This window comes from Impatiens glandulifera, chromosome 9, assembly GCF_907164915.1.
Source record: "Impatiens glandulifera chromosome 9, dImpGla2.1, whole genome shotgun sequence".
NCBI classification, from domain to species: domain Eukaryota; kingdom Viridiplantae; phylum Streptophyta; class Magnoliopsida; order Ericales; family Balsaminaceae; genus Impatiens; species Impatiens glandulifera.
Genome location: NC_061870.1, coordinates 15,904,828 through 15,976,916, shown reverse-complemented (window position 1 = coordinate 15,976,916; position 72,089 = coordinate 15,904,828). Strand labels below are relative to the sequence as shown.

Sequence of the window (72,089 nt, the reverse complement as noted above, 5' to 3'; positions counted from 1 at the left end):
AAAAAGAAATATTTACACCTTTTTGGTACCCACATTCAGTTGGTTCCGTGGTTGATTAGGCCCTTTGGGATCCAGACTTTGATGAGTCGGATCACTTTCCCGGTAATGGTTTTAATTGTGTTTGGCTTATCCTCTTGCTGTTCACCCAAAAATGCCTTATGTCGTGGTGATGAATAGTTTTGATTTTGAGGTGCACTTGTTTTATTTCGTTTAACTCCTGACCGGTTGGCTTTCCTTCTCTCAGGATGAAGCCATTTTTCTGATTCGGTTGGACTTACATATTTTAGTTCCGGTTCTATGACAGTTTCTGCCTCATTGTTGGTTGAAGAGCTCTTGATAAATCTTACGAAGGAAAGATTGTCTTTTGTGAGTTTCATCTCGTTAGAGTGATTTGATTTGTTTGATTTGTTTTGTTTGTATCCAATACCAAATTTACATTTAGGGTGCCTTTTATACTTGCACATCTGATTTACGGCTTCACGGGATCTTTCCCAAGCAGCCGTAATATATTGTGTTCGTTCATCTTCTTCAGTTACCGGTTGAACTGTCTCCTCATTTTCTAAGGATAGTTTAGCCGGTTCATATACCGTGGTTTCACATGGCTCACCAGCGGTACCACTTGACTCTCCGGTTTTATGTTCCAACCGAGTCGGTATATAAGCAGATATGTTTCTGAACACAGCGACCATTTCGTTGAGTGCAGAAATCAGATCTTCCTTAGTAAATTCATCAGAAGAGAAATCAAATACCTCTTCTTCGTTTTCCATGAAGCATGTTACTCTCTCTTCATCATTTTCGTTGTCGGAGTATGCCCAGTCGCTTCCACCGTCGGATGCAATGAGTGCCTTTTGTATTTCTTTTTCTTCATCGTCTTGCTGGTTATCGTTCCTTCGGTAATCGTTCCTTTGGTTGTCATTCCTTCGGTAATCATTCCCTTGATAGTTGGTATCCTGATACTAGTTACCTTGATAGTTGTTGCCTTGGTAGTTGTTTTCCGGTTTTCGATCGTCTCTCCTTGGTTTCCTACACTCTGACCTAAAATGTCCCAAAACCATCACAGTTATAACATCTTTTATTAGATTTATCAACATAATTATAATTAAAATTGTTGTTAGATGGTGGTTGGTTCTTCTTCATAAATCTCCCGAATTTTTGTGCTAGCATCGCCATCACGCTTCACTGATCTGATCAGCGTTTTTGACTGGAGCCGGAGCGGTTGATACATGGACCGCCGGTTCCACCGATGTAACCAGAGCTCTGGTTGCGGTTGACGTAGATGCCTCGTCTTCGATCCGAGACTTTATCTCGAACTCGTATGCTTTTAGATATTCAAACACATCATGCAGCTTCATCTGCCCGAGATTGCTTGACTCCCTCATCACTATGGTCTTGATATCCCATGTGCTCGGTAGTGATCTCAATGCTTTGATGATTATCTCCCGGTTATCGTATCTTTTTCCGAGTGTTTGCAGCTCGTTGACCACACTGGTGAATCAGTTGCTGAACTTCTTCATGTTTTCTCCCGGTTTCATCCTGATATTCTCATATTTTTGAGTAGCCACCAAGATTTTGTTTTCTTTTGTTCTTTCGTTTCCTTCATGGATCTGAATGATCGTTTTCCAGGCTTCCTTTGCATCTTCACAATCTGATATTTTGTTTAGTGTGTTATCATCTATAGCCTTATAGATGTGTCTCATGCAATGGTTGTCCAGGTTACTTCTTCTCCGATCTTCAGTTGTCCATGAGTCTATCTCCTTATTGATTTTTATCGGTCCTTCCTTCAGAACCCTGCTCATCTCATCATCCAGCATAATCAGATGAAGATACATTTGTTTCTTCCAGCTGCTAAACGCTTCACTGTTTAGCATCGGTGGCTTGTCACTGTGGGTCATGCTTCCCATCTTCTTCGGTTGCTTGAGTGTTAAGAACCTCGCTCTGATTCCACTTGTTAGGATCGGGATCGCCCTTGGAGTACCGGGGTTCTGGTTTTTGAAGGGTTGATCGCTTACACAACACAACACACGCTCTGATTAGTGATAGTCCGATTAAAGACTAAAACCATTCTTAACATTACGCAAGCTGTTACAGACTCTTGAACCGGGTTTAAGGGCGGAAATGTCTATTTCAGCTTGAAGCAACACGCAAGGTTTGGAAGATGCTTATAAGGAATCGGTTAAATAAGATAGATGGACCGGTTTGGTTAAGGATTAGGTTTAGGTTGGTAATAGTTCGGTTTTTAGAGTGAGTAAGCCGAGAATAAAAGAAATGACACGAGACAAGATTTTTTATGGATGTTAAGAGAAAACCCTCCTACGTCACCCCTTCTTCACAAATTATGAGAAGGATCTCCACTAACTTTGAATGTTACAACACTCACACAATGTCGGACGAGCCTAACTCGCTACTCGCCGGTTACACCACTTCACTTTGATGTAATACAAATAACTCAATATAACAACAATGCTTTCAGTAAATGAAACAGCTATTTAGGATCGCGCGTGAAATTTCTTTCTCTCTCTTAAGATTTCAGGACAGTAATAAATGAAGTCGCTTCGTCTTCCTTTTATAGTAGATGATATCCTAACGGTCATCTTCTTCTCTCACCGTAGGATTGGTCAGTTTGAAACCACGCCGGTTCAGAGATGTTGCGTGCACGTTTCATCTTTCTGACACTTGGCAAGCATGCATATACCGATCAGGTATTGATGACGCAACCGGCTTGCAGTTTTGGACACCTGTCAAACATGCACCTTCCGGCTGTCTGATTCGGATCTTCGGATAAGCAGATCATCATTGTTTTTATCGCATGCTTCTAATCCGGATCTTATCTTCTTGCATTCTCCCAAGAAGCATCTATTTCGTCATATTACGTCATCTTGTATTTCGAAATTTTCGGTTGATCTTCTCGTAGTATGGTCCGACTGGGATTAAGAGCATTTTTGCTATAGCCGGTCTGGTTGAGATGTTGAAGCCGATTCCTCTTGATCATGACTTGATCATCTAGAGCCGGATTATTTTGATGTATTCTTCAAGCGGTTTATACGACTTGGTCTGTTCCTACACATGAGAGTTAAGATTAATTTAATTCTCTGGCCATTTAAAATTAACTTACTCAATTTTTCTAACAATGACACTCCATCACGAGATCTTAGATGGTAACTTAGTCTCATAACTTCTCTCATATTATGTTATAAGGAGCATTCTCCGCAGTTAAAGTGTAGCAATGACCAACCTGAAAATTATCAATATTTTACCAACGCAAAATATTATACGAAGAAGGATTCATCTATTTGCGTCTTACTAGGTTTAGCACTATATCATGTGAGTTTATCTCCTCAACTGTAAGTCTTCTCTTATACCTCATTCTCCTTTCAAATCTATTAGAACTCAAGTCGAACATTTCCTTGACTGTAGCATCTCTACATATAGCGATTGATGCAAGAACCGAGAACGATTAATAAAGATTTCTCAAAACCATATGTCATCCAAGAAACTAATTGAAGAGTTGTCACCAACCGAAAATATGCCTTATCTACGAAAAGGTTTCCACGTTATCGAGATGCCACCCCAAATAACGCATCTCAATGTTCAGTAGTAAGTATGGTGAATTAATCAAACCAATTATGTTCATACTTATAGCTGATCATAGTAGCCCACAAAGATGTAAGCTTTAAAGAATATCTATCACACCATTTCCTTAAAAGGTCTTTGTTAAACTAAGTCAAATCCCTTATACTTAAGCCCCTTTGGTCTTTAAAACTTATTCACTTTATCATAGCTCACTATAACCCCGCCCCCCCCCCCCAAAAAAAAAAAAATGAAACTTACATATTATTCCTTCCATCTTTATAGTCACACATTTAGATATAAGAAATAAGGACATCATGTAAGTGAGCATAAATACTAGAGCACTTTTGATGAAACCAAATGTCCTTTTTGAAATCATCTTGCTCTTCTAGATCGGTAACTTTCTTTCCATCTTAGCGATTGTTAGATCCCAAAACGATTTGGAATGAGTTTTAACACCCAAAGACATTTCAAGATATGTTGACGGAAATGGCCCATACCGAAACCCAAGATGCTTGTAAGTGCCATCTTCCTTCTATTGTATTTGTGTGGTTCATCTGCTCAATATGTTGATGTCTATATCTTTTTGAATATTTTATTTTGCTCTTGTATTTGTTATTGTCTAAATGTTTTTTATTATCTTATGTATTTGTGGCGAATCTATTTTTTTTTCCGTTGTATTTGTTGTTGTCTGAATCTTATGTATGTTTTTTCTATAGTATCCGTTAATGTTTGAATATATTTTTGTTTTACTTTGTTGTATTAGTTGATGTTTGGATTTGCTGATTTTTCTAACCTTCTAGTGTCGTTTATAAAAAAAATTAATTCTTATTTAATTTCGGTTTTTTAAACTCATAATTTTATTGCTGAGAGAAATGTTATAGAGTTTGTGGTTTTGGACCTTTCTTAACTAACTTACATAATCCTAATTATCTTTCTATTTAAATTAAGCTTTACCTAATATTGTCTACACATTCTTCATAATACAATATTGTAGCCATATAGGGACTTAGATTTTATCTTTCTTCATTTGAACTTCTCTATTTATCAACATGGAAATTTAAGAGAATTTTTTTCTCTATGAAAAACATTAAATGGATGTGGACCTCATAGACGATATCATGAAATTCTCATACCAATCAGCTCCTGTACTGAATTTATTATGAGTTTTGTTTTGAAATCGGAATGTTTGTTCTATCATGTTGCACTAGGTTTTTTTTCATTATGTGTGGATGACACACCTACTCATGTTTGAAATTATTCTATAGGATTGAGGATGTTCTCGGACTTTAGTGTTTTATGATGATTATTTTGTTCATTATTATTGGGATATATAAACTTAATTTTTTGATGTGTAGCAATAGTAGGTCATGGTAAGTGCATCATCAAGAATCGAGTGTGATATCAATAAGAACGGTGCTCAAGTTAGCGTAGGTAGTACAAAAAAAGGAAAGAATGTATCATTTATCACGTCAAGGTAAGGGCTAATGTTTTGGTGGATTGCTATGTATATGACTTATATTTTCTACCATAAGGACATTTAGGTTTTCTTATATTATTTTGGTTATCCATATATATATATATAATTAATGATGCTTAATTTTCAAAGTCTCCGGATTGTCGGGTCGAAAGCTATGGTTAATTTGGATATATATGTGAGAGTAAATGACTATTTGGGTCGGATTGTGAGTTTACCCGCCCATAAATTTAAAACGGTTAAAAATAAAATTAAAAATGCTTTAGGTATGTTTTGAACTTGCAACATAACAAAAAACTAGTACAACCCTTTAACCAACTAGGCTAATAAAACTTTATATTTTAAATTTAACACCAAATATGATGAATGCGGGAAGTTTTAACAATATAAGTTGAACCTTTTAAATAACTAATATATATATATATATAATGATTCTTAATTTTCAAAATGTCCGGATTGTCGGGTCGAGAGCTGTGGCTAATTTGGATATATATGTGAGAGTAAATGACTATTTGGGTTGGATTGTGGGTTGACCCGCCCATAACTTAAAATGGTTTAAAATAAAATTAAAAATGCTATAAGTATGTTTTGAATTTGCAACCTAACAAAACAAGTACAACCTTTAACCAACTAGGCTAATAAGACTTTATATTTTAAATTTAACACAAATTTGATGAACGCAAGACGTTTTAACCATATAATAACAATTTTTTGACTAACTAATCTATATATATATATAATGATGCTTAATTTTAAAGTGTCTCGAATGTCAAGTCGAGAGTTGTGGTTAATTTGGATATATGTGAGAGTAAATTAAAAATGTTATCACATTTTAACCGTAATTTTTTTTCTCGTTTTTAAAATCATTAGTCGTGCAAATGCACGTGTTACATGTTAGTTTAAATAATATGGTTATTTAAAAAAGTAATGATTGGTGATTATTTTATGGAGATGAGAATATTTTGATAAAAATATTTAAAGATTATTAATATATAATGATAAAAACACTAATAATTTAAAATATAGAATATTTTAATATTTTGGTTAATGAATCGAGTGATGTGATTAAAAAGAGAGTGAGTGAAATGATATTGTTTGGATTTTTTGGGGGAAAAACGACTTAGTGTTATTTCATTAAGAATTCCCAAAAATAGAAAAAAAAACCACGAGTTTAAGAGATCATTATAGACAGGCCTAGAATGATTTTGAAGTCGTAACATTCTGAATAAAAGCTAAAAATCTAAAAACGTAAATGAATTATCTAATTACAATGCTTTCAATTCTAGTGAGTTTCAAAAACGGTAAATTCCAGTTTCTACAGATATTTCAGTTCTGCTTCGTACTTGGAATTCTTGTCCACGTTCCCGCGAGAGCGCGGCAATCCGATACAATATCTTTCCATAACTCTTCAACGCTCCTGTGGATTCTGTCATATACTCTTGCATTCCGTTCTTGTCAAATATTATACACCACTGCTCTAAAGCCGCACTTGAACACATTTGTTGCAAATTTATTTCCCTTGTCTTTGAGTAGTGCTGCATTTTTTATTTCATTCCATTCGCTCAGGAAACTGATCAGCTCCAGGCTTTTATAGAATTTATCTCAAAGCTCTGAAGCAATACAGTAGCTCCCAAATATGTGATCTATGGTTTCTTCATTTCCTCTACATAGAAGACACCTCGTGTCCAGGATATTGTTTGGTTTTGATTATTCAAATAACTCAACCCAAATAAAGATTCATAGTTTAATGATAGAAATCCTAATGATCATGAGTTCAAGAATTTACATTCGAACCACTTACAAAAAAAAATAGTTATTCGAATGGTTTTGAGTTTTTTTTAATGTTGTAAATTGACATTACTCCACAATCATGACATTTACTCTAGCTTAAAGTGTTTTGAACAATGCATCAAAATTGATGGGCAATTATAAACTCGTAAAATCTATAGTTACTCAAAATCGTATGAGTTTAATTTGATAAACATTAGTTATATATTATTATTATTTATATATATAATTAATTATTTTATATCTAGCCAGTTTTAAAATTTTATATATTTAAATTAAAAATAAATTAAAAATAATTATAAGTAAATAACACTATAAAAAATTATATTTATAAAATTACACTACAACAAAATAGACTTTCAGCCACCCTTATATGCTAACGCTTATTAAGCGTGGGTAAAAATTGAAAGAAAATTTTTTTTGTCAACCTTTATATATATATATACAACCACCTTTATTTTTATTTATACAAACTTTCTTAAAATTTTTAAAATTTAGCTATTCTAAATTTAATATTTTGTATGTTTTATTCTTTAACTTTATAAAAATTTTATTTCACTATTTTAATTTTTAAAATTAAATCTGACTTAAATTTTGTTTACGTTAAAATTTAATTCTTAATTTTAAAAAAAATTATAACATTATTAATTTTTTTATTAACATCTATTTTTTAATTAATTAATATTTAAATTTAATTAAATTAAAAGTAAAAAATAATATAAATCAAAAATAAATAAATTAAATAATATTATATTATTTTTAATAATAGAAATTTAACTTATATATATATTTTGAAATTAGGAATAAGTTTTTAATTATTTAGAAAATTCAGTCAGCAGAGTCTAGACGAATTTTTTCTAACCTAGAAAATCATTTGCCTCATCCTTCGAAGATCCAAAATCTCTCCATTATAATCCAGACCTCAAGTTTCGTCATTCTCACCGGATCTCCTGCTAACCAAAGATCTGATTTCTGATTTCTGATCTCCGATCTGACGGAGAAACCTTGACACTCCGATGGCGGGAGCCGCCTCAGCCCTCTTCCTTCTCGATATCAAAGGTAGAGTTCTCGTTTGGCGCGACTACCGTGGAGACTTCTCTGTTGTTCAAGCCGAACACTTCCTCACCAAGCTAATCGAGAAAGAGGTTCTTATTCTCAAATTCTATCAAGAAAAATGAAATCAACATTTCTACCGCTCTTCATTTGTTCAAGTTTAGCTATACGAACTCAATTTTATAGTTTTGTGATCCGATCAAACTGATTTAGCTATTCGTCTTCTTTTTATTTATTTATATTGAAGCTCATAGTTCAATTGTATGGTCAAACTGTTTGTTTATTACAAGATCCAGTTTTACGTGACAATGGAGTTACCTATTTGTTTATTCAGCATAATAATGTTTATTTGATGACTGCTTCTAGACAGAACTGCAACGCTGCAAGCCTTCTCCTCTTTCTTCATCGTGTAGTTGATGTAAGGACTAGTGATCCTCGTTTTATCTTTTTCTTTTTTTGCTTGTTCTGAATTCAGATTAGTTTTGTGGTTTATTTGGACATGTTTTTAAGCATTTTTTGAAGAGCTGGAGGAAGAATTACTGAGAGATAACTTTGTTGTTGTGGTAAATGGATGATTACTTTTATTCTATTCCACAGTTTGTATTTTTTCATCACTAGACTTCAATTTCTGTTGCACCTTGCAGAATGAATTGCTTAATGAGATGATGGACTTTGGTTACCCTTAGTATACAGAAGCAAAGATTCTCAGTGAATTTATCAAGATTGATGCTTACAGGATGTAAGTTGCTCAGAGGCCACCCATGCCTGTAACAAATGCTGTATCTTGGCGTAGAGAGGGCATACAATATAAGAAAAATGAAGTAAGCCATGTTCTTTTGAAAGCACGCACTTATGATGACATTTTGTGAGATTTTCTTATGGATCAACCGCACATGCATACTAAGATGGTGTCTGAGCTCCTTCCTATCTTGTACACTTACGCACCAAAGCTGTATGCATGATTTGCCTTTATAACTCTTAGATTCTTTGTATATTTTATAACATAAAGAAAGGCAATTCTGAAAGGTTGCAGTTGCAATAAAGTTACAGAAGATAGTAGAAAATGTATATGGTGTTCTGGTATTATGCAATAAGTACCTGAGAGAAATTTGTATTCTAATGTTCTTCAGCCTCTGAAACCCACATTTTGAATTTGACAAATCAAGCTTCAGCCTTACTATCAGAAACTGCCATATGTCTGAAATCTGAATGAATAACACAACTTATTTTTATTAGAAAAAGTGTAATAGGCGCGGGTTCCTTTCAAATGAATTATTTTTGCTATGCTTTCTACTGCTATTATTATATGTGAATTCATCCATTGTTGATGATAATAGGAATCTCAGTTGACTCAAAGAGAAGGGACTGACTGGATTGCTTCCAAGGAGAGTTAAATGCTTCTCTAGGAATCTACATTGTATTGTGCTCTCTTTGCTCTTGCTACTCAGGTTTTCTCACTTCTCTTTTCTTTCCATGGACGTGTCTTTTTTGTATGAATTTGTCGATCTACATGAATCCAGATTAATTTACATAAAACAAATTCAGCCGTTTCGCCATTGGCAACATCCAAACTAGTGCATCCTACTAGCGCCATTACTTGGACAGATGAAGGCCTCTCTTTAGGTCATGGAAGAATGAGCTGAATCCGAATAATCGAAATTAGTGGGACTCCAATTTATTCAATTGCTTAGGCCGCAACGAAGAATTCTGCAACAGCGATCTCGAAGTTTATAAGTTTTCCAGTTTCAATTAGGTCTCTTCTTGATGTGTTGTTTAAGGGTTATTTGAAGCTCAAAGTGGCATAACTGTTCATATATTTATAAACCTGTTCTAGTAATTCAGATCTGATATGGATTAGTTGATGATGATATGTGAAGACAATTCCTTCTATTTCTTAGTGGTTTGCTTAGACAATTCATTCAATTGTAGCCAACTTAGAAGTTTTTGTTTAATAGAACTTAACAAAATTGGTTAGTATTCAAAGGGGGAAGCTCTTTAGAGTTTATCCCTGTTTGTCCACCTTGTGAATTGGAAGACAGTTAAAAAATTGTTCTCCTCTATAATGGATTAGGATAGTAATTCTGCAAGGACTGTTAAGATTTCTACTTTCAATTTGACAATCACAAATGATTATATAAATCATGTTTGCTAATAATTATGAAGGTCTTCTTGGAAATGTGGCCCTGTGTACTTTATGAAAGTAACGTGGAAAGACTTGGTTCATCTCCTACATGTTTCGTAAGCCACTACTTGCCTTACTCAGGCCTATATTTTGTGACGGATCATGTTGGGTGTATGAACCAATTTAATGTTTGTCTACAAGATATTTTGCTTTAGTAACTATAATTTACAAGAAGTCTTATGCGGGCATAGTTTGAATTCAACACTCCCCTTTGAGTACTCACAATTTTCTGTGGATTTTCTGCTAAATGTCACTCACTTTACCAGGTAGGATGTTGGGAGATGGTCTTCATGAAGGAGGATGTGAACCATTAGGTTCCCATAATAATGATAAGGTATTTTGTTTTATTGTTTCTTATTTTCATTCAGTGTCGATGTTCCACATACTGTAGGCCTTGAAATCAACATATTAATTAAGAAAGCTAATTGATTCATTACTTTCAAAGAGGTCTATTCAATGCCTCAATTATGTGAGTCTGGCCATGTCAAATGGTAGTATTAAGGATGAAAACCTTCTTTAACATTCTCTTGTTTCATTCTCAGTTATTTGAATGTGACGAAAAATCTGCTTAATTTGAAGCCTTTTGAGATAAATTACTCTAAACCTTTTATTGAAAATGAGATTACTGTTGCACAACTTCCAGTTTATAACTAAACTCTTGCTGATTTTTATGCTGATACATTATTAATTCTTTAACAGTTATTTATTTCTGTCATTTTTTGTGTGTGTTTCTGCAGGCTAAGGTTGATCCTTCGAAACCTGCATCTCTAACTTGGCATCGAAAGTTGAATGCATCAGACTTTGTCCCTGCACAATTCAATCTAACTGTGGCGGAAATAATTCATATGGTGGGTTCAAACTTCTATTTTTATCAACATTCTTCCATAATATTAATTTAAATCTCCATGGAGAGTCCTTTTTTTTAACACACCTTGTAGCTAGATGCTCTAAAACTATAAAACCAGATCAGGGTAATAACAGGCGAGTCGAACCTTTTCTCCTCATTCTTCTATAGGATATTCATCACATAACTTCTGCACATCACTCTCTTTGATACAAGCTCCCATTGGTTATCGATTATGGCATCATATTCAGGAAGAAGCAGCTAAAGGAAAGGTAACTTTTGTTTTGTTGAAAATTTCCCTCGCTTTATTGATAAGTTATTCTTACATTAATTTGTTTCTTTCTTTAGGCGACAATAATTAATCCTCTAATGAAGCGTTACATCATATCATGTTATGGTGTTCCACTCGGCGGCATTGGGTAAAAGCCTATATAATGAATAGCTGCAATTCTCTTGATTTATAAAATTAATTATTACGAAAACATTCGTATGAAACATTTTAATGTTTAAACAACAGGGTGACCATGTCAAAATTCGCGTCAATCTTTCTTATTCTCAGATGCAACAAATGTTCAAACATTTGGTAATATGTTCATTACTTGAGAACTGTCTTTAATTATTCCTCTTGCGGATTGTTATCCCTTTTGCCTTTCTTGGAGATAACATGTGTATTTAAAACATCTCACTGCAATATTTATTTTTGAGTTTACCTAACAACATTTACCATGACTATGTTACAAATATGTACTATTGGCTAAACACAATCACGTATAGCCTTGATACTTACAGGGGCTTTGGGTTGTTGTTGGTGTCATATCCCGCATCCGGATCGTCAAGGAAGCTATTTGTCAATTTATGACCCGTCTGTCCTACCCTTTCAGGTTTTTTTTATTTATTTTAAGTTTAAAAATAACTTAATTCGAACCTATCTACGTTTCAAATCTTTGTACTTGTCATTTTGATTGTCTAGTTTTAAGTTTTATAGTCTTTACACTATCCTAGATTTATCCTAGATTTACTGATTATTTATTGACATTAGTGGTCAATCAATGATCATGAGATGTTGACGAGAATATACCAAATAATGATGTTAATGATTATAATTGATTATAATATATATATATATATATATATATATTGGTTAATGATGGATATATCTCTGGTTTGCAGGTTTGTAGGTTTGCAGGTAGAGCAAACAATGAGGCACTTAAAAATGGAATAGATCAGCCTATGTCGTCGGGTTCAGAAGACAACGAAGACAACAAAGATGATAAAGACAGCGATGATGAAAAGTGAAGAAGATCTAGTGTAATCTCGCCTATCAACCAGTTCTATTGGATCGACGTATATATATTACTTAATTGTTTTGTCTTTTTAAGTATACAAATTTGTCTTTTAGTCTAATTGTTTTCTTAAACCATTAGAACATTATTAAAAATTTGTAATATATATGATTTTATAAGATAATATTGTTTAGATGATTTTTTTTATTATTATTATTATTTTAAATGTTAATAATTGGTAGGTAAAGATTTTCTAAATATTCTTTTTCAAGATTATTTAATTTAAAAATAAAAATAAAAATAAAATAAAAATTCAAATAAGATTGTCAAAAGAAACTAAAAAAAATAGAAAATAAAATAGACTTTTGGCAACGCTTAAATGAATATTACCGACGCTTAAATAAGCGTTGCTAAAACTTACGCCCACCCTGCTTTTGGCGACATAAGAATAAGGGTCGGTGATCTTTTTAGCGACGCTTTTAAGGGTTGGCAGAAGTATTTTTAAGCGTTGCCGAAAGTCCTTTTTGTTGTAGTGTTAATTATATTAATTTTTTTATTTGAATAAATAATAAAATTTTAATTTATAAATATAAAAGTATTTTTTTAATGTAAAATAGCATAAAACCGTAAAATCGAAATTATTTATAAACTCGTAAAATCGTAATATTTTATTATCGTAAATTTAATCGTAAAACTTTATAACTTATTTAAGAGTTTAATTAAAATTAAATTCGTTAACCTTATCTGAAATCATAAGAAAATCATAAGATTGTAAAAGTTAATTCCAAATTTTAATAGTCTTATTGTAAGTGACTTTGTGTTTATTGTTTTCTCTTCAAACAATATTAAAATATAAGTTTTGTTTTGAATTTTGTAAACGTTTCAATCAACTCCTAATCATATTTAAATAGACCAATTAATTTGTTTAGAAATAAAAAGGAAAAGAAAAAAAAAAATTAGTCATCAAAGAAAAGCTTATTAATTTTATTTATAATAAAAAAAATAAAATATATATATATATATATAAAATGATGCTTAATTTTAATTTTGAAAATGTCCGGGTTGCCGTGTCGAGAGCCGTGGTTAATTTGGATATATATGTAAGAGTAAATGAATACTTAGGCCGGATTCTGAGTTGTCCCGTCCATAAACTTAAAACGGTTAAAAAAAATTTAAAAATGTTATAGGTATGTTTGAAACTCAGAACCTAACAAAACAAGTACAACTCTTTAACCAACTAGGCTAATAACACTTGATATTTTAAATTCAACACCAAATTTAATGAACGCGGGACGTTGTAACAATAAAAGTTCAATTTTTTAACTAACTAATCTATATATATAATGATGCTTGATTTTGAAAGTGTCCGGATTGTCGGGTCGAGAGCTGTGGTTAATTTAGATATATATGTGAGAGTAAATGGATACTTGGGTCGAATTTTGGGTTGACCCGTCCATAAATTTAAAACGGATAAAAATAAAATTAAAAATGCTATAGGTATATTCAAACTCGCTACAATTTTTTAACCAACTAGGCTAATAACACTTTATATTTTAAATTCAACACAAAATTTGATAAACGCAAGACGTTGTAACAATATATATTTATCCATGTACATCGCACGAGAATCTTCCTAGTTTCAATAAAAAGAGTTCAAAATGACCGGAACTAAATATTATTTAAATAAATACTTATATTATTTAAGTAAATACTCATAAGTAAATAAATTTCAAGGAATTACTCCAAAGGAATGCTCGTGATAATGATGGGACATATTCCCATCTCATAATGGAAAAGGAAGTATAACCCGAAATGCTAAATTACACTAAATGGACAACAAAGAATAAATATAATATATTTCAATTTACTTATATCTTACATTGTAGAAACCATTTTTTTTTTTAAGATTATTGGGTATAATCTAAAAAAGATAGGCCGTGGCGAAAAGCCAAATTGTCCAATTGCTGAAATAAAAACACCTAACCCTAAAAAATCGTAGTGAAGCAATATCGTTCATTCGCAGCAACTAACCACCCTAATCAAACACTCCCTTATAAACTAGCAGTTGGTATCTTACACTAGGAATCTTTAATGTGATCCATGTGGTCTCCACTTAAGACTTTGAATAATGTTTCATGATAATTTATCCTTTTTTCATTGAAAAAATACAGTTCATCTTATCTATAAGAGTCATGTTAGTATGATACAGTCATGTTAGTAGATGATGTCTTGTCTACTTGGGGATGAAAAGATAAGAAAAAGAGAAAAAAAAAAGTACAAAATATGAACTTGAGATAGAGCTTCATAAATTGGATAGCAAAGTTATTAATACTGGCTCATTAAGAAAAATGTCAACTAAAAGTAAATTTCTACAAAACAAAGGCCTTAAAACATTATTAGTTTGGTGGCTTAAATTTAAATATTTATTTTACGGATTCGATTCTCACTTAAAACAATCACTTAAAACATCTTAAGTTGAAAGACTTGTGCGTGGGTTATATATATGGTCATCCTACCGTTAATAAAAAATTTCTCAATTTTGTTATATAAAGTATCTACAGTGTCTATATCATACATGTGATGGGGACCCCGCAGATCTAAGGTGTTACATTGAGAGTTGAGACACCCTCATACTTTCACATGTTCAGAAGTTAAGAAATTTCTAATAATAAATAATTTCTCTTTTTATAATTAAAGTTTAATCTTTAGGAAAGATGACAATAGTATAGTGTGATAATCTCATTTAAATCAAAATACTTTTAATATTATTTAAACTTAAAACTTCAATCTTCCAAATTCAAATTCTATCCACTCGAGAAACCATACGTGACAATTGTTCTGTTACATTTAGTGTCACGACTTACATCAAAATACGATATATTTTTATCTTAGAGTGTCGAGAATATTCAAAATATTTAGATATTATAATTTAAATATTAATTGTTAATGATACATTAATCTTGTTAGTTCTTGATGCAGCGTGCGTGGCTAGGATGAATCTTTATCAAGATTCGTTGATTCTTACGAATACCGAAAGTCGATAGATATTGAGGAAACCTCGTTTTCTGATTAATAATCTTTCCTAACAAAGTGTTTTAAGATCCTTTAAATACTCAAACCCTAGCTTGCAAAAGAAATAAACAACTTTTAATAAATTGCAAAAAACACCCGAAACTAATAAAAAATGCGATTTTGAGCCCCTAAACGTTTCCGCCCGAAAAACACTAGGCAATCGTCGAAATCTGACACTTGCGAGATATTTTCGGATGCTGCAACTTTCGCATAAACGCCTCTTCGACTCGCACCGCATCATTCCCCCCAGGGTAGAAAAGATTCGTCCTCGAATCTGGAACCGCATCATCCTCATCAGAAGAAGACTCACCCAAAAAAGGAACAAGATGCTTCACATTGAACACATCAGAGGTACGCACATGGCTGGGAAGGCGTAAACGATAAGCATTGGGGTTGATCTTCTCCACAATCTCAACAGGACCAATCTTCTTAGCAGCAAGCTTGCTATATTCATGAGCTGGAAAACGATCCTTAGTCAGAATAGCCCACACAAAGTCACCAACTTCAAAATCAACAGCACGCCTTCTCGAATCAGCCTTCTCCTTGTACTTGGCAGTAGCAGCAACCAAGCGGTCATGAGTGGTCTGATGAACCTGAGCCAACTGACCAACAAAATCCGCAGCAGTGGAATGAGGACGCACCTTGCTGGGCAGCGCTAACAAATCAAGAGGAGCACGCGGAGACAGCCCGTAAATCACATGGAAAGGACTGAAACCAGTGGAGCGATTAACAGCATGATTGTGAGCAAACTCGGCCTGAGGCAGCTTCAGATCCCAAGCCTTAGGATGATCCCCAATTAAACTGCGCAGAAGGTTCCCCAAAGACCTATTAACAACTTCAGTTTGGCCATCAGTTTGCGGGTGATAGGCACTGCTAAAATTCAGCTGAGTATTAACCAAACGCCAAAGACTCCTCCAAAAGTGACTCACAAAGCGAGTGTCCCGATCAGAAACTATGGAGGCAGGAAGTCCATGAAGGCGATACACATCCCTGAAATAAAGCTGTGCAACAGCCACAGCATCAGAGGTTTTCTTGCAGGGAATGAAATGAACCATCTTCGAGAATCGGTCAACCACCACAAAAATCGAATCAGAACCACGCTGGGTACGTGGCAGCCCAAGGACAAAATCCATACTGACATCAGACCATGGTTGAGTGGGAATAGGCAGAGGCAAGTATAACCCGGCATTAGTCGAAGCGCCCTTAGCCAACTGACAAACACGACAACGAGCAACAAAACGCCCCACCTCTTTGCGCATCGAAGGCCAGAAATAAGAAGCTGCAAGAAGCTGGAAGGTACGATCACGCCCAACATGGCCTTCTTTGTGGAGTTCCTGAATCATCCTCAAACGCAGACTGCAATCTGGAATGCACAGCTGCACACCGCGGAAAAGGAACCCATCCTTTTTTGGGGTAAGAAGGGCCGGGACAGCACAGGGACTAAGGTTTTCTCGAATGTGTCCCTTAGCCAGCAAGTCCTCCACATGTCTACGCAACTCTTCATGTTCTTTGAGACTCATGCGGTAATGAGTACGGTTGGGTAGGGCAGCACCTGGAACCAAGTCAATGTGATGCTGGATATCACGCAAAGGAGGCAAGGCACAAGGCAGATTCTCAGGAAAAACATCTGCAAACTCATGTAACAGCGGCTGCACTGGAATAGGCACCTCAGAACTAGCACCACAGGTAATCAGCGAACAAAATAGAGCAAACACCATGCCCGATTCGACCATGGCGGTCTGAAAAGGACCCCGAGACAACAAGGTGGTAGGGGGGGCGCATGATGAGTGGGGGCAGCACCCTTCTTGGGCTGATTTGGCATCAACACAATCTTGACTCAGCCAGGACAGACGATAAGACTTGGGGTGAGGTTCAGTGGACAGACCCAGCTTCGAAACTGCAACCTCAGAAATCACATTCTCACAACTCCCAGCATCAATGATGAAGGTGCAAACTTTGCCACCGATGGTACAAGTGGAATGGAACAGATTATTACGTAACCACTCATTGTCAGGAGCACGAGGGGTTAAACATGATCGACGAATCACCAAAAGGGGGCCAACATCACCAGAAACATACTCCTCCGCTGCCTCATCATCATAAACATCATACACTGGCGCTGAATCTGAAGGAAGAGCAGAGTCAGGATCATCCACCTCAGTAAAAAGACCACGATTGGTGGACTTTGGGTTGCGACACTCTGCTTGGCGATGGCCAACTTCATCACAATTGAAACAACGCAAGCCACCGGGACGTCCCTGCGGGGGGGGCTGTAGTGCCGCGAGGGGGGGCTGGGGTGGGATGGGCCGGCTGGGAAGAAGAACCAATGCCACTAGTGGGGACAACCTGTTTTCCATAGCTACCCGAACCGCGCCTGGCTAGCTGTTTCTCAGCCTGTGAAGCACGCTGATGTGCCTCAGAAACAGTCAAAGGATCAAACATATTCAAAATATCCTGCAACTGGAGGCGAAGGCCACCAATATAACGAGAAACCAACTGGAGAGGGGACTCAGACAAGTCAACACGAGCCACAAAGGTGTAAAACTCAGTGGAATAGTCATCCACGGAACGAGAACCCTGACGAAGATTCTGGAACCGCTGGTACAAGTTACGTTCGTAATTATATGGTAGAAACGCAGCCCTAATATGCTTCCTGAATTTGTCCCAATTCGTGAGCTTTGCCTTACCATGACGAACACGTGTCTGTTTCAACTGCTGCCACCATGCTTGTGCACGACCATGTAAGCGGATCGTAACAAAGGGTACACGACGATCTGCAGGAACTTCCTTGAAATCCAGAATCTCTTCAACCTGAGAAAGCCAATCAATAAACTCTTCCGGTGGTAGACTACCATCGAACTTAGGGATGTCCACCCTGAAAGTCTGCTCCCAGCGATGATTGGGGCGTTCAGGGGATCGATTCCGAAGACCACCGAGAGGGTTTTCATCTGTCATCGTAACATCATCTTCAGGGTGGTGCATGTGCATAGATGCATCCATCCGTTGCGTCAACCATTCAACCTGCCGCCTCAAATCGTCGTTATCACGACGAAACTCAGCGTTTTCACGTCGCAACTCAGCAAGGTCACCATCATCAGCACCAGGGGTAGGGTTGCGCGGCTGTCTTCGGGGCGGCATACCTCAGGGTCGACTGGAAACTGATACCAACTGATGCAGCGTGCGTGGCTAGGATGAATCTTTATCAAGATTCGTTGATTCTTACGAATACCGAAAGTCGATAGATATTGAGGAAACCTCGTTTTCTGATTAATAATCTTTCCTAACAAAGTGTTTTAAGATCCTTTAAATACTCAAACCCTAGCTTGCAAAAGAAATAAACAACTTTTAATAAATTGCAAAAAACACCCGAAACTAATAAAAAATGCGATTTTGAGCCCCTAAACGTTTCCGCCCGAAAAACACTAGGCAATCGTCGAAATCTGACACTTGCGAGATATTTTCGGATGCTGCAACTTTCGCATAAACGCCTCTTCGACTCGCACCGCATCAGTTCTAGTTAACAAAACCATAATTTAAAATATGAGTTATATCTAATATATTAGGGCTCGAAGACACGATATAGATACTATTGATTTAGAGGTTTGAGCTTTTTTGAAAATGACATTTTCTTTAGAAATTTTCTTAATTTTGCAATTCTCTTAACTAACTTATGTTTCTCAATGAGATAATTACTTACTCTTATAATTTTGAATTTTGTTACATACATAAATAATGATGATTCACAATATTATACATTGATCAATCAAGAAGGGGATTATAACTAAATATAGAATTCTTTGAATCTGAATTTACATGTAGTAGTATTCATCTTTTACCAAAAATGAGTCATTTATGAATACTATCAAGAAAGTTTCAAAATTTTACCATATTATTTGTGTCATAATTGAATTGCCCCTAACCAAATTCACTCATATCATAATTACGATAGACTCTAATTTTAACTCAGAACGTCTTAATTTAACTGAAAAGTTTCATTTTAAATTTAAAATTTAAAATTCAAAATACAAAATATTAATAATAATAATATATAAAATGATAAGTAAGAAAATAACTTTACCATTTTAAATAATCATATTTACTTTTCAAAAGTTACATCTTATTACATAATCTTACACAATAGTGTTGATATTCCAACTTAAGTGGAGCCAAACTTAAATGGACAAGTAATGAAAACAGTTTTGAGCCCCATTAGTGTTGTTTCAAGCCACTAAGGTCAATAGGAGAATCCAAAGCTATAACCATCAATATATAACACAACTCATGATCTCACATGAATTGCATCTCTTTTTTTCTCCTTCTCTAATCAATTATTATTCAAATGAAACTCACAATTTTATTATTTGGGTTAATTTTCACCATCAATTTTTTTACCACGAAACTATATCATGTCACATCGATAAATAATTCATGTACCATTACGTCACACTCATACATATATTTGAAGAATTTGGGGGAAATGTTCCCTATCCGCTAGAAAAATAAACTTAAATTATATATATATAGTGGCAAACACTATGAATTTTTTGCCCTATTTGAATAGTTGCAAACTCACATCAGCCAATATTTCCTTTCCCTAAAAAGATGTACACAACCACCGTTATTGTCCCCACATGAGATAGTAGATCAGTTTTTGCACAAGGTCATCCACTGAATCTTGTAATAACTTCTTATTCCCATAACAACTAGATAGAGAGAGGAATAGAGATCTAGGCTTTTGCCCGGAAATGGTCTCAGAAACAGAGGAGGAGAATCATCAATTTTTAGCCAATAATCATAATCATCATCAAGAAAATATTGAAAGAGATACTACTACTAGCAAAGATGATGATCATGGTAATAATAATATGGGTAATTGGCTCAGTCTTGGTATTAATCAAAGAGATGATCATATGCTCATCCTTCAACAACAACATCAAAATCAACATCAACACCATCATCTTCATCTTAGGCGACCTCTCAAGAACAAACTCTTTTCTTGTAATTTCTGTCTTAGGAAATTCTATAGTTCTCAGGCCTTGGGAGGCCATCAAAATGCGCATAAACGAGAAAGAGGAGCTGCAAAGAAACACTACCAGTCGATGAGGATCCCCGTGGCTAGTACAACCTTTCATAATTTCCCAACTCCATTTGGGCGGTCACTTGGTGTTGAAGCTCATTCTACCGGTCACATGGCTCCGAACAAAGAAGGGTCGAGTCCACAGACCAAAACTACTCTCGGGTCTGGGGTTGGAGTTGGTTGGAATTCTTGCACTGATGAAGAGGAAAGGGTTGTTTGGCCAGGCAGTTTTTTCGTTGAAGGTTCGTCTAATGTCGATGCTCAAGAAGTCTATGACTCGCGTCAAATCGATCTAAACCTCCGGTTGTAAAGGCAATAATTTTTTTGAGTTTTGCTTGCTTTATTTTTGTTAAATTACATGTTTGATAATGCCCCTTTTCTAAATTTTGCTGTGGACATGCTTGATTTCTTTTTTACTTTTTAAGGGAAATGGCAGCTTAGATGACATGATGAGAAGAACCGATCAATTTGCAAGAGTTGAATCTACTAATTTGTGCAGTGTTATGTATCATATGTAAATATACATATATAGTCCATTTCTTGAATCTGGTATAAGTCAAAGATATAAGCTGTAAATTATGATTTATGTCCATCGACTAAAATGTTAGTGACAATGAAGGGGACTGGTTACTATTTACTTGCGAACCCTCAATTTATATGCAACTAGAGTAGGATTTTTCTTAATCTATTTGTCGTTAAAATCGTGAAGATCACAAAGCATTGAAGTAGAATTTTCGATAAAGATGCCCAATTAAAAGTCATTTCAAAAGGTTGAGGCTAAACATGATCTAAGCATTAAGGTTTTCCTCATCTTCTACGTTCGATTTGATCTATTGACATTTTTCTTTGAGTGAACTTTGCGCTACGTTTCTCATTTTGTCTCGGTGTTGTAAGTTAAGATCAACCGACTTAATTCTATCATCTTATAAATTTTTGATTATATGAATTTCAATATGATGACTTTATTCATTTATGATAGGAGTTGATTACTATTTGTTTAGTTCAATTTAATTACTTTTAACTATCTTTATTTATTTATTACATTTATATATATATAAATTTCTTTTTGTCTTATTAACTTTAATAAAAGTGTTATATATGCATGTAGGATGCACTATTTTATTTTATATAGACCTAACATAAAAAGAATTTGTTATTAATTTTTTACAAATAGATTTCATTCTTTTTACTTAAATTGTTTTTAGTGGGATTGAGGTTTGTGGGTTTAGGCTTAAGATTATTTTAATAAATTTAAAAATTTTAGATTTTCAAATTTTACTTTTGATTCATTGAGTGGCACAAATGTAATCTATAATTTTAACAAACCAAACCAATGTAGCTCAATGTTAAGATTTAGTCTCTTAAGATTTAGCTAAAGAGATCAAAATGTCACGAGTTCGATTTCATCTGAAGGAGCGAAATTATGGTCGTGAGTGTTAGGCTAGTTCTTGTTAATTCAAAATAATAATGTAATTATATAATTTTGTTTACCTCGATTGTATAGAGATGAGATACATTTTAGTTCAAACTTGTTAGGACTCGGGTGGGTTGGGCTTCAAGTTTAATTCTAAATTTAACATAACACCAAAGAGGAAGCACTTTTAGATTATTTATCTTTTCCACTTTTTAAAGTTACTAATTAAATAATACAAAATTAAGTTGTTACAACCCAAAATAATTTAACAGAACTGAAATAAGAAAGAATAAATGATTTTTTAGAGAAATAATTATGCATTCTCAATTGTTTCATATAAACAAATTTGATCATCGAAAAATTATTGTTGGAAAGAATCATGGCATAAAATTTTGAGGGTGCAAAGTTATTGTTGCGCTTCCTAACCGTGTAGATCACGTTAATATTGTGATGTGTCATGCGCGTACTAGTATATGATCATGATCTTTCATATGACTTTAAGTAAACTCAATTTAAGTTATGGATAGATTAAAGAACATAAAAAATAAAAGAGGCTAAAACATTCACAAATCTTAAGGAGCCATTGAAGAGAAGCAATATGATGGTATCTCCTCCAAAATTTTGCTCTTTCATTTTTAATTCTTTTAAAAAAAAATCATTAATAACCATAAGCAATGGAAGTTTGCATCAATATATGTTCTAACACAAACCAAATAATTATGTCATAACATTTGTAGTCATGAATTTGAACAAAAAAAAAATCAAATGTCACAAAAAGTAAATGGTGCTAACTCTAGGAAATTGAAAAACCGAACATAATTGAATTCGAAATAAATCTATCAAAACCAAACTTACATGTTTATCCACAACATTTTTCCTGAAAGATCTTTTCACGAAAATCAATTTAAGATTGACATCTAACCATATACCTACACCATCTTTCGTTTTAGTGGTTTTAGTGTTAGATGATGATAATTATTATTAAATATAGAACTAATACTTTAATAACTTCATAATTCTGTTTTAAACGTTTATAAATATGGAACTAAGGATATAAAAATTAACATCCACATAATTACGAGTTCGAGTATTCAACTCAAAGTTAGACCAAAATTACAAATATATATTTGGATTATAAGAAAATAACTATATGAAACAAACAAATTCTATTATATATATATATATATTACATATAGTTTCCAATTTCCACCACCTAATGGGGTATCCATTTGAGGATTAAAAGAATAAGAGTATAAGACAAGAGAGAAAAGCATAAGCACATATATAACCTATTAAAATAAGAGTTCGTGTGGTCTATTTTAGAGCACACACATATCTATTTAAAAATAATTTCCAAAAATAATACATGCTATAATAATGACGCCTAGTCAAATATGGGCCATACTTCAAGCCTGCAAATTTCTTGAAATAATATTATTAATGCATTATTTATTGAAATACTTCCAATTGGATATGAATATTTTCAAATAACAGCTGGAGCAGGTTTTAGCTTTAGCCAATTAATACTGAAAAAGTTTGATTTCCAGCAATATCCAACCAAAACTATATGATCTGAATTGAGGCAAGTTTTGATCGAAACACGTGTCTTGGAACACTTTGTGTTCCTATGAAGGTGACATACATCAAACATTTGATGTAATTGGACAAGTACTTCTCATAGACTCTTTGTTTCATAAATTATTTCTCATTAATATATATATATATAATAATGAGAACTATATGGAATACCTAACTTCTTTTTTATTATTGGGTTTGATAAAACACTTAATTATTTAAGTCACAAATTTTGAAAATATTAAGAGGATTCTTCAAATGCCTTTTTTTACTATAAATTGAGATATTAGGGTTTCCATTCGTCAGGGTAAAAAATTATTTGGTGAGAGGAGAGAAATTAGGGTTTTTTTTGTTGGGTGATCAAAGTTGAGAAACTTAATCATTTTTGCATTTCTTTTTGTTTTTAGGTATTACATTTTTTTCTCTTTAGTTCATGAACTTATTGTATTTAAGTTTTGCATATGCATCACTTACTTAGTACATGAGATTTGATTTATTGATTTCTTTATTTATCTGGATGGAGAAAGAAAAGAGTGACGCACTTGTGGAATGAACCATGCGAGCCTGAGTTCTTGACATGGTTCGCGGACTTGGTTCACTTTGCTTCTGGCCGCTTTCCTTGAGTCGCTGGACATGAGACCTTTGAGTTAAGTTGTAGACTTGGGCGAATTCGTGAGTTTGACTCACTAGTTTTGTGTCACAAATTAATAATAATACTAACTAAATTAATTTACCTAATTTTGTTTCGGATTAATATCAATTGATGTTGGGAAATACACTATCAACATTTCAATATCATCATTTTTCTAATTGTTGAGTAATACATTGAATTTCAAATATAATTCTCTACCGATGGTATGTGTTTCAATCAATATTTGAAAATAAAAAACGTAAACAGAACGTTTTAATAACATATATATTTTTTTTTAAAAAATCAAATATAAATTAACAATCTTAATAGTCCGTCTATCATGTATATTTTCACAATTATGTTGTGCTGGTTTTGTTTAGTTATAATAAAATACTTTGTGACTTTAATGTGGCTCATATATTTTAAAGAATAAATGTTAAATTTAGCACTTTGGTATTATTTTTTTTTTTGTTTAAATGACCTATTATATCATATTGAATTAGATTTATTTTTATAAAAATACAAATTATTTAAATATTATTTTGAAGAAAAAATAATGTTTTTAAAAGAAAAATATTAAATATAACATGAATTAAATTTGAATTTAAAAACAATTGCCTTAAATTAAAAATAAAAAAAGAAAGAAACAAAAAGGTTTATAAATAATTTTGAAAAGAAAGAAACTAAAAACAATTGATTAAAAAACTAAAAAATGAACCAAACTAAAAACACAGTTAAAATAAATTTATTAATATTAAAAGATGAAAATAAAAATAAGAACAAACAACCAAACTTTTTAAAAACTGAAATAAAAAAACATTTTAAAATGAAACTAAATAAAAAAATTAATGGATAAACTAATTAAAAAAATGTTATTAAAACATAAAAAAAAAACATTTGGACCAATTTGACTTCAGACAGAAGTCTTAACTCTAATAAAAACAAATTACGAATTAAAATAAATAAAAAAAATTATAACTATAACTATAAGTTAATTTGATTCAATATTAAAGTTAAAGTTTGTAGGCAAAAACTAACCTAAAATCAATTCAAGAACCGTATGAAAAGAAAATATAAAATGTTAAAAAATGATCTGCTCTGTTTGGAAACGTGGAAGTTGGATTTGTGGTTTGGGTAAAAAAAATTGTAAATATTTTATTAGGATATTGATTTAGATGAAATAAGTTATGAAATATACTTCTTTATTTTTTTAAGTTGTTATGTCGATCTCTGTCCTTCAAAATCTTTGGTCTTTATCAAACTCGATGAAAAAAATGAATATTTTGTCTAATGGTAATATGCTTTAGTCCCTAAGAAATTTTCGTTATTAGATTAACCATACATTTCATATATTTTTAGTAATTCACATGGCATCAACGCATAATACAAACTTTGAATAAAAAAGAATTATATATATATATATATATATATTAAAAAATTTAATAATATTTGTTTGTCCACACAATTTTAACTATTTTCAAACATGCAAATATCTTTAATTATTTTTATCAACGGTGACAACGTTTTCCTAAAATGAGGGTTTATAGTTAAATAATTTTGGAAAATGCTAAATTTGATAAAAAAAAAAAAATAAAAAAAACTTTCAACAAAAATTATAAATTTGACAATTATGCCTATATTTGATTCAACTTTTAGAACAAAACAACTATAATTTTATATTAACTATTTTCAAAAAAAAAATTTAATATTAGATTTTCTTTGAATGGTCTGAACCTTTAACGGACTAGACCCATTGGTCCTTGTCTCAAATTCAAGTCTCTTAATCTTGGTTTCAAGTACGGGCCATAAGGTATGGCCCTTGTGACATATTATAATAATCTTTAACAATATTGCACTAAAACTAAAGTATTTACTTAACCATTTATAATAGTCATTAAAATATTTAACAATTTCTTTTTCTCAAAGAGAATTTTTAGCATTTAATTTTTAATTTTATTATTGCACTAAAACTAAAGTACCAATAAGATAAAAATGAGCTGGCCTATATAAGTAATGGGTGGAATAGCTTACAATATTTATAATTCAAGGATTGGGCTAACTGTTCTTTATAAGACCAATGGACTTACTTTCATTACTAACGTGTCAAAAATTAAAATAAAAGAGACTTACAAGCTGACTACAACATTTCTTTATTTTGAGAAAAATAAAATGAACAACAAAATATAAAATTATATTTTGAAAAAAATTATTACTAACAAATTACATTTTCTTATAAAACAAATGAAAATACTATAAACTAAACCAATACAAGAAAACTAGTTATACAAATTATTTGTATATTTTTAAAAAAAAATTGAGATGATAGTTTTTATGACTTTCATGATATTTCCCTTAAATTTTAAGTGTTTCTTAGTATGAATTAAAATTGTAACATTTTGTCTTTTAGATTAGTTAAACAATAGTTTTAAATGTCATTCCCAAGCGGCATAAACTAACAAATTTTGTGTAGAATTAACTTTGTTTTCGAATTTTGATAAATTAGAAGTTTTAAATATACTGTAGGTTCTAGGTTTAGAAAGATATATATTAAGGTGATAATACAACATTTCAGTGCTTTTTTTTGGGACACCAATATTGAGTATTACCATTCAAAATCATAACAAAAATTAAAACTTTTTTTTTAATAAAGGAACATTAATTAAACTTAAAAGACTTTATATGTTACAAATAAATAACTTTTCAGATGGTGATAATAGTTTAAAATCTGCTCGCAGCCTCCAATGTCTTCTTCTCTGGCTAACTACTAGAATCATTGAACCCACCCGTGTCTGTGTCCGTAACCTTTGCCAGCAATAAAATCTAAGTTGATTGGGTGATCTCACACTAGTACAAAATGTTCTTCTATATCGAGATTCTCGCAAAGCGCTAAAGTAAAAGATCAGGCTTTTGTAACGACATTATAAGGCCGTTACAAGTAAATTTTATAGGCCATTATAGTTAATATCTGTAACGACTCTAAGGAAAGCCGTTACTGATACCCAAATTTTGTCGTTTCGATTTCCGCATTATGGGTATCTATAAAGGCTTTTAGAGGGCCTTATAGAAATAGAGAAATATCAGTAATTACTTTGACATAGAGTCGTTACTGATACACTAGTTTGTTGCTTCGTCTTCCGCAATATGAGTAATTTTAACGGCTTTTAGAGGGCCATTCAGAAACGGCATAGATATCAGTAACGACTTTGGCATAGAGACGTTACTGATACTCATTATCTGTAATGGCTTACGACAAAGTCGTTACAAACAATCCTATAATTCACAGATTTGTATCTTTCTTCTCTTTTCTCCTTCCTCGCTTCGCTCCACTACCGTCCGATGTCGATTTTTCCACCGCTGTAGTCCGACGCCGCTTCTTCCTTCACTGTTGTCGCTTCTTAATTCCTTCGTTGCCGACCGACGTCGCTTCTTCCGTTCTCAGGTAAGTCATATATATTTATAGTTTATATAGTTAGGATAGTTAGGTATGATATAGTTTATAATTAGCATTTGTACGATGGTTAGGATTTGTATGATAGTTAGAATTTAGTATGATAGTTAGTATTTGTATGATAATTATCATTTATCAATTTGTCCTGGTTTTGGTGTGTTTGATATGAGATTTGCAATAGATTGATTTAGATTTATCAATGCAGGCCTTGCATGTTAGATATATGGCTTAAGTATAATTTGTATGATATAAGAATTTAGTATGATATTAGAAAAGATATGCTTTATTTGACATATTAATATTTTGTCTAGTTTTAATTGAAGTTTTTGACAAAACATAAATGACCCTGTGTTGTACTGATCCAAAATATATTGAGAGGTTGACAATTTCATAGAATTTGCGGAAAGGTCTACAGGTAGATCTTCAATTGAATATCACCGTGTAAAGTGTACAAATCGACTATATGAGAATAAGACAATCGCTTGAACTCATCTAATATTCGGCATAAGACATAATTATGGATTTTGGTATTTTCACGGGGAAAAGAGAATTGAACATGAGAGTGTAAATGTTGTTAGTGAGAGTGGGGAAGATGAATTAAATGATGAGCTTGTAGACGAACCGATGAATGTACAATAGAATAACAAAAGTAATACCATTGACGAACCTATTGATGTTTGTGATGATCACTTAATGGAAAATATTGTTGTTGATTTGTACCCTAATGTGAACAATGACAATGAACATCCTAGTGAAAATGAACATCACATTGATGATGCTAAGGCATTTTACCAATTGTTGGATGATTTAAAACTACCTTTGTTTGAAAGTTCTCGAATTTTTAAAACTTCATCTCTACTTAAACTTCTTCACATAAAGAATGTAAGCCAATGAACAAACACGTTATTTGATTTTTTGTTTGAGACTATTAAAGGAATACTACCAATTCATAAGTAACTTCCAAAAATTCGTATTATGAGTGTAAGAAATTCATTATAGACATGGATCTATCGTACGAAAAAGGTCATACGTGTAAGAATGATTGTATGTTTTTTCATAAAAAACATAAGAATTTGCAAAATAGAAAAGACTGTGGGCTTTCCAGATAGAATATCAATCAATCTAGTGGTACAATTCGGAAAAAAAGTGAATGACAAGTTTATTCCCAATAAGGTGTTGTAGTATTTTCCATTAAAACTAAGGTTGCAAAGACTTTACATGTGTTACGAAACTACTCCACAGATGACTTGGCATAAAGATAACAATCCCGAAGATGATGTGTTGATGCATCTTTCTAATTCAATGATATGGAAGACCTTTGATAACTTGTACCTAGATTTCGCAACAGACCCTCGAAATGTGCGACCTTCTTTGGAAAGTGACAGTTTCCAACTCTTTGCTAACACGAAAACATCGTACAAGATTTGACCAATAATTCTCATCCCTTATAATGTCCCTCCCATAATATAAATGGACACAAACAACTTCCTTCTATCCATGTTAATTATAGGACTTTTTGGTCCTAGAGATTCCATTGACGTGTTTTTTGAGCCACTTATTGAAGGGATGATTGAGTTGTGGCATATCGGGGTGATAACATACAATGCAAGAAGATCACAATATTTTGACTTGCGAGCAACTTTTTTGTGGACTATCAATGATTTCTCGGCATATGGAAATCTATTTGGATGGAGTATAAAAGGAAAACTTGCATGTCCGTCTTGTAATAAGAACAATGCATCGTTGAGGTTAACAAATTACCAGAAGGAGTGTTACATGAATCATAGACGCTTCCTCTCGCCTAATCATCGTTGGCGCAAAGAGAACAATACATTTGACAAGCGTACTGAGCATAGAGCGCCTCATGCACTTCTATTGGGAATTGAGATTCTGATGCAATCATGAGATCTAAAAGACATTTTCTTGATAAAGTACCATCCTAAGAATTTGAAAATTTATCATGAATCATAGGGTGATAACTGGAACAAACTTAATATATTTTTCTAATTACCTTACTGGAAATCGTTGTTGTTGAGACCTAACTTTAATGTAATGTATATTGAGAAGAATATATGTGATAGCTTGTTGGGAACTTTAATGAATTTCAAAGAAAATACCAATGATGGGCTTAAAGCTCGGAAAGATTTGGTGTTATTGAACTAAAGCATTCCTTACATCCCGTTGAGGATGCTAGTGTTCTTCGGTGTCCAACAACCCCTACGCACTCTCATCTGAACACAATAAACTATTTTGCCAATTTCTGAAAGTTGTTAAAATGCCGGACGTTTTTTATTCTAATATTGGCGTGTGTGTAAATATAGAGGAGAAAAAATCTCAGGATTGAAGAGTCACGACTGTCACATTTTATTAAAGTATCTCATTACACTAGCTACAAATGGCCTACTTCCCTATGATGTGTACGATGTTGTAGTGAATTTGTCAAGGTTCATTTAGTTGTTTTATCAAAAAAGTTTACAACAGGAGCAATTGAAAAAATTATAGGACAACATTGTCTTGACACTTTGTAAACTGGAGAAGATATTTTCACCTTCTTTTTTTGATATAATGGTACACTTGACAGTTCATTTAGCCTTTGAGGCTTGCCTTGGAGGGCCTGTCCAATATCGATGGATGTATCCAGTTGAACAATATATGAGCACACTAAAGAAATATCATAGGAACATGAACATTCCATAATGTTCAATTAGCGAGAGTTACATTATGAATGAGATTATGAACTTGTGTGCCCTCTATTTGGAGTGTCAAGAGTCACGAGATGCCTCGATACACACTATTACAACATTGTCAATATTCTTTACTATGGAAGAGCTATCAAATGGCATGGCCTACACATACAAACAAGGGGATCATGAGTGTGCTCATTTATACATCTTAAAAAATTGTCGCGAGGCTAAAGAATATTTTAAGTAAGTGTAGTGATTTCATTGTGTTGTTCATAGTTACGGTTTTAGTACTTTTAGCAATAATTTAATTTAACACGTGTGCAAGGATTTTATGCAATCGTGCGAACCCAATATTTCCAATGAAGACCGAGATAAACGATACGTTAGTTATTTAAAAGAAAAAGTAAGTAAATCGTCTCAACGGTTTCTTTTTAGTAGTTAGACAATATGTTTAATAATAGTTTCTACTGAATAGGTGGAGCAATTAATCGATGACTCTAATAGAACAATGAATCTTAAAATTATAGGAGGTGGGCCTACAATATATGCTAAGAAATATAACGCGTGCAAAATACATGGGAACAAATTCAACATTAAATAACGGTGTATTGGTTCACGGAAATAATGGGGCTGAGACAATTAACTATTATGTAATGCACAATGAAATCATAAAAATAGCATTCTTTAATGGAATACGAGTGGTTCTCTTCAAGTGTAGTTGGTTCGATGTTCATCACAAAGATCGAGGAATTAAGGTTGATAAGTATTGTTAGAATATTATTGTTAAATAATGAATAAGATAAAACTATGTTCAAATAAATATATATGTTAAACTGTTAAGTCATATCAAGTATATTAATTGTTTTAATGATAACAAGAAGGTGTTGTAGTGTAGTGGTAAGCACTCCTGCCTGTCACACAGGTGACCAGAGATCGAATGTCACCGACTTCGACTCTATGAAAGATCGGTTAACCGACACTTAATGCTCTTGAAGAGAAGATGGGTCAACCGATATATAATGAAGCATGGCCGGTTAATTAAATACTTCGGTCAATTAAATGCCTTCCGCTCCGGTTATTAAATGAACTGTAGGCAGCAGGTTTGTCTAAATCCAGAAGCAACCTTTAGGCAACAGGTATCTGACATGTGTATAGTCACCTAGCTTGGTACAAGTTCAAAAGCAACCTCTTTTCTTGACCAACCACTTAGAGAGAGAGAAATATGGTTGTTGTCATATTTCCATTATAAAAGGAGGAAGCTGGAGAGCTGGAAAAAAAGGTTAGACGCTCTAGGACGTGATAAGGTTACGAAGTTAGAGAGAGAGAAAATTCTTGCGCGATCATTTCGCTCTTACGAACATACTTTAAGAAATCTACCAAGTTGTTGAGTGATAAGAACAAACTGTAAAAGTTCTGGGTATTTTACATACTTTGTGTAAGTGTATTACGATACTGTATGAGTGTTGTAAAGTGAACATCGAGCAATAAATAAGACTCGATTGTGTGATTTATTGTGTTGTTGAATATTCCTTAGTGAATATCCTTCTCATTGTTTGAGAAGAAGGGTGACGTAGGAGTTTTATCTTCGAACATCCATAAAATATGTGTCTTGTGTTCTTCATTTATTTTTGGTCACTAAACCAACCAAACCAGTTTTCCCCTCATTCTAACTGATCATTCTCTACTCTCTCTTCTTTAACCGATCCGTGTGTATTGCTTCAGGCTGAACCAAATATTTCCGCCATTGAACTCGGTTCAAGAGTTTGTAACAACCTGTGTAGTGTTAAGACCGGTGTTAATTTTTAACCGGATTAGCGTCAACCGTTGTGTGTGTTTAAGAGGTCTCCTTTAGCCGGACCCTGGTCCCCTATCGACGATCTTAATTCTAACAAGTTGTATCAGAGCAGGAATCTTAACACCCAAGCAACCCAGAAGCAAGCAAGTATGACTTTCAACAAGAAGCCCCCTATGCTAGAAAGTGAGGCGTTTGTCGACTGGAAGATTCAGATGTATCTACATCTGATTTCTATGGATTGTGAAATGATGACCATCCTTAAAGAAGGTCCGATAAAGATCGAGAAAGAGAAAGGTGAATGGACAACTGAATATATGAGAAGAAACAACCTAGACAACCATTGCATAAGACATATTTTCAAATCTCTAGACAGAAATACTTTCGAGAAAGTCAGAGAATGCAAAACGGGAAAAGAAGTGTGGGAAAACTTAATCCAACTGTGTGAAGGTAGTGACCAAATAAAGGAGAACCAGAAAGAGTAGAAGGCTCTAATGCCTGCTGAAAGCAAGGGCAAATGGGCCGATAGCGATTCGGACGACTCATCATCCAGCGACAGTGATAATAAAGTTGATACCTGCTTCACGGCTAAGAAAAAATATGAGGTATTTGATCTCTCCTTTGATGATTTTACCCGAGATGATCTAATTGCTGCACTCAATGACATGGTCATTAAGTACAAAAAACATTAGAATCCCTTAATCAAACTATTTCAAAAAGAAAGTCTGATAGTTAAAGTTGTTCATCTCAAATCAAAGGGGCTGATGTTTCAATAAGTGAGATCTCATCTGAGAATGAGAAGCTCGATGAAGATATTACAAGCTGTAATAATTTAACTTCAAAGGATGAGATGATTTATATAAAGCCAACTTCAAGTTGGCTGAAACCTGAAAGAAGGACAATCAATTTGTATAGCAAGGAAAAACTTGACCGAAAGTCAAGAGATGTTAACCGAAAATCATCCTTTAAAGTTAAATCATCAGCAGGTAGATATACTATACATACACATAACGGGAAGTCCATCAAAATAATTAGAGTGTGGATTCCTAAGGGACTAATAAGCCACGGACCCAAAGAAAAATGGGGACCATATTTTCTATTGTCTATGAATGTAGGTAAATCAAGACAGAAATTTGGAAGAGTCAACATTGCATCCGGACAACCGGCTGCTGACGGATATCACATGAAGGGAACAAGAATGAAGTGGCTAACAACCTCACAAAGTAACTTCTCGAGTCTAAGTTTTCTTCCCTTAGAAATATTTTAGGATTGTTAGATTACAATGATTCCTAAATTGATTTAAATTATAAAACCCGCCTGGTTTTGAATATTTATTCTAAATAATCAAAAGGGAGAAATAGTTAGAACATACAAAACGTTTTATAATTTTCCTCAACTTTTTCAACCGGCCAAATAAATACAACTTCTTTAAACCGGCCAACGATTGCAGAGTTTTGAATATTTAACTTAAATAATCAAAAAGAGAGAAATTGTTATAATATTATTTTTAAATAATAAATAAGATAAAACTATGTTCAAATAAATATATATGTTAAACTGCTAAGTCATATCAAATATATTAATTGTTTTAATGATAACAAGAAGGTGTTGTAGTGTAGTGGTAAGCACTCATGCCGGTTTAGTAGTTTGACCGGTAGTCCGACTTCGGCTCTATGAAAGATCGGTCAACCGACACTTAATGCTTCTGAAGAGGAGATCGATCAACCGGTATTTAATGAAGCATGTCCATTTAATTAAATACTTTGGCATTAAATAAGGAGTGACTTCGGTCAATTAAATGAGTTCCGGTCAATTAAATGCCTTCCGGTCAACTAAATAAGTTCCGGTCAATTAAATGCCTTGAACTCCGGTTATTAAATGAACTGTGGGCAGCAGGCTTGTCTAAGTCCAGAAGCAACCTCCAGGCAGTAGGTAGTTAATAGGTGTACAGTCACCTAGCTTGGTACAAGTCCAAAAGCAACCTCTTTTCTTGACCAACCACTTAGAGAGAGAAATATGACCGTTATTATATTTTCATTATAAAAGGAGGAAGTTGGAGAGCTGAAAAAAAAGGTTAGACGCTCCAGGACGTGATAAGGTTACGAAGTTAGAGAGAGAGAAAACTCTTGCGCGATCTTTTCACTCTTACAAACATACTTTGAGAAATCTACCAAGTTGTTGAGTGATAAGAACAAACTGTAAAAGTTCTGGGTATTTTACAAACTTTGTATAAGTGTATTACAATAATGTGGGAGTGTTGTAAAGTGAACATCGAGTAGTAAATAAGACTCGATTGTGTGGTGTATTATGTAGTTGAATATTCCTTAGTGAATATCCTTCTCATTGTTTGAGAAGAAAGGGTGACGTAGGAGTTTTATCTTCGAACATCCATAAAATGTGTCTTGTGTTCTTTATTTATTTTCGGTCACCAACTAAACCAGTTTTCCCCTCATTCTAACCGATCATTCTCTACTCTCTTCTTTAAACGATCCGTGTGTGTTGCTTCAGGCTGAAATCTTTATTAAAATCTTTATTTTCAACTCGGTTTAAGAGTTTGTGACAGCATGTGTAGTGTTAAGACCGATGTTAATTTTTAACCGGATTAGTGCCAACCGTTGTGTGTGTTTAAGCGGTCTCCTTTAGCCAGACCCCGGTCCCCTATCGGCGATCTCAATCCTAACAAGTATGATTATGTTAGTATATATATGAACAGGACTTTACAAACTAAAATGCATGAACCATTCATAATGGCAAGTCAAGCACAACAAGTTTTTTACTCTATGGATATGGGATCAAGGCTTGGATGGAAAATTGTGACACCAATTAATTTTCGTTAGTCTAATTAAGGTTTCATTGTGTTTATTAAGGCCTTGGGTTAAATTATACATTTTCTAATACACATTACATTCTATATTTGTAGCGATCATGTTACATAATGGGAGAGTAGTAGGTAAGGGCTTTAACCGCTAGTTAGAGGACCTCGTACAAAGGAACGATGGGTATTCTAAGGACCCTCTAACATTACTCGACTCTATCAGTGACATCGATTTGGACGGGATATTAGAGAGTGATGATGATATGACCATTGATGGTGTATAGAACACTAACTTCGATAATGATGAGACACAACCCCTATCTCAACATGATGCAGGTACCAAAGTTTGATTATGTATTATCTTATGATTTTATAAAATTTTGTGTTCATTTTAAGGATCTTCTTTAAGGAGGAGAAGGGTAAGAACAAGAACACTATAATTGGTAAGTTATAGGTGGGGAATAAGATGTCTCTAAAGTTCAACCCGATATATGGTAAGCTCATGTGCGATAATAGAACTACATGGTCGAGGCATATTGGGAGTATCATCCATTACCCTAGTGCATTACCGCACAGGACCCTACGTTGGACGGATATGAGCTACACACAACTAGATCACATTTGGTGGGCTATCATAGTAAGTTATTCGTTTTGGGGTATTAACCATCATCTATAAAAGACTAAATTGTAATTTAATTTAACGTTGTTGACTTTTCAAGATACGTTCTAGTCTGTGGGGGAGCACATCAACACATATCATTGTCAAGAGCTACATAACGCAAAACAACTTTGGGATAGGTGGAGATGTCAAAACAACCAGTACATTAAGGCTCGTGTAGGTGATGAGGCAGCGATACTGGCCAATCTCCCTCCCGAGATTGCCCTTAGTGATTGTCATTATCATCTAGAGCATCGCTTCTTCACTTCGGAGTTTAGAGTAAGTTACTTTTTTTAATGAGCCCTTACTTTAATAATATATTAAACTAACAACATTTCTTAATTGCATAAAATAAGTACGTCGAATTCAAGTAATAAGTTGCATGTCGTGTACAGAACCATGTGGGCAGCGTCTCTATTTTACAAGTCGAGAGGCAACTAGTGCGTTTTATCATTTAATATGAAGTTTTTAATGTTTTTTCATTCTTATTATATTGTCTATGATTGAATTTGTACAGAAGTGGACTACCGAACACTCCCCTAATTTCTCTGACCTATTTCTTCACACACTTACAAGGAAAACAACTTTGTAGGATCCAACTCCAAAGGTTCCCACTATTATTTTTGAGAAAGTGGTAAATCGTGTTTATAGGTTTAACTTGAAACCTATTTGCATATGTACTAATTAAAATTTAATTTGTGTCTGTAGTCTGCGTTGCGCACTTCCATAGAAGAAAATCCGAGTTAGAAAGAGTTGTAGTTGACGGAGTACGCGTTTGAGTCTCAATAACATGGTAGAGTCTTGGGTATGGGATCAGGCATACAACCTACATTATTTAGAGAAGATGCTCATAGGAGTTCATCGAGCAGTCAACGCATTGCCACGCAACAGTTACGTGATGAGAATCGGGCTCTACATGAGGAGATGTAGAGGATGTGGGAGGAACGTGAAGTTGAGAAATATAAGTCACGGGAAGAGCATGAAGCTAAGAGACATCAATCATGAGAGAAGCGTGAAACTGAGCGACAATGTGCACAGGAAGAGCGTGAGAAGATGCAGACTGAGTTGTAGGAGATGAGGGAGTGGATGTGTGGAAGGAGTCGATGGATCTGCACAAATAGATGGCCACGATATTATCCATGTTACCCCACCTTCCCCCTCCACCTACTTGATATATTTTGAATATTATTTAAGAATATTTTTGGGATTAAGGTATTTATTTATGAAAAGCTTTTTGCAAAACAACTATTATGAAACAATAGTTTATAGGAATAAATAATATTACGAAAACAAAAAAATCGAAAATAATTACCATCAGTAACGACTTTGTCTATTGAGAGTCGTTAATAATATTAATATCAGTAATGGCTTTACCTTTGGAGAGTCGTTACTAATATTTATATCAATAACAACTTTGCCTTTGGAGAGTCGTTACTGATATTAATATTAGTAACGAAATTGTCTTTGGAGAGTCGTTACTAATATTAATATCAGTAACGATATTGCCTTTAAAGAGTCGTTACTGATATTAATATTAGTAACGTCATTTCCTTTATAAAGTCGTTACTGATATTCATATTTGTAACGAATATAGAGCCATTACTAATATTAATATCTGTAATGGCTCTCTAATACCGTCACATATACTATTTTATATCAATGACGAATAGTAACGACTTATAGGCCGTTACTGAAGTTCATCAATAATGACATTTTCTAGAAATGTCTTTGGCCATTATTGATGCATCTTTTTCTACTAGTGTTATTTGTTAGTATAGAGAGAAATATTGTATTGCAGAATTATGTAAGTTAAACATTACATTAAACTTATAAAAAAAACTAATATAATAATAATAAGATTTATATTATCACAATATTATAATATTGTGATAATATTTTACAAATATATTATAACATTCCTTCTCAAATTCTATATGAAAAATACTTTGTCAACTTGAAATTGAAAACGAGATTTTAAATGTGATGTTATGTTTCTCAAATCTAATAAATTTGTGAGTATTGAAATCCATCAAATAACAGAATAACAGTGTTAGACTTATAAAAATGACGACTAAGATAAAATTTCATGGGCACTAATTAAATAGTAGGTGAAATTACAAGTGAAAAAGAATTAACCCAACATGAAAATGTGTTGACTAAATAAACTAGTAAAGAAAATAAATCTCATATGGACATGGAAGGTTCGAATGAATAAAAAAAGAATTCTAAGTCATAATTGAAGAAAATAAAAACATTAACGACATGCTTGGTATGGTGGTTTTTGTATTCCAGAATTTTTATTAATTTTTCTCTTCTATAATATTCAATTTCTCTCACATTAATTTCTCTCCCATAATGCACATTTTCTATCTCATAATTATAATTATATTACTTATTATTTTAAATTTAAATTAAAATAATAATAATTTTAACTAATTTAAAAGAAAATATTGTAATTATTTAAAATAAAATATAATTAAAAATAGTTTTTTTTAATAATAATAACAATGATTAATAATAATGTAATCATTTTTATATAACTAATTTTAAATATTATATATTAATAATAAAATTATAATAAATTAATTAATTAAAATAAAAAATCTTAAAAATAATTTTTTTTTTAAAATAATAACAATATATAAAAAATTATTTAAAAAATATTATAAAATTTAAATATGAAATATTTTAATTAAAATGGTTATAAAAAAAATTATAACTTAGGTATAACGTTATATTAACATAAATTTGTTTGATTCACTATTAATATATTATAATTTAGAGACTTTATTTCATTTTTTTTTTTGTTATTTTGATAATTTTTTATTTGTAATTCTAATAATATTTAAATATGAATATATATTTTGGTAATCTATAAAGAAATCTTATAAATGTAGTGTAAAAAGTTTGAAATATTCAACTATTTTTGTTTAATTTTTTTTGTAAAAAAAATTGTAATTAGTATGATTAATTAATATTAAGTGCTAATTATATTTTTATTATTTTATTAAATGATGACATATATATATTTTTAAATATGATTGTAATCCTTGGAAAAACCCTTTGTATCGGTATCGGTTTCCATGAAAAACCTCGAGTTTCGAGAATTTCAACCTCAGTTTGTGTGTTAGGAATTTTATTTTAAAATTAAACATCATTTAAAACATTTTTAAAACATTTTTAATTGCTTTTGATATTAATTAAAAACTAATTAATTTGGTGTTTAATTTTAAATAATTCAGAGATTTTTGATAATCAAATCACAATTTGATTTTTTTTAAAATTCTTGAGTTTAAATTAATTAAACATAATTTAATTAATTTAAAAGATTATTTATTTTGAAACAGAGTCACCAATTAATTTTTGAAGATCAATAAAAGTTGGCATAAGTATAAAAAATGTATTGGTCAAAGTTTTTTTTAGTTCGTAGTATTGTGATACTCGAGAAAGTGCTTTCGCGCTTTATCTTCCATACCCATTCTAAAAACGGTCTCTACTTATAAAGTTGAGTTTTAAAAATCGTTTATATATAATTTTATTTTAACCGATTATTCTTCCGATCCTATGCATGCATAAGGTTTGTGCGTTATTTATAATATTGTAATAATAATATTTAAAATGCAAGTACATGTTGTTGATGCCATTGATTTAGGGGGAATATTTGAAGAACATCAGTCATTTTTAAAGGCATTAAGGTTAAACAAAAATCTCAAACGACCCTTTATCAAAACAAATTTGTGAAAATATCCCAAATATATTTTAAAAGTATTTTCTAATTTTTCGGGATTTTAGAAAATGATTTGAAGTCCCAAAATTACAAAAATAATTTTGGTTTTTGAAAAGTGGAACCAAACAGGCCTAGGAAATAGGTCCGTTATAATGAGTTGGGGTCTAAAACCCCTCGGTTTGGGTCGAGGAGCCTCTCGATGAAGGCTCGGAACTTCGGTCGGAGTACCAAAGTCCCTTGGTATAGGTGCGAAGGACTCTCGGTCCTTGCTTGAGATTACCGGTCTGGGTGTATAAACTCATCGGTCCTGGGTTAGCTTTAGACTAAGTTAACCGGTCCTAGGTTCGGGGATACTCGGTCCTATGTTGAACCATTAGTTCTGGGGTTAGACCTCTCGCTCCTAGATTAAAATCCTCGGTCGGACTTCTCAGTCCTAGCTCAAGAACATCTGTCGAACCTCTTAGTCTTAGATCAAGAACATCGATTAGACCTCTCAGTCCTAGTTCAAGAATATCGGTTGGACCTCTCGGTCCTGTTGAAATTCTTGGTCTTAGGTTTCGGTCCTAAGTCTTGATCCTAGGCTAACAAGCCTTAGTCCTCAAGAACCCCAAAGTTCATTTTTGTAAATTCATTTTTTTAGCTTGAATTCTTTGATATAAGAGTTTGGGTAGCTTCACAAAGCTCCCAAAAACATGTTGATCATCATCTCAAAGAACCAATCAACCCAGATGATCATCAAATCATTCAAAACAATTTGTGATCAAAATTTGAGTTTTTGATTTTAAAGTTGTTTTGAGGAGAAAGGAGCTACACAATAGCTTCATTATATCTCATATATACTTGATTGGTACCAAAACAAGAACACTAGTTATTCATTTAGACCAAATCAAGAACTCAAAATTTTTAATTATTTTGAAATTTTTAATTTTGATCAAATATGATCCAAACAAATGCCTAACATCATTACAATCATGTTGGGATACTTTATGGGCTATGATTCAAGAGATTTAGCCCAAGAACAATAAATATAAATTTTTTATTTTTATAGTTTAAATTTGGGTTTTTCATTTTTAGGTTGATTAATTCCTTATAACCTATCCAAAAAGTTCATAAATGATCCTAGGATCAATATACAACCATAAAACACCATAAACACCAAGCATACAAGCTTATGCAATTTTAAATATAAAAAATTCAAATTCAAACTGTAAATATGAATTAGAGGATGATTGGAACCTTACCAAGGATTGGAGCACACTAATTGATCCTTAGGGACACTTTTAGGATGCTTAGATCCAAGCTTTAAAGCCTCAAACATAAAATTTAAAATATTCGAAAGCTTCAAGCTTTAATGGCAGGTTTTTGATTTTCTTCGATTTGAAGGTGGAGAAAGGATCCCTTGATTTCAGAATGACTTAGGGGGTGTATTTATAGCATCCTTAAGTCGGTGGAGGCTTCAAGTGGACTAAATCATCCAAAAGCCTTTAATGGCATTTTGGCTATTCTTGAGTCAACTTGGCGAAATAGAGATGAATAATCCCTATGGTTGTAGGAGAAATGATCATCGCGGTACGGGTGATCATTTCAGACTTTAAATTAGCCAAAATGGTTGAATATTGGCGGCGTTCCAAGTTGGAAAAATCGAAGAAGGATCTTCATCCTTATTTTCACGGCGTCGCGATGAAGAAGATGGTGGCGCTCAAAATGATGCCATTTTGGGCGCGTTTTGGCATTCGCGGGGCATTCTGTTAATAGTTCGTGAGAATGCGGGCATTCAGTTGTGTTTGGATGGACGACGCTAACGTCCGCATTAGTGGATCTAGTGCATCTCGGCCGCGTGCTTCCTCAACTACAACGGGATACACGACTTGCTCTTGGGCGTTGGATGAAGATTCGATGCTCATCTAGTGGACGTGATTTCGGTTGTATCCATCTCACAAGATATTGGCTACACTCGATTACGATTTTATTTGTATTTTAAAACCTTAAGGATTTGTTTGAAATTGATTTTTTTTCCACCTTTTTTACTTTAATTTTAATTTTTTTTTAAATACATAAAATATTAAAATAAATATGGCCAATATTTTATCATTTTTTTCTTCATATTTTAGGGTTAAATAAATAATTTTTGGGGATAAAATATGTATCTCATTTCATCTTAAATTATTATTTTAATTCCTAATTTTTTAAAATTATTTAAGATAAACGAGTCTAACATTTATCTTAAATAATTTTATTTTTATTATTTTGAACATTTTCCTTTATTAATTAAGCTTTAATTATTAAAATAATTAGTCTAATTAATTGTTTTAATTGGGTTTTTGCTATTGGTTAATTATTTTGATTTTATTTATTTAAAAATAAAATAAAAATAATTATTTTAATTTTATAAATTAGTGTGTAGATTTTTAGTGCTTACAATGATGTAAATAATAATATTTTATATTTTTAATTAAATTGAATATGGTAAAAAAATAATATTAATATATTAATACTAATTTGATTACAAAATAATAAGAATAATTTCTCTCTAATCTATTCAGACATTTTAAATATTAATGATAATAATTATTCAATTAAAAAAAGACTACATTTTTATTAATCATAAATTTTCATTCTTCATGTTTATCAATTTATTCTTATTCATATTTCTTTATTTGAATAAAGTAAAATAACAAATATTATTAAAAATATAATAATAATTATTAGTCTCCATCAATAATTAAAATAATTATGGATGAAAACAACTAAATTTATGATTTTGTGTGCTCAACAACACAAATTTGGCTAATATTATGCTGGAATTGAAAGAAATTGTTTGAATATTATATTAAATTACATCGTTTATGCCTAATATATAAATATTCTATTAAATTTATAAAAATAAACTAATATAATAATATTAATATTGATATTATCCTATTGTAAAAACATCTTATAAATATATTATTTTGTATAACATTTAATATGGTAGGAGGCTATACGCCATCAAATGTATAGATTAACTAAGAGGTTGAATTTGGCAATATATTGTCCAATTAGCTAAGTAGATATGATGCAGTTTTTTGTTTTCTAAATTTCACTGAAAAAATAATGTATAGTGACGAAGGATTTAGAGATATATCATTTATTTTCAATAGCACTTATTTAATTTGGATATTCTATTACTTTATTAATAATTCAATATACATAAATATGTCCATTCACTTTATATCGACAATTGTTTATGCGGTGTGAATTGACACTTTTTTTATTAAAGTTTTTCAAAGGTCATTTAATATTTTTATATTTGATAAAGGATCAGTCTTATGTTATTTTTATTATATCATTTGTTTATTGTATGTGAATGCATTTTGTAACTAGATTGTGATGAACTAATACAACTAGACATGTAATTATTATATATGGAGTTAAAATATTTAAACTCAATTTTTATTTTAGATTCAAACTTGAGTATTTTTATCAAATGATGTTTAAATTTTGAATTTATCAATAGAGTTCAATTATCTTAATTTTAATTATTTGAGTTTTTCTCTCAAATGAATTAAAGTATGCCTTCTTATATTAACATAGTTTTGGAGTAATATTGAATTGTTTGATAAAGGAAAGAGAATATTGAATAATTAAGAAGAAACTATATCTTTTGTTGTATAATCTTGATATAAGAAAAATAAGATTAATACAAAATAAATCTATTTTTTTGTTAAAATAATAAAACTAGAAAAATATTGTGACAATATGTTGGAGGCTCATCGACAAGATATTGATGTTGACCTAGTTAAAACTTATTAAAAAGTGCAGTTAATTAAACACTTTAGAAAGTTGAAGTATTTGTCTTGAGAGCATCGTTTCCGTTCCATTTCTGTATTTGTTAGAGTTTCAGGGGACCAAATGATAGGGGACCAAATGATATATAAACTCGTGTCATAACCCTATATTGTCATTATTTAATCTATGTTATTTATCTCTTCGATAATATTCTCTCTTGTAGATTGACGTAGTCAAGTTTTTATCTTGATAAACCATGTTAAATATGTCTTATTTTCTCTATTGTTTATGTCGTCTCTCGCAATTAATTCTAACAAACTGATATGAGAGCTTCATGTTTTTTTCGATTGTTTATTTTCTATTGAGAGATGACAACAGTCAACATTAAAATCGATAAGTTCATGTGGAGAAATAGTTTCAGTTTATGGCAAATCAAGATGCGTGCTTCACTGAAACAATATGGCTTATGGGGGGCACTGAAATAGTCGGTATGAGCATAAATAACTGTTGAGATTACCATTATAGGAGAAGGCTAATCCAACATTTATGTTGTGTCTTGTAGATGATGACATCATTGAGATCTTAGAAGAAGAGAAGACTGTTAGGATATGGTTGAAAGTTGTAGAGCTTCTATATGACAGAGTTGCTCACCAAAAAGTCATTTATATATTAACATCTATTCACCATGCGAATGCATAAGGATGTCAAAAACGCACTTGGTATTCTATAGGGTTCTATTGTTACATGTTTTTGTTTATGTTGCATCATTAAAGACTCACAATGATGACATGATTAAGCTATTACATATGAGATTTAGTCATAACTCATATGGGTAGAAGAGAGATACATATTCTAGCAAGGAGGTTTTTCTTGGTGGTCACAAGATCACGAGTCTTGATTGGATAGAAAGTATTTAGTAGCGGCACTGACTTCAACATGTTATTTTCTATATCGTGAGTCTCACATCGGAATTAACTACAAAAATGCCTTACAAGGTGTGGTCTAGCAAATTTACGAATTATTGAGGATTACAAGTTTTTTGATTGCATAATTTATTATCATGTCAAGAAGGGTAAATTATAGCCAAGAACGAAGAAAGTGGTATTTGTGAACTATGAAAACGGTGTCAAATGTTACATAATATAATGTCCATTTGAGAGAAGAGTTATTCTATATAGAAGCATCATCTTTGATGAGAATTCTACACATAGCTCCACTACGAGTTTTATAGTAGAAAATAACAATGTTGATAAACATGTGGAAATATATATTCATTTATAAGAAGAGGAAGAACACCATGTTAAGGCCGAGCTACCAAAACTTAAAGCATTGGATTCTCAACTGTAAGAAATTATTTTTCAAAGTGTATTTGAAGGTCAGTCAAGGAGGACTGGAGTTAGACCATCCTAGAGATATGATTATGAGGATATGATTGATAATGCATTATAGGTTGATGTGGAGGAGGTGGATATGTCAAAACATCAACCAATAAAGAAATTGTATTCGGTTCTAAAGTTGTAAGTGGTTTGTAGTAACGTGACATCTAAACCATCTCTACATTGAGTAATGCAATTGAGTCATGTCTTGCATTAAATAATGCATCTAGGCCAACTCATCATTTAAAAATTCATTTCGACCATCTAGCATAGACTAATGCATTTATGTCATCTTGCATTGAGAAATACATTTGGGTCGTCTCGGCATTAACTAATGCATATAGTTCATCTCGGCATTGAGTAATGAATATAGAAAATCTAGCATTGTCTAATGCATATGAACCATCTAACATTGACTAATGTATCTGGGTCATCTCGACATTGACTAATGCATCTAGCATTATTTAATACATCTAGGTCATCTCGCATTGACTAATGAAACTAAATCATGTAAGCATTGAGTAATGCATCTCAACCATTTAACATTGACTAATGCATCTAGGCCACATGCCATTGAATAATGTATCTAGACAATCTCGGCATTGATTAATGCATTTGAGTAATCTCAACATTGACTAATGCATCTCGGTCATCTAACATTAATTAATGTATTTTGGTCATCTAACATTGATTAATGCATTTGAGTCATCTGACATTGACTAATGCATATGTGCCATATGAGAATTGACTAATGCATTTATGTCATATGGCATTGACTAATGCATCTAGACAATCATGACATTAACTAATACATTTGGGGTCATCTAACATTAACTAATGTATGTAGGTCACCTCAATATTGACTAATGCATCTAGGCTATCTTAGCATTGACTAAGAATTTGAGAAATTTGTGAGAAGAGAATAAATGTGAAGAAAGTAAGAATTGTTGGTAATCCTCCTAATATGTTTACCAAGTTGCTTCCTTAGAGTAAGTTTTCAACATTTTTTAGACTTATTTAATGTCAAAAAATTGTTAATTTACCCTAGGGCAAGTCTCGATAAGAGAGAGGGATATAAGCATTGATTAATACATTTAAGAAATGACTAATGCATTTGGGAGAATTCAAGTCAAAGTGAAGATTTGTTGAGTAACTTTGAATTGTTTGGTACAAGTAAATAGAATATTGAAAAAAAAACTATATTTTTTAGTGTATAATCTTGATATAAAGAAATAAGATTAACACAAAATAAAAATTGATAATATTTTGGAGGCTTCTCGACAAGATATTGATGTTGACCTAGTTAAGACTTATTTAAAAGTGTATCCGAACATTTTAGAAAATTGAAATCTTTTTTTAAGAGCATTGTTTTTGTGTTCTATATCTTTTAGAATTTGAAAGAACCAAGTATTATATATAAACTCTTGTCATAATTTTATATTCTCTTGATGTAGTCTTTTATTATGTTCCTAATGATATTCTTTCTTCTGAGTCGATATAACCAAATCTTGATTAATAATTAAATCACCAATATAAATATTAAGTTACTTTTATTTTATTTTATTTTATTTTTAAAATTCTATATATTAAATATAAAATAATATTTAATAAATTAAAAAAAAAACTTCTATCTCCTTCTCATAAAAAAATTTGAATTCATAATTAATATTTTTTTTTTTTTTTCATGTAACTCAAAATCAAACTACCAATCAATCAATTATCACACAACTATTTCAAACCTGAGAAATATATTAACATTCTTATCTTTAAAATGATGAAAAATATATTCACATCAATAATAATTATTGAACCTTTTATGAAACCTTTATTTTCTCTGACTTGAATTAATTACGGTCTAATTAAAAATTTGTCAAACTCAAAGATACTTTTTTCATATTTTTTAATTTAATTTTATATAAAATTAGATTTTATAAAATGATCAAATTATTTTATAAATTATAATTTAAATAAATTTTTATCATAATTTAATTTCAACTAAGTTACTTTAAAATATAATTTAAATTACTTTATGATTTTTTTAAACTTGTATTTTCATAATTAGCATTATAATTACTCCTACTAATTATAAAATATATAATCAAAATAGATGGAATATGTTTTAAATAAAAAATTAATGATGTAGAAAGAAAATAGACGAAAAAAGTAATATTTTTTATAAAATTTATAGATTATGTTAAAAACATAAATTAGTTAAATATTTTTTTTTCCAATTAAAAAAATCTTATTGTTGAAAAATAAAATGCCTAACTAAAAAATTAGTCTAAAACTGAATTCCCATTTCAATATGATTATTAATACGTGTAAGGAAGAAAGAAGTTAACAAAATATTTCAGGCTCTATCCCCTCTAGGTTTAGAGAATAATCAGAGAATTACAGTTCAAAGTTCAGAAGAATCGATGGATGAGTAAAGAAGAATCAAAGTGGATATGACGTGGATTACAGAGGGCAGACGATGAAAGCCATCAGTATAGTCTTCCACTTCTAATTGCTTTCTTCTCACTTTATTCCCAATTTCCAATTTCCCTTCTTTTTCTCAGTCGATACAGACAAATTGAAGCAGTTTCATTTCTAACTCTACAACAAATCCCAGTAAAGTTGGTGCAGAAGTTCGTTTCTTTGTGGGTATTCTCCATTGGATCCTCTAATTTGATGCCACCGCAAGAAATGGAGCAGCAATTGCTTGTCGTCCAGCCGGTTGAGTCTGATAACGAAGACGAACGAGATGAGAGAGCATACGATTCCAACGAGAAGATCCACATAATCGGCGTTGATGAAGGTACTTACGCAGGGGATGATGATGAGAAGACGCCGCCGTTCTCGTGGAGAAAGCTCTGGCTTTTTACCGGACCTGGGTTTCTAATGAGCATAGGTTTTCTCGATCCAGGAAATCTCGAGGGAGATCTTCAGTCAGGTGCGGTTGCTGGGTATTCTTTATTATGGTTGCTTCTTTGGGCTACTGCTATGGGTCTCCTCGTACAGCTTCTCGCCGCTCGTCTCGGAGTCGCTACTGGTCGGCACTTGGCGGAACTCTGCCGCGAGGAGTACCCTACATGGGCGAGGATGACCCTTTGGATTATGGCGGAACTGGCCCTTATAGGTGCTGATATTCAGGAAGTGATTGGAAGTGCAATTGCTATAAAGATTCTTAGTAATGGATTCGTCCCTCTTTGGGCTGGAGTTGTCATAACTGCTTGCGATTGGTAATTAATCTTCTGTTAGCTTCAATTGAAACTAGTTTTTGTCTTCAAATTTTCTGTTTATGGGTTATTTCTATTTGGGGTTTCTTTGATCATGAAAACTGAAAATCATAACTTCCCTGTTTTGATTCCATTTGTTTCCAAAATTCATCTTGATTTTAGTGGTTTGCTTGTTTCAGCTTCATATTTCTCCTTCTGGAGAATTACGGGGTAAGAAAGTTAGAAGCGGTTTTCGCAGTTCTTATCGCGACAATGGCAGTTTCATTTGCGTGGATGTTTGGCGAGACGAAGCCCGATGGGAAAAAGCTTATGCTTGGTATGATTTCCCAACTATTAACCTTTGTTTTGTTGAACATCTCTTAAAAATGAGACAATTTTGTAGGTATTTTGATTCCAAAGCTAAGTTCAAGAACAATCCAACAGGCTGTGGGTGTGGTTGGTTGCATTATTATGCCTCACAATGTTTTCTTACATTCGGCCCTAGTTCAATCAAGAGATGTCAATAAGAAAAAAGTTGGCCGGGTTAGGGAAGCCCTAAAATACTTTTCAATCGAATCAACCATTGCCCTTTTAATCTCGTTCTTAATTAATCTTTTTGTAACTGCCGTTTTCGCCAAGGCATTTTTTGGTACGGATATAGCGGATAGTATTGGTCTTATAAACGCGGGTCAGTATCTTCAAGAGAAGTATGGGAGAGGAGTTATTCCTATACTTTACATTTGGGGTGTCGGTTTATTAGCTGCCGGTCAGAGTAGCACAATTACTGGTACTTATGCCGGGCAGTTTATTATGGGAGGGTTTCTTAATTTGCGGGTGAAGAAATGGATTAGGGCTTTGATAACAAGAAGTTTCGCCATTATTCCAACTATGATCGTTGCTCTCATTTTCAATAGTTCCGAAGATATGCTTGATGTTTTAAACGAGTGGCTTAATGTACTCCAATCTGTTCAAATCCCTTTCGCGCTTATTCCTTTACTTTGTTTGGTTTCAAAAGAGGAACTTATGGGCGTCTTTAAAATTGGTCCCCTCCTTAAGGTAATAACCTGTGTTATCGTGGATTCTTTGTTTGGTTTATTGATTCTTTAACGAAACATGTGTTATAGGTAGCTTCATGGATGGTGGCTGCACTTGTTATCGCGATAAATGGCTACCTTTTGCAGGCATTCGTGGCTTCTGAGATAACCGGTTTGTTTTATAGCTTCTTAACGGGCATTTTGGCAGTTGGGTACATTGGGTTTATAGTATACCTTATAGTACGCGAAATTGCATTTCCGAATTTCTTGAAAAAGAGGTCTATCATCGTGGTGAACTGAATTTCCATTTGGTATTATGATTATTTACTGTTTTTTTTTTCTAACTTAGGCAAGTTTGACATATTATAAAGTCTTGTATTGTATATATATTGAATGGGGGATGTTTGGGAAGTTATTAGAATAGGCAATGCAATCTCTAAGTTAGTCTCTGTATGACCCGAGAAATGTTACCTTATTTTAGTCGTTGCAGCTTGTTGTATTATTCGATTTTGATGTACTCTTATGTGCCTATTATATATAAAAATGGGACTCATTTAGTTTATGTCAATATGCTGGTGTAAAAGTGGATTGATCTGAAGACAGTTCTAAATTTAGTTTATTTAGTGTAAAAGTGGATTGATCTGGAGACTGTAGTTTATTTGAAAACTAGTATCTTTATAAGAATTTTTTTTTTTGAAAATGCTTTTTTTTTCTTTATAAGAATCTTCTTTGACAAAATCTTATCTATGAAAATTTTTGTGGGTATTATTATTTCATTTGGTTAATTGGAGGATATTTTAAAGATAGGGTCCTAGAACATTTCACCATATTATGATTTTTCTTTTTTACCTAGAAACTTTTGGAATATACTATGCCAAGAGGTGATCCAAAATTTTGGATTATGATCCAAAATATTGTCTCAATTAAGAGTGTTTATACAAAATATATACAAATTTTATTGTAATGTAGACAAAAATTAATGTCACATTCTATCACTTATATTCTAACTATTGAGATACAATACTTGGTAAGATTTCTGGCTTTAAGGTTATCTACCATGATGATGAGTTAGAGTTTTCAATCAAATACAAGAACAAAGTAATTCATTTTTACTCAAAATTATTTTTCTTATTAAAGAAATTATTCTTTTAAAAACTTGAAAAAAAAATCAATACACCTCCACGAGTTTTTCTAATACTTCCATATTGTCATAATAATAGCCAACACTACAAGATATCAACGTAAAAGGAATTATCAACAAATATCTTACCACATTTCTTTGAAAATATCAAGAAAAAGGAACAAAATTATCCATTTCAACAAATGAAGAAATCAGAGAAGTCATCTTTAACTTTGGTGATTTAAAAGTAGTATCACATGATGAAATGCCAACCAATTTTTTAAAATATATATAATTGAGATAGAGTGGACAACTATGAATGTGATATGGTAACTCACTCATTTAAAATTAAATAGATTTTAAATGAACTTAACTCAACTTATATTTGTCTCATTCACAAATTTAAATTTCTGGAAAGATTGATGACTTCTGCCCAATTAGCCTATGTAATAAATCAATAAGATAATATTCAAAAGAATTGCTACCAGACTGAAATCATTGATGAATTTTTTCATCTCCACAAACCAATGATCATTTTTTTTAAAAGTGCACAATTGCGGATTATACAATCTTGACCCATAAACTACTTTTTCATTTGTATAAACAAAAAATAAACGGGTCATTTTGTTCCAAAAACTTACATGTCAAAAGTTTTTGATAAACTTGAATGACATTTGGTTAAGAATATAATAAAAGTGTTGTAATTTGAACTTTATTGAACTTACACATGAATGTATCCCAACTTGCACAAATTCGACAATGAGACCTGTATCTCTTTCTTAAGATGATGTAATTCTTTATAAGATCATATCCCTCTTCTAGCCTAGCGGTAAAAAGATGTGGATACCAACCCTATGATCCTAGGTTTGAGCCAGTTAGGCGGCAAGTTCTGCGCCTGGTTAAATGATTAAGTGTGTTTGCAGGTTACATATTTAATCTTTTGCCCCATTTTTTTTTTCCCAAAAAATTCTTTGCAAGATCATTTGAGGTGTAAGAATAAAAAATTTAACTTCATAGAATTTCCATCTCTAAAGGAGATCTTAATGTTCACATATATTTTCTGTGGATGACATTTTTATCTCTGGAAAAACAAATCTAGATAAGATTAAAGAGTTCAAAAATATTTTTGAAAACTTCTCTAATCTTTTGGGACAAGAAATAAATAAAGACAAGAGTACGTATGGTTATTTATTAAAAAACGTGACGCTTACAATTCATTTGATTTGCATTGGACCACTAAATATTCAAAAAGGAACAAAAATTAGGAAATACCTTGGACTACTAACTATTTTTTTTGATAAAAACAAATCAAAGTGTCAAACTTCCTCATTGGCAATATTGCACAAAAACTACAAAGTTGAAAATAAAGCCTTCTCTCATTTGTAGTACACACAATTCTTGTTAAAAATGCCATTCAAACTAGTTATTTCTATATGTCCTCATGTATTCTCTCAAAACAAACTTAATAATGATTTTTTTTGAACAGTTTTTTAGTGATTTTGACATCTCAAAGCATTGTTTCCTCAAATCTTGAGATGTTATCTACAAATCATAACTCATTGGAGGATTGGATTTCCTTATATCAAAACATTAGTCTTTTAGCTAAACTTATGGATAAAGTCATACATAGAATGAAAACATCTATCTTCTCACCCTATCTGAAAAATTAATTCTTCAAATTAAAATATAAATTTTTTTAAAGAGAATCACTCAGGACTCATGTCATCAAAATTTCCATTCCAATTTATCTCAAAATCTAATCAAGCTATCATGAACACTATTGATTCAAATCATTTTGAAAACATATAATCCATAATAAATTCAAAATTTTCCTTTGAAAATAATTCTCTCAAATGCCTTTCAAAATTTCACACTAACAAAATTTGTTCTTTTTGAAATAAGTGAAGAATTGACATCTCATACATTTATCCACTACTTCATCAAAGCATTCGTGTTTGGATCTCAATGGTTTAATTCCTTCCCAGTTCCCGCAGGATTTTGACTTTTCAAAATGGATCACTTCTATATTTGGTTCACCACACTTAGGAAACTCGGACATAACATATTTTTTTGGGCAAATTATCTTTGAAAAGTTATGAAATATAAATTCTTTGGGAATTGTATGGTCCAACAAAAAAAAATATATGAAAAAAATTATGTTTTATAGAGATATTTTCTATAGAAAGAACCATCTCAACTTAAAAAAAAAGTTACTTTTACTGAAACTTTCTTTTTATCATTTACAATACTGATTTAGTGACTATCTTTTTTCTTAAAAAAAATGTGGTTTTTGTTGTTTTCGGCACACGTTTAGAATCTCGCATCGAAAGATGATGGGAGTGAATGAAATTTTTTAGTATATAAAAGAAACTCTATTCACAATTAAAATAGAATCATACATCGGAAGATGATGGAGTAGGAGAAGTTTCTTAGTCTATAAAAAAAACTCTTCCCCTTTGGTTTATTGCACTCAATACTTGTATCTCTTATTCTTTATTAATTAATAGTCTTAGTGCTCGGAGACATAGGCAAAATTTTGGCCGAACTCCGTTATCAAATTTTTAGTGTGTTATTTCTTACGTTTCTTCTTTTATTCTGTCATTTTTTTCCAACAAGTGGTATCTGAGCCAAAGGTTCGTCCTTGACATGTTGTCTGAGTCTTCAAAAAGGGCATTAACTCTTTCGTTTTCTTGGATGAGGACCCTAATGTTGAATTTGTATTTGTGGTGGAAATATTGATGGAATTGGGCATTTCGGCATGTGGCAATGTAAGGTTCTAGATTTTATTTTTCAACAGGGTCTAGATGTTGCTATTAAGGTTTGAGAGCCATATGGTATAGAAGAAAAAAAATCGATTGGCGTGTGGAAAATTCGATCGTGTCTGTCTAGTGAGAAGAGGTATGCTGTGAATAATGAAACTTCTACACAAAAACTATGTCAAGCATTAAATAACACATTTTTGAAGAAGAGTGGTCAGAATAAGCTCCTAATGAAAAAGCGATTGTTCCGGTTTGATTGCCAATCAAGTACTACCATGAATGAACACATCACTAAGTTCAATCAATTATTAGCAGATGTTTTTATTCTTGATGTAAAATTTGAAGATGAAGATCAGGACTTAATGTTGTTATCGTCCCTTCCGGATAATTTTAACATTTAGAAACAATGTTACTTCATGGGAAGAGAAATATATCTCTTGATGTTGTAAGTTCTGCTTTATACAGTCACGAATTGAGAAAGCAAGACAAGAGGAAAAACAAAATAGCTACAACAGATGAAGCATTGATGGTTAGGGACCATAAACAAAACAAATCAAAAGGGGGAGGAGGAAGATCCAAAAGCAAAGTTGCCAAAGATGAATGTACTTTGTGTCGTAAGAAAAGAAATTGGAAGATTAACTGCCCAAAGTTGAAAAAGAAAGAGAAAGATTATGAAGAAAGAGAAAGATTATGAAGATGCAAATGTTGCAGAAAATAGAGATGCTACAAATTTAGAGTTCTCTTTGTCGATGTCACACACAACATCACATCCTAACACATGAATATTGGACTTAACCTGCACTTATCATATGACATCAGCTCGAGAGTGATTCTTTGACTTTAAAAAACTAGATGATGAATTTGTTTACATGGGAGATGCTAACACGTGTAAAATAAAAGGGATAAGTTCAATCAAGCTGAAAAATGATGACGGATCTACCAGAATTATTAGAGATATTCGGTACATACCAAATATGAAAAAGAATCTCATTTCTTTGGGGGCCTTGGAGTCAAAAGTACTACATGTGAAAATAGAAAATGAAATTCTTAAGGTAATCACTAGAACTAGTGATGTTGTAAGTTATCAAGAAATGTAATATTTGTATTACTATCAAGGTACTACCGTTAATGGGACAACAATTGTATCAACTTCCAGGAGCAGTAAAGAATTAGAGGCAATAAAGCTATGACATATGCGATTTGGACATACTTGTGAGAAATCTAGGAAATCTCTTGTTAAGCAAGGATTGCTGAAAGGTACAAAATTTTGTAAATTAGATTTTTGTGAACATTGTGTTATGGGAAAACAAATGAGAGTAAAATTTGGCACTGCTATCCATAAAACCAAGGGTATTTTGGACTATGTGCACTAAGATGTTTGGGGACCTTCTAAGATCCCATCTCTTGGAGGTAGACATTATTTTGTTATTTTTGTTGATGTTTTTTCTGGAAGAGTATGGATGTTTATTATGAAGAACAAAGATGAAAAGATTTTTCTTAAATAGAAAACTCAAGTTGAAAACGAGACAAAGAAAAATCAAAATTCTCCAGACTGATAATAGTGGAGAATACAAGAATGATCCATTCCAGAAGTTATGCTAAAAGTGTGACATAGTTTGACACTTCATAGTCAGAAAAACACTACAGCAGAATAGAGTATTGAAACGTATGAAAAGAACATTGGTGGAGAAAGTTCGTTGTATGTTGTCTAATGTGGGTTAAATAAGAAATTTTGGGTAGAAGTTGTGTCATACGCTAACATTTGGTAAATCGTCTACCATCATCTTCACTTGGTGTCAAGACTCCATTAGAGGTATGGCCTGGAAAACCCGTAACTGATTATGATTCTTTGCATATTTTTGGTTTTACAACATATTATCATGTAGTTGAAACAAAGTTAGATCTACGAGGAAAGAAGACTCTTTTTATGCGATTTACTACTAGAGTTAAATGATATCTTCTCTAGTGTTTGGATGCAAAGAAAACCATTATTAGTAGAGATGTTACTTTTGACGATTATTCAATGTTGAATAAGGTAACACCATACAAAATTGATTATACTCCACAACAAGTGGAGTTTGAGCAGATAAAGATAAGCCCAAATATAAGTGACTCTCTAACGACAAACGAAGAGTCAAATGAAGAAGAGGTTCCGACCCAAGATCCTTCACAACAATGTGAATCAATTGTTGTAAATAGACCAAGCCGAGTTATTCGAAAAGTAGGTTGGTTTGTTGACATGGCGGCCTATGCACTTCTAGTCGTAGATGATGTTCCATCCTCCTTTTCAATGTTAGTCGAAAAGTTCGAGATGAAAGACATGGGAAAAACCAAATCTAAACATTGTTTAGATTTGGTAACATCTTCCGCGTTTGAGTCGACGCTGAAGAGCGCCAATTGGAAGCACTTAAAGAACTATTTTTTAATAATGAAGATTTGTATTGATATTGTGCCAATGTGGAGATTTGAAAATGATAAAAGAGATGAGAACAACAACTAGATAATGACAAAAGAGAATAAGAAAATAAGGATTCATTTTAATTTGAATCATTCTTTAATAGGGCAGAGTCTATTTATTAACAAGTATTTGGACTTCAAAGTTCATATAATTTTCTTCAATTTCAATTTGATTTCATGGCTCTATTTTGTTCATTAGAACAACAAGATAAAGATTTCATTACTTGTTTTTATTTTCATCCTCTACAAAATTCTAGAGATAATTTTAGGTTAATCTAAATTTGTAAAATACCAGTTAGATATGTTTTTTCTCTTCTTATATATATTATGCTCAATTTTCCATATTTCTCTTTTGCTTTAGCAAACAAGAATAAAAGCTTCATAGATATGTTAAAATCTGTAAAAATCTCCCATGATGAAGATGATGAAGAAGATGAACAAGAGTTTATCATCAAAGAAGAACTATTTTCTAACCCCACAAGTAACTAAGTACATCTTTTTTTATATGTTTATTGTTTTTATACACCTAATTAACTTCTTAACATGTGATTTAACAGTGATTGTTGATACTAAATGAGATGATCAGAAACCTAGCACTCCAAGATCAAAGCATTCCGCAACAGAGCAGCGTAAAAGAAGCAAGATAAATGACAGGCATAACTAACACTCAACTGAGCTCATTTAGTAATGCTTTGTTTTTACCAAATCAAGTATATCAAAAATGGGGATCATACAGATTTCAGAGTTTGAGAGAACTTATCCCCAGAAATGATCAAAAGAGAGATAAATCATTGTTCTTTTTTTTTTGGGGAAAACGGTTAAACCATTTCATTAAAATCCCAAAAGTGGGAGAGTCAGAAATCAAAGCTAGACAAACTCTATCAATGATTAAGGATGACAATAAAAGACCCTAAAAAAACTGATTAGTAGCATTCATACATTCTAAAAAACAGAGATTACAAACAGAAAAGACTACATTCAAACATAACCATCCCAACCTGAGATTTTCGCATGCCCTCTATTTTCATTGAGATGCATTCTTTCCCTTTCTCTTCCTCTTCCTCTAACGATAAAAGGAAATTGTATTGAAAAGGATGATGAGTATTGTTGATTCTCATTTTGAATTCTCCCTTTCTACGAGCCCGTTCTGATTTGATAGAAAGAATTATTTTCTGAGAATTTCATGGCTTTTACCTTTGTTATCTTAAACTTGAATTTCTGTATTCTTGTTTTCATTATCTTCAGCATCGGCTTCAGACTCCACATCGGTTTTAGAATCTTCTTTATCATTCTTATTAAAGGTATATGAAAATTAAAAAATTTATGACTGTGTATTATAATTCTCTAGAAACTTATTGACAAAAAAAAGCTGAAATATATAAGAAGGTTATTGAGTACATTCAGTATTTGCAAGAGAAAGTTCAAAATTTCAAAGGGCCATACCAGAGATGGAATCAATTAGACCCATACAAATTAGGGCTATGGATAATTAATCATATTTTATTGTTAATTAATTTCTGTTTTATATATACTAATGATGAACATCCAATTTTTATTTATGTATAGGAACCAGTCATAATAATAATAATAAGCCTGTTGTAGAACCTCAATTGGTATTGTCAATGAATGGAAACAAGACAAGGCTCAATAACACGACGTGGAAAGCAATATTAAGCAAGATGAATTGCTCGGAAAATGTTTATGCTTAGTCCAAGATGAGAGAACAGGTTATTCTGAATCCTCACTCAATTGAACTTTCAAATGGCTAAAAGAATGACTTATTTTATCAATTCCCTTTCACAATGATAACTTCCATTATTTATGACACATACAATTTTTATGATGTAAGGTTTCACGTTAAAAAGAAAAACTACCCGCCATTATTTGATGTCAGGTTTGATTTCTTCTTGTCTCGTCTTCAACTTGAGTTTTCCATTTAAGAAAAATCTCAAACACTTCACCTTTGTTCTTCATCGTAAACACCCATACTCTTCTGGAAAAATCGTCAACAAAAGTAACAAAGTAATGTCTACCTACAAGAGAAGGAGTCTTGGCAGGTCCCCAGACATCTGAGTGCACATAATCCAAAATACCCTTTGTGTTATGGATAGCAGTACCAAATTTTACTCGCCTTTGTTTTCCCAGAATACAATGTTCACAGAAATTTAATTTACAAACTTTTGTACCTTTCAATAATCCTTGCTTGACAAGAGTTTGCATAGATTTCTCACCAGCGTGCCCCAATCGCATATGACATAACTTTGTTGCCTCTAACTCTTTACTGCTCCCGGAAGTTGATACATGTGATGTCCCATTAACTGTACTACCTTGATAGTAATACAAATTATTACTCTTCTTGATAGCTTTCAATATCACTAACGCTCCAGATATTACCTTAAGAACTCCATTTTCCAATTTCACATGTAGGCCTTTCGACTCCAAGTCCCCCAAAGAAATGAGATTCTTTTTCATATTCGGTATGTACCGAACATCTCTAATAATTCTGGTGGATCCGTCATCATTCCTCAGCTTGATTGAACCTATCCCCTTTATTTTACATGTATTAGCATCTCCCATATAAACAACTCCACCATCTAGCTCCTTAAAGTCAAAGAACCACTTTCGAACTGGTGTCATATGATAAGTGCAGGCTGAGTCCAATATCCACGCATCAGGATGTGATGTTGTGTATGACATCGATAAAGAGTATTCTGAATCTGCATCACATTTGTTTTCTGCAACATTCGCATCTTCAGAATCTTTCTCTTTCTTCTTCAACTTTGGGCAGTTAATCTTCCAATGTCCTTTCTCACGACAGAAAGCACATTCATCTTTGGCATATCTACTTTCAGATCTTCTTCCTTTCCCTTTTGATTTGCTCTGCTGACGGCCTCTGACCATCAATGCTTCATCTGCTGTACCTACTTTGCTTTTCCTTTTATCATGCTTTCTCAATTCATGACTATATAAAGCAGACTTACAGCATCAAGAGAAACATTTCCTTTCCCATGAAGTAACGTTGTTTCTAAGTGTTCAAATTCATCAGGAAGGGACGATAGCAACATCAAAGCCAAATCTTCATCCTCAAACCTAACGTCAAGGTTTAACAGATCTGCTACTAATTCATTAAACTTAGTTATATGCTCATTCATAGTAGTACCTGATTGGTAATCAAACCGGAACAGTCGCTTCTTCATAAGGAGCTTATTCTGACCACTCTTCTTCAGAAATTTATCCTCCAATGCTTGCCACAGTTTCTGTGCAGAAGTTTCATTCTTCACAGCATACTTCTGCTCTCTGGACAGGCACGATCGAATTGTTCCGCACGCCAACCGATTCATGATACTCCACTCTTTTTCTTCTATACCATCTGGCTTTCCGACCTCAATAGCAACATCTAGACCCTGCTGAAAAAGAGAATCTAGAACCTCACATTGCCACTTGCCGAAATGCCCAGTTCCATCAAAGATCTCCACTGCAAACTTCAAATTCGACATCGGTGTCCTCGTCCAGGATGACGAAGGAGTTGACGCCCTTTTGAAGACTCCACCATGCCAAGGACGAACCTTCGGCTCTAATATCACTTGTTGGGAAAAACCTTGACATAACCACAAAAGAAGAAAACAAACTGAAAGAACACTAACATAATTTGATAACGGAGTTCGGCCAAAATGTTGCCTACGTCTCCGAGCAATAAGGCTATCAATTAATAAGGAAGAAGAGATACAAATTTGAGTGCAATAAACCAAAGAGGGGAGAGTTTCTTTTATACACTAAGAAACTTCCCCAACTCCCATCATCTTCCGATGTGGGATTTATGCTAATTGTGAATATAGTTTCTTTTATATACTAAGAAACTTCTTTCACTCTCATTATCTTCCAATGTGGGATTCTAATTATGCCAAAAACAACACAAATAGTATTTGGTGTGTTATTTAATTTTTTTATTGGTGTTAACCACAACATAAAAAACTATCACGTTGGTGGGTTATGTCACGTGTATGTAGTAGATAGTTTAGTTAGTATTAATAGTAGTTAATATGATATGAAGTTAGTATAGTTGGTTAAAATAGTATAAATACAATGCAATGTAATCAATTGGGATATTGAACAATGATGATGAATAAGTGTAGTGGCATATAGTTTTAGGCGAAGGAGCTGACACATTGTCCCTTTAAACACAAACAATTATTTTTCTAATTAGTCTGATGGTGTATGTTTGTGTAGATTGCTATCAAGAAAATGAAGAGAAAATATAACTCTTAGGAAGAATGTCTTAATTTGAGGGAGATTAAGGTATGTAATTCATCGATTTGTTCATACTTCTCATTTATATTGATGTTTGAATCTAATGTTCTCTTAATATTTGTAGTCACTACAAAAAATGAACCATCCGAATATCATAAACCTTACACAAGTCATTATAGAGAATGATGTATTGGTAAGATTCTTAAAGAAAATATTGGTCTCTTAACTAAAAGAAAAATTATTAATGAATTGATAAGTGTTTATTGAATAATTAGTGTGTTAACTTATTTTATCTACTTTTTCTTAGTGTCATGCCTAAAAATAATTCATGTTTACAATAAAGCATTTGTAGAGGTGTCTTCAACTTAATAGTGTAAAGAAATACCAATAATTCATGTTTACAATATAGCATTTGTAGAGGTGTCTTCAACTTAATAGTGTAAAGAAATACCAGCAAGTGGTGGTTACAGTTATGCTTAGTTTGTGTTTTTGCAACTTTTTTTTATACAAATTACAGTGTTGATTAATGACTATGGATGTCTTATTTCACTACACATTTCACAGAATTTACCAATTGATAAAAAACTAAATAACGTAAAAAGTGAAAAGCTTAGTGAAATATGCTTCTATCATACATATTTTTCATAGAAAGTTTTCTGATAGAATCTAATATTTGTCACATACACATAACTAACCTTAACTCCTTATTTATGTTTCTTGCTCCTTATTTCTGTTTCTTACACCAATTTTTATTTTCATTTATATCTGTAGGGATACCTTAATTTTGAAGTTGAATGATGTTAGGATAAAGCAAGTTGAGGTAGTAAGTAGTTTAACAAGATTATTGTCAATACTGAAATTCCATCTTATTAGAACTTGTCTTTTTAAAGGTACACTGGTGAAAAAAGGGTCAAAACCGAGAGTTAAAACTCTCGGTTTTGACCCTATAACTTTCGGTGAAGACACCTTACCGAAGGTTTTAGTAACCCTCGCCATCCCTCGCTATTGACACTCTCGGGACTTCCATAAAGAGAAAAACCGAGAGTTATATGAAAACTTTCGTATTTTTCTCTTTTTGAAAAAACCGAGGGTTTTACAAGAACTTTCGGTTTTTCTCTTTTTGGAAAAACCGAGGGTTTTATACAGACCTTTCGGTTTTTCTCTGTGTGGAAAAACCGAGGGTTTTGCAAAGAACTTTCGGTTTTACCCGAAGAGGAAAACCGAGTGTTATATACAAAACTTTCGGTTTTCCTCTTCGGTTAAAACCGAAAGTTTTGTAAATAACTCTCGGTTCTCCTCTTCTTGTAAAACCGAGAGTTCTTTGCAAAACCCTCGGTTTTCTCCTTTTCAAGAAAACCGAAAGTTATATGAAAACTCTCGGTTTTTACCCGAATAGGAAAACCGAAAGTTTTGTAAATAACTCTCGGTTTTCCTCTTAAGGATAAAAACCGAGGGTTTGTCATATAACTCTCGGTTTTCTCATTGGCTTAAAACCGAGAGGTTTCTAATATCTCTCGTTTTTTTCAAAAAGAGAAAAACCGAGAGATTTCAATATTACTTTCGGTTTTTTCCCCTAAATTTTTCAAAATGTGCGGATTATTTTGCTCGCAACCAAAACATAACCAAAACCTGTTCAGCCAAACCAATATATTAATGATAAAAGAAATGCAGCATACATTAAACGATCACATTAATTGATCGTGAACATTACAAAATTCGAAACCAAACAAATATTCCGAACAATCTGTTATAAGTTCAACTACTATAATGAAAACATGTTCATAATCGAAACAACCTTAGCTTGTGGGGGGAGGAGGTGGTTGTTGCCTCATATATAATTCGATTCTCTCCATTCTCGCGTTCATCTCTGACTTCTCCCTCTCCATTTTTTCGGTCATCTCTAACTTCTCCCTCTCCATTCTTTCCACAATTTCTTTCTTTTCCAATTGCATTTCATCCATTTTCCGCCTTCTTTCTTCATCTCTCTTCTCCAGTTCCTCCAGCTTGAGCTTCATTATTTGATTCTCTTCTAACAATCGCTCATTGTTTCGCTGTGAACTGTTTCCACTACGACGATCCTCACGAAAGTGTGTGGGTCGGACGCCTGATCCCATTCCGAAGACGACCCCGTGTTTTTGTTGTCCGAACACCCTCTCCGTCAATTCAAAATCAGATATTCCCGGTTCGTTACTAACAACCTCCTCCATCTCAGCCTGCACAATTAAAATAAAATATCATTTCTATAATAAAAAAACTAGGCATATTCAATTCACTTACAATTTTCTCTTGCACGTGTTCGTCCGGGACGGGTGTTGGGTTTTCTTGTGTCGGTTTTGGTGTACGGGTCCTCTTGAATACTTCAATTACAGACGGTGGCCGTCCCATTTCAATCGCCTGTTGAAATAAATGATTTATATAATTAATAACAATCTTTATATTAAGTTATTACAAATAATGTACTTACCAACTCGTCTTCAATTTGTGCAAACGGTCTACTTCCCGTTCGATGTGGGAATTTCAGATTCTTCCGATTCTTCATATTTGTAGTACTGTGTCTCTGTATTTGAAATAACAAATGAAGTTAGATTAATTAATATCAACTCTTATTTGAATTATGAAACCTTACCTTAAACGTTTCTGTGAAGAAATGGTTGCGACACACGAATTCCCAATCGTCTCGATCGTAGTCCGGTGGAGGATTAGCCAGTACCGCCGCCTCGTCTCCGTTGTGGACGCGGATATAATTCGTGTTCAAATCCGACCGCCATCTATCCCATATCTGATTGGTGTGTCCCAACCCCCTCGTTCGAAAAGAGTCAATGTCACCATTAGTCGCTTCGAACGGATCCTGAAAAAAATAACATCCAAATGTGAAAAATAATTATTTAATAACGTAATGTTTAATCAAGTAATAATTATTAACCTTGATAGCAGTCCACAGTGAATCCAATTGGTCTGCACTTAAAGCCTTCCACTTGAGAAGACGGTGTGAGACGGCTGCGGGGCTCCGGATAATCGACCCCACATGTCTAGACCAACGTGTCCTTCCCACGTCTGTACCGCCTGGCCTCCCATCCTTGTCTCTAAACGTTAGAGGGATCCTCGTCCCCGCTTGCCTCTTAGACAGCGCAATATTCTTGTTCTTCCCCCGTCTCTTGCGGGCAGAAGATTCTTCAAAATTATCAAAATCTTAATTAAATATGTCAATCAATTGAAACACTAACTAATTTGTAAACGAAATACCTGTCGATGATGGGTCGGGAGTGGTCCCGTGCTCCTCCTCGTCATCCTGCTCCTCGATAGGCTCCTCAAGACCCTCGTCTTCAGCCTCAGCGCTAGGCAGGTTATCAGCAGCGAATGTGCTCTCTATATACTCTGCGATGTCATCAATATCGTCTTCACTCTCGTATGTTCGGGGAGGCGCAGTAGCTATCGGGACCACAGGAATCGGTGGTTGGTCTCTCGAAGACGATCCTCGTTGCTTTAACGCCTCGGATTGGGCAAGTAGGTTTTGGTAACTCTTATCCAATTTCTTGGGTGTCTTCCTCATACTCTTCCAAACTGTTTTAGGACCTTCAGACATTCTTAATTCACACCATTAATAAAAATGAGTGAATACTTGAAATAAAGTAGTAAGAAAAATGAATATAAAGTTAAAAACATAATTAAATCTACCTAATTAATTAATATGAACTATATGTTTGTAAACCGCGGTTTTATTTTTGTCACAATCTTCCAACCGGGTCGGGCTGACATATCAGGGGCGTAGAATACTTGTTTTGCTTGACTCGCCAATATATACGGGTCTTGACTTTGCGTTTTCAATATTCGGTTTACATTTACACTTACGAAGCCATATTTATCCACTTTCACTCCTAGTTCCCCCGAGTGTGTATCAAACCACTTACACTTGAATAAAACAACTCGTTTGTGAGAATAGTATTGTAATTCGATTATATCCGTCAAAACTCCGTAGTATGACATAGTTTCAGATCCGTTGTATCCCTCAACAACCACCCCACTATTTTGAGTTGTCAAACCTTCGTCGTGTTTTTCTGTACAGAATTTGAATCCATTTACTTTACACCAAACATACATAGACGAGTAGATACTTGGACCTTCTCCTAAGATCTTGAGGTCTCTTGATATGTCGTTACTTTCTGCTAAATGGGCGACCTATATATGTATCCGAAATGTAGTTGTTAATATAAATAAGAAGAGTTAGGATATATGGTTTGTAATTTACTCACTCGATGCTTGAAATATGCGGCAAACGTTTCTCCACTGGACTCGTTGTTATAATCTCTACAAATAGATCGAATGCTAATTAGTAACACTCTTTAATGCTAATTAGTAACAGCAACTTTGAAACTTACATGTAAAAAGGTTCTGCTTCGGGACAATTTTTCAAAATGTAAGAATGAGCTGTCACTCGATCTATATAATCCAAGTTGTATACTTTTCCGTTGGATAGGTCTTCCAATGATGCAAATATTGAAATCCCCGAGATTTCAGGTTGTGCATTTTCTTGATCTTGTTCCTCCATATACCTGGCACATAAGCTAATACTTTCGTTAACAAGATAGCTCTCGCTTATAGAGGCTTCGGGGTGGTTATTATTCCGAAAATATCTTTTCATTGTACCCATGTAATGTTCAAAGGGATACATCCATCGATACTGAACAGGTCCTCCAAGCAAAGCCTCAAATGACAAGTGAACCGGGAGATGCATCATGATGTCGAAGATTGACGGCGGAAAAATCATTTCAAATTTGCAAAGCGTCAATGTAATATCCATGTACAATTGTTCCAGGTCCTCTTGAATCAACTCTTTGAAGCACAACAACCGAAAGAAACGAGACAAATTTACTAACGCATCATACACATACTCTGGAAGCAATCCACGAGTTGCTAAAGGAATTAGGTATTCCAACAAAATGTGACAATCATGACTCTTTAATCCCGAAAGTTTTTTCTCTTCCAAATTTACACAACCCCCGATATTTGAGCAAAACCCATCAGGCAACTTGAGATCTTTCAAGAAGTTACAAAGACGTATTTTATTTTCGGATGTCAAAGTGAAAGGCGCTTCTGGATAATGAACAACTCCTTCATCATTTATAGGATGTAACCATGATTTTATGCCCAAGAGTTCTAAGTCTTTACGAGCTTTAGGACCATCCTTAGTCTTCTCTTTCACATTCATTATTGTTCCCAGCACGCTATCACAGATATTTTTCTCAATATGCATCACATCCAAATTATGTCTCAATAATAGCGATTTCCAATAAGGTAGACGGAAGAAAATGCTAAGTTTGTTCCAATTGTCGCCCCGCGTTTCATGATATATCTTGGTTCTCTTGCTCATATCCGCACTAAGAATAATGTCTTCTAGGTCTCGTGCTTGTTCATAACTTTCTTGGCCCGTTAACAATCTAGGGGGATCCCTATAATCAGTTCGACCATCAAACGACTCTTTATCCCTTCTGTATTTGTGCTTCGGTGGAAGGAAACGTCTGTGACCCAAGTAACATTGTTTGGAACCATGGACCAATCGAAGGGATACCGTGTCGTTGCTACAACAAGGACAAGCAAATTTACCTTTCGTACTCCAGCCTGATAAGTTCGCGTATGCGGGAAAGTCGTTAATGGTCCACAACAACGCCGCTCGCATGTTAAAGTATTGCGAGGTGTGTGCATCAAACGTTTTCACACCTGTTTGCCACAGTTCATGTAACTCATCGATCAATGGCTGGAGAAATATGTCAATTGCATCTCCCGGACTCTTTGGACCCGGAATTAACATAGATAAAATGAAATTGCTAGAATCCATGCAAGTCGTGGGTGACACATTATAAGGGACGAGAATTACCGGCCAAACACTGTATGATTTTTTCCCATTTGCAAATGGTTGAAATCCATCGCTTGATAAACCAAGTCTTACGTTTCGGGATTCTGAAGCAAAATCTGTATAATTTTCATCAAACGTCTTCCAAGTTAAGGAATCAGCGGGGTGTCTCAACGTATCACTGTCAACTCTTCCTTCTTTATGCCATCTCATCATTGGAGCCGTTTTTGAGGACATGTATAGTCTTTGCAGTCTTGGTATTAAAGGGAAATATCTCAACACCTTTTTTGGAATGAATTTCCCGTTTTGCTTCTCCCGAACTGTCCCACTTGTTTGGTCGACTTTCCATCTTGAAAGACCGCAAACTCTACACGAATCTTCATTTATGTCGTCCTTCCAAAATAGCATACAGTTGTTCTTACATGCGTCTATCTTGTTATATTTAAGCCCGATATCAGTAATGAATTTTTTACTTTCGTAGTACGAGTTTGGCAATTGAGCGTCAATCGGTAATATGTAGTCTTTAAGCAGACGCAGCAACATATCGAACGAAGAATTCGTCCATTGACATACATTTTTTATGTGAAGTAGTTTCAGTAGTGCCGATGATTTCGTTATTCGAGCACCTTCATACAATGGTCGTTTGGAATCATCAAGTAATTTATAAAATCTTTGCGCATCTTCGACTGGTTGATCGTTGCTCGGGACGTCATTAACGTTGGGGAACATATCGTTTATAAATTCGTGTATATAACGTTCTTCGTTGACCTGTTCATTAACTGTATTATTCATCTCCTGTGTCTGATCGTTGAATTCCGGCACGGCATCCTCCGACTGATCATCGTCGTCATCATCATCGTAGTCATCGGCATCTTCATCGACATCTTCATTAACCACTTGAGTAGTACGTCTCTTTTCTCCATGAAAATACCAATACTCATAATGAATATTTATTCCATAAACGATGAGGTGAGTCTTGACTTCGTCTATTTCCATAAACGGCGTGTTCAAGCATTTCACGCAGGGACATTTCACGGTTTGTCGGGATGTATTCCTAACAGCATACTCGAGGAATTTGTCAACACCTTCCTCGTAATCTGGATGATCTCGACGTAAGGTCATCCAGCTTTTATCGGGTACTTCCATATTTCTAATAAAATGGAAAACAACCCGCATTATTAATTACTTACATTTGTCTAAATTAGTTAGGCTTACATAATGTTAACATAATTTCTAACTATTCTATCATTATCCAACCAAAATTCAACATACATATCATCTAGAATTATATCATTCATACACCTTTTGAAGCCATCAATTCTAATCCAACATAATTTTATTCATACATAATTCATTGCATTTAACAATTCTAACCTACATTCAATTCTAATTGAATCCCAATCTAATCCAGCTTAATCTAACAAACTTAATACCTAATCTAACATAAATCAAATCAAACAAAAATCTAACAGGAAAAGCTAACATGAAAAGCTAACATAATCAAACTAATCTAACATAAACCTAATCGAAAAATCAGACTTAAATATAACATGAAGAACTAACCTTGCACCAAAAGAGCAACGAAGAAGAGCAGCGGATGTAGATTGACGGGCGGGCAGGGGGCGGCTGAAATTCGTAATCCACAATCAAACCTAAATCAAAATTAAACCCAAATCAAACCAACCACAATCAAACCTAAATCAAAATTAAACTCAAATCAAACCAACCACAATCAAACCTAAATCAAAATTAAACCCAAATCATACCAACCACAATCAAACCTAAAACAAAATTAAACACATATCATACCAACCACAATCAAAAATAAACCCAAATCATACTAACAATAACCTAATCTTAAACTTATAACCTAATTTAACAATAATATATACATAATCTAACAATAATCTAACCTAATTGCAAAATTCTAACAATAATCTAACCTAATTTCAATAATCTAACATAATCAACCCAAATCTAACAAGAATCTAAAATGAATCTAACCTAATTGCAAAAATCAAACCCTAATCTAACCTAATTTCAATAATCTAACAATAATCTAACATAATCAACCCAAATCTAACAATAATCTAACAAAAATCTAACCTAATTTCAAAAATCAAACCCTAATCTAACCTAATTTCACTAATCTAACAATAATCTAACATATTAAACAATAATCTAACAATAATCTAACCTAATTGCAAAATAAATAAAAAACAAACCTTGCAGGGCGGCGGCGGCGGCGGCAGAGGATGTTCTTCACGTTCCGGCGGCGGCAGAGGGCTATTCTTCAAAATAACCGGTGGTCTTCGGCAGGACGGCGGCGCAACGTCTTCGGCAGGTCGGCGGCGCAAGAACTTCGGCAGGAGATGGCGCGGAGGCTTGTTCGTCGGGGAGAGGCTGGAGTGCGGCGGGAGAAGAGGGAAGTAAAATCGGGGAAAGAAGAGAAAGAGGCGCCCGTTTTTTAATTTTATCATTTGATTTCCGAGAGTTATATATATAACTCTCGGTTTTACTCCTTTTAAAACCCGAGAGTTATATATACAACTCTCGGTTTTGACCCTTATTAAAACCCGAGAGTTTTATATACAACTCTCGGTTTTGACTTAAAACCTTGTATATAAAACTCTCGGTTTTCACCCTTGTTAAAACCCGAAAGTTATATATACAACTTTCGGTTTAGATGGATAATTCCGAAGGTTAAATATTTAACTTTCGGTTTTATCACTTCCAAATTTGTTAAATTCTTTTGTTTCTCACCTACTAATGACCTTTAACAACATTGATTGAACACATTTGTTATCCTTACAATATTGCACAATCCATATGATCAAACATTACACATATTCTTTACATAATCATACATAAACATTCAAATACACTTCTCTATAATAATCAAACACAATCATAAACATTTCAACATAAAACACAATATAAATTTTTAAAATATAACTCACATTAGATTATATTAGTTAGGAGTCTATATTGGAAAGAAAAAATACTCTAATTTAAAAAATTGAAAATGTAAAAACCGAAAGTTATATAATTAACCTTCGCAAATACACATAAAAAACGAAAGTTGTATATATAACTTTCGGTCTTGAGAAGTATAAAACCCGAAGGTTATATATACAACTTTCGGGTTAGATGGATAATTCCGAAGGTTAAATATTTAACTGTCGGTTTTATCACTTTCAAATTTGTTAAATTCTTTTGTTTCTCACCTTCTAATGACCTTAAAGAACATCGATTTAACACATTTGTTATCCTTACAATATTGTACAATCCATATGATCAAACATTAAACACATTCTTCACATAATCAAACATAAACATTCATACATATATAAATACACTTCTCTATAATAATCAAACACAATCATAAACATTTCAACATTAAACACAATATTCATTTTTAAAATATAACCCACACTTGATTATATTAGTTAGGAGTTAAGATTAGTGGCTTAAAAACAAAATTATTTAACAAATTAGGAATTGTCAAAACCGAAAGTTATAACATAAACTTTCGTTTTTATGTATATTTGCGAAGGATTTACATATAACTCTCGGTCCTGAACATAGTTAAAACCGAAGGTTTATTTGAAAACCTTCGGTTTTTACCCATTCCCATACTTAGAAAAAAATCTGATTTTTTTAATGCTAGGCAAAAACCGAAGGTTTATTTGAAAACCTTCGGTTTTTACCCATCCCCATACTTAGAAAAAAATCTGATTTTTTTAATGCTAGGCAAAAACCGAAGGTTTATTTGAAAACCTTCGGTTTTTACCCATTCCCATACTTAGAAAAAAATCTGATTTTTTTAATGCTAGGCAAAACCCGAAGGTTTATTTGAAAACCTTCGGTTTTTACCCATTCCCATACTTAGAAAAAAATCTGATTTTTTTAATGCTAGGCAAAAACCGAAGGTTTATTTGAAAACCTTCGGTTTTTACCCATTCCCATACTTAGAAAAAAATCTGATTTTTTTAATGCTAGGCAAAAACCGAAGGTTTATTTGAAAACCTTCGGTTTTTACCCATCCCCATACTTAGAAAAAAATCTGATTTTTTTAATGCTAGGCAAAAACCGAAGGTTTATTTGAAAACCTTCGGTTTTTACCCATTCCCATACTTAGAAAAAAATCTGATTTTTTTAATGCTAGGCAAAACCCGAAGGTTTATTTGAAAACCTTCGGTTTTTACCCATCCCCATACTTAGAAAAAAATCTGATTTTTTTAATGCTAGGCAAAACCCGAAGGTTTATTTGAAAACCTTCGGTTTTTACCCATTCCCATACTTAGAAAAAAATCTGATTTTTTTAATGCTAGGCAAAACCCGAAGGTTTATTTGAAAACCTTCGGTTTTTACCCATCCCCATACTTAGAAAAAAATCTGATTTTTTTAATGCTAGGCAAAACCCGAAGGTTTATTTGAAAACCTTCGGTTTTTACCCATTCCCATACTTAGAAAAAAATCTGATTTTTTTAATGCTAGGCAAAAACCGAAGGTTTATTTGAAAACCTTCGGTTTTTACCCATTCCCATACTTAGAAAAAAATCTGATTTTTTTAATGCTAGGCAAAAACCGAAGGTTTATTTGAAAACCTTCGGTTTTTACCCATCCCCATACTTAGAAAAAAATCTGATTTTTTTAATGCTAGGCAAAACCCGAAGGTTTATTTGAAAACCTTCGGTTTTTACCCATCCCCATACTTAGAAAAAAATCTGATTTTTTTAATGCTAGGCAAAACCCGAAGGTTTATTTGAAAACCTTCGGTTTTTACCCATTCCCATACTTAGAAAAAAATCTGATTTTTTTAATGCTAGGCAAAACCCGAAGGTTTATTTGAAAACCTTCGGTTTTTACCCATTCCCATACTTAGAAAAAAATCTGATTTTTTTAATGCTAGGCAAAAACCGAAGGTTTATTTGAAAACCTTCGGTTTTTACCCATCCCCATACTTAGAAAAAAATCTGATTTTTTTAATGCTAGGCAAAAACCGAAGGTTTATTTGAAAACCTTCGGTTTTTACCCATTCCCATACTTAGAAAAAAATCTGATTTTTTTAATGCTAGGCAAAACCCGAAGGTTTATTTGAAAACCTTCGGTTTTTACCCATCCCCATACTTAGAAAAAAATCTGATTTTTTTAATGCTAGGCAAAACCCGAAGGTTTATTTGAAAACCTTCGGTTTTTACCCCAATTTTAAAAAAAATATTGGTCAAAACCGAAGGTTTTCAAATAAACCCTCGGTTTTGGCAATGCGGTTTTTTTTTAAAAATTTGTGAAAAGTAATCAAAACATAATTATTTAATAAAACATATTAAACCAAACAAAACAAACATAATAACAATAATTCATAAATATTAAAACATAACAGTCATAAAATCCATAATAAATCTACAAATTAATTATTAGAGGGGGTGGAAGGAGCGGGTGGTTGATTCAGTCGACTCCTCAACAAGACAAGTTCCTGTTCGAGATTCTCTAATCTCTGAGACATTTCGGCCCGGTCCGCTTTGATTTCACTAAGCAAACGACCTCTTTCGGCATCCCTTAGTCGGATTTCTTCCATTTCCAGCGTCATCTTTCTGACCTCTTCCTCACGTGCCGCAATTTCAGATTGTGTTATCAGATTCTGGTAACACGGATGCAGTTTCTCCGGTGTACGCCGAAGTCTCTTCCATGTCGAATCATCACCCATATCCTAAATGCATTTCAGATCATATATGTATATATATATATTCATCAAACAAAATAACGTAAACTAACATAAATCTAAATCTTTCAATAAACAAAACAAAAAAACCAAATCAAACAAATTACCTGAAGAGAAGAACCCGCGGCTTGGCTTGGAAGAGGCAGGCGGCGGCGGAGGCGGAAGAGAGAGAAAGGAGAGAAGCGAAATGAAAAAGAGAAGGGTTAGGGTTTGTATTTATAGAGGTTGAGGCCGAAGGTTTTCATAAACCTTTCGGTTTTGATATTAGTCAAAACCGAGGGTTTATTATAAAACCTTCGGAAAAACCAATTTCAAAAATTTCAATTTTTTTTTAGTGAGCAAAACCGAAGGTTATTTGTAAAACTTTCGGAAATGAAATTTTCAAAAAAGGCAAAACCGAAGGGTCTTTGAATAACCTTCGCAATTAAAAAACCAAGGGATTTCAAAACCGAAGGTTTTTCCTAAAACCTTCGCAAATAACCCACACCCAACACTTAGAATTTTTTTGGGTGTTTTGGGAAGGTAAAAACCGAAAGTTCTTTGTAGAACTTTCGGTAATAATTAATAAACCCGAAGGTTTCACACCCCACTCGGAATCTATTTTTAATCCCGAAGGATTTGTTCCTCTCGGGAGTATTTAGGAGAGGTTTACAAAACCTTCGGGAAAAACCGTCGCTAAAGACCCTTTTTTTACTAGTGGTAGTTAATCGTCTATCCAAGGAGAGTATAATTTTTGTTGTGTACTCATGTGACTTGAAAATAGCTTTTGTTATAGTTGAAACCATTTCCAATATTTGTGGTTCAAAAGTTGAAAACATTGCCAACATTTGTGGTTCAAAAGTTGAAAACATTGCCAGCATTTGTGGTGCAACAAGGTATGCATGTCACTTTGTTTTCTAATAGAACTGTTGAAACCATTGCCAACATTTTTTGTGTACACATTTGACTTGAAAATGACAATTGTTGATACATTAATAAAAGTTGAAGTTGAGAATCAATATGAGGATATTATGGATGCATTAATAGAAGCTGATACAACTATATAAGCACTCAAGTAAGCAATTGTGGATGCATTAATAGAAGTTGAGACAACCAAGACAACTATATAAGTACTCAAGTAAGCAATATTGTGTAAGATTGTTCAAACTGTTGATGCTGTAAAAGATGGATAATCGCCTGTTGATGCTGTAAAAGATGGATAATCGTTTAAGGATTCTGTCTCAAAGTGTAATAGAAAGTAGTAAAGTTCTTTCCATCTCAAGGGAATTAATTATTTGAAAATTAATGTATGTTATTTAAATACATATAATATGTAAGTTAACTTATTAATATTATTTTATTTTATTATTAAGTTTTTTTATTATCTATTTCATATTGGTGTTTTATTTAATTTATAAAAAAAATTAAAATATTTAAAATAAATGCAGAAATAAAGTAAATATATAAAATTTTAAAAGAATTGTTAAAAAA

The 72,089-nt window shown here is 32.9% G+C and overlaps 2 protein-coding genes and 2 long non-coding RNA genes across 9 annotated transcripts; all 4 read left to right on the top strand.

Moving 5' to 3' along the window:
- Positions 1-7,967: 7,967 nt before the first annotated feature.
- Positions 7,968-9,782, top strand: LOC124916630. 3 transcript variants are annotated; one of them, XR_007096897.1, is made up of 5 exons: positions 8,008-8,303; positions 8,396-8,448; positions 8,530-8,706; positions 9,223-9,333; positions 9,431-9,782. It is a non-coding gene; the product is annotated as an uncharacterized LOC124916630 (long non-coding RNA). The 3 variants fall into 3 exon arrangements; XR_007096896.1 differs by having other exon boundaries at positions 8,009-8,303; positions 9,406-9,782; XR_007096898.1 differs by lacking the exons at positions 8,008-8,303; positions 8,396-8,448 and adding an exon at positions 7,968-7,977 and having other exon boundaries at positions 9,406-9,782.
- An 844-nt stretch (positions 9,783-10,626) lies between these two features.
- LOC124916721 lies at positions 10,627-11,823 on the top strand. 3 transcript variants are annotated; one of them, XR_007096907.1, is made up of 5 exons: positions 10,627-10,915; positions 11,006-11,183; positions 11,260-11,330; positions 11,429-11,494; positions 11,686-11,733. It is a non-coding gene; the product is annotated as an uncharacterized LOC124916721 (long non-coding RNA). The 3 variants fall into 3 exon arrangements; XR_007096908.1 differs by having other exon boundaries at positions 10,628-10,915; positions 11,701-11,722; XR_007096906.1 differs by having other exon boundaries at positions 10,778-10,915; positions 11,429-11,823.
- Positions 11,824-19,774: 7,951 nt separating this feature from the next.
- LOC124916595 (zinc finger protein 4-like) lies at positions 19,775-21,003 on the top strand. Its single transcript, XM_047457329.1, has one exon. It carries the CDS (start codon positions 20,012-20,014, stop codon positions 20,651-20,653), a length of 642 nt encoding a protein of 213 aa, XP_047313285.1. The 5' UTR covers positions 19,775-20,011; the 3' UTR covers positions 20,654-21,003.
- A 25,590-nt stretch (positions 21,004-46,593) lies between these two features.
- On the top strand, positions 46,594-49,034 carry LOC124914588 (metal transporter Nramp3-like). 2 transcript variants are annotated; one of them, XM_047455170.1, is made up of 5 exons: positions 46,594-46,717; positions 46,843-47,452; positions 47,629-47,765; positions 47,832-48,484; positions 48,553-49,034. In XM_047455170.1, the coding sequence occupies exons 1-5, from the start codon at positions 46,705-46,707 to the stop codon at positions 48,760-48,762; spliced, it is 1,623 nt and encodes a 540-aa protein (XP_047311126.1). In that variant the 5' UTR covers positions 46,594-46,704; the 3' UTR covers positions 48,763-49,034. The 2 variants fall into 2 exon arrangements, with proteins under 2 accessions (XP_047311126.1, XP_047311127.1); XM_047455171.1 differs by having other exon boundaries at positions 46,605-46,717; positions 46,848-47,452.
- The last annotated feature ends 23,055 nt before the right edge of the window (positions 49,035-72,089 follow it).

Coding starts and splice junctions, on each gene's coding strand:
- LOC124914588 (XM_047455170.1), top strand. Junction 47,766..47,831: donor TGGGAAAAAGCTTATGCTTG/GTATGATTTCCC, acceptor ACAATTTTGTAG/GTATTTTGATTCCAAAGCTA. Junction 48,485..48,552: donor AAATTGGTCCCCTCCTTAAG/GTAATAACCTGT, acceptor CATGTGTTATAG/GTAGCTTCATGGATGGTGGC.
- LOC124916595 (XM_047457329.1), top strand. CDS start 20,012: ATGGTCTCAGAAACAGAGGAGGAGAATCATCAATTTTTAGCCAATAAT.